This window comes from Oncorhynchus kisutch, unplaced genomic scaffold (assembly GCF_002021735.2).
Source record: "Oncorhynchus kisutch isolate 150728-3 unplaced genomic scaffold, Okis_V2 scaffold925, whole genome shotgun sequence".
Lineage (NCBI taxonomy): Eukaryota > Metazoa > Chordata > Actinopteri > Salmoniformes > Salmonidae > Oncorhynchus > Oncorhynchus kisutch.
Genome location: NW_022262870.1, coordinates 67,501 through 121,067, shown reverse-complemented (window position 1 = coordinate 121,067; position 53,567 = coordinate 67,501). Strand labels below are relative to the sequence as shown.

At 43.4% G+C, this 53,567-nt stretch overlaps 2 protein-coding genes across 13 annotated transcripts; one reads left to right on the top strand and one right to left on the bottom strand.

Annotated features, from left to right (window-relative positions):
- The first annotated feature begins 13,458 nt into the window (after window positions 1-13,458).
- LOC109876386 (troponin T, fast skeletal muscle isoforms) lies at window positions 13,459-47,100 on the top strand. 12 transcript variants are annotated; one of them, XM_031817047.1, is made up of 16 exons: window positions 13,459-13,643; window positions 19,359-19,397; window positions 19,775-19,788; window positions 23,014-23,022; window positions 24,512-24,631; window positions 31,311-31,328; window positions 31,762-31,782; window positions 32,677-32,695; window positions 33,095-33,134; window positions 33,276-33,392; window positions 34,109-34,186; window positions 35,521-35,634; window positions 36,579-36,691; window positions 36,915-37,005; window positions 39,085-39,125; window positions 46,666-47,100. In XM_031817047.1, the coding sequence occupies exons 1-16, from the start codon at window positions 13,474-13,476 to the stop codon at window positions 46,700-46,702; spliced, it is 1,041 nt and encodes a 346-aa protein (XP_031672907.1). In that variant the 5' UTR covers window positions 13,459-13,473; the 3' UTR covers window positions 46,703-47,100. The 12 variants fall into 12 exon arrangements, with proteins under 12 accessions (XP_031672907.1, XP_031672906.1, XP_031672909.1 ...); XM_031817046.1 differs by having other exon boundaries at window positions 24,509-24,631; XM_031817049.1 differs by lacking the exon at window positions 23,014-23,022.
- A 2,025-nt stretch (window positions 47,101-49,125) lies between these two features.
- On the bottom strand, window positions 49,126-51,110 carry LOC116363405 (myoblast determination protein 1 homolog 1). The gene is made up of 3 exons (XM_031817058.1): window positions 50,391-51,110; window positions 50,183-50,261; window positions 49,126-49,877 (listed from the first exon to the last, which is right to left on the bottom strand). Exons 1-3 carry the CDS (start codon window positions 50,904-50,906, stop codon window positions 49,642-49,644), a joined length of 831 nt encoding a protein of 276 aa, XP_031672918.1. The 5' UTR covers window positions 50,907-51,110; the 3' UTR covers window positions 49,126-49,641.
- Between the last annotated feature and the right edge of the window lie 2,457 nt (window positions 51,111-53,567).

Here is a 53,567-nt window from a genome sequence, read left to right as displayed (position 1 = left end):
CCACTTGTGTGGGTTTTAGACTCCGTCCATGCTACCACTAGAGTGAAAGCACCGCCAGCATTCAAAAGTGACCAAAACATCAGCCAGGAAGCATAGGAACTGAGAAGTGGTCTGTGGTCACCACCTGCAGAACCACTCCTTTATTTGGGGGTGTCTTGCTAATTGCCTATAATTTCCACCTGTTGTCTATTCCATTTGCACAACAGCATGTGAAATTCATTGTCAATCAGTGTTGCTTCCTAAGTGGACAGTTTGATTTCACAGAAGTGTGATTGACTTGGAGTTACATTGTGTTGTTTAAGTGTTCCCTTTATTTTTTTTGAGCAGTGTATATCTAGGTAAAAACCTTGGCAGGTGTTCTAAGGGGATATTGTTACCTAATACAGCTTGTTTGTTGGTTTCTTACTGGTTAAACATAATCATATTACATAACGGAAATGATAACATCCGATCTTCATTTTAAAATCAAGGTTTTGTGGTTCAATCGGTTTTGGAACAACACTTGATTGTGATTGTACCCTTCACACTGGATCAACCAAGGAAATCTGGATCATGCACACTAATCTGGATCAACCCACTAATCTGGATCAACCACGCTAATCTGGATCAACCACACTAATATGGATTCAACCACACTAATCTGGATCAACCACGCTAATCTGGATCAACCACACTAATATGGATCAACCACGCTAATCTGGATCAACCACAGTAATATGGATCAACCACGCTAATCTGGATCAACCACACTAATCTGGATCAACCACACTAATCTGGATCAACCACGCTAATCCGGACCACCACTCTAATCTGGATCAACCACGCTAATCTGGATCAACCATGCTAATCTGGAACAACCACTCTAATCCGGATCACCACTCTAATCCGGATTAAACACGCTAATCTGGATCAACCACGCTAATTTGGATCAACCATGCTAATCTGGATCAGGCACGGGCACAGATAGAGTCCTAGGGTGCTGTAGCACCAGCCCTTTTGCCCTACTATGAACAAACAGCCTGGCCTCAGAGTGAGACGAAATACACTGACCTATTTCTGAGCACCTCCAAGACGTATGATACCTACTAATGGTGTAGTTACTTGAGACAGAAACAAATGTTGGGAGGTTGGTCGGGAGGATGGGTTGATGTTCTCCGCGACAGTCTAGCAATCCAAATGCACGTTTTGAGTTACGTCGGCGTAAAATCAGATTATATATCTAACTAGCTGATTAATCTAGACTACATTAGAGATGATCAGATTATATATCTAACTAGCTGATTAATCTAGACTACATTAGAGATGATCAGATTATATATCTAACTACCTGATTCATCTAGACTACATTAGAGATGATCAGATATATATCTAACTACCTGATTCATCTAGACTACATTAGAGATGATCAGATTATATATCTAACTAGCTGATTCATCTAGACTACATTAGAGATGATCAGGTGATATAACTAACTAGCTGATTCATCTAGCCTACATTGGAGATGATCAGGTGATTTAACTAACTAGCTGATTCATCTAGCCTACATTAGAGATGATCAGGTGATTTAACTAACTAGCTGATTCATCTAGCCTACATTAGAGATGATCAGATGATATATCTAACTAGCTGATTCATCTAGGCTACATAAGAGATGATCAGATGATATAACCAACTAGTTGATTCATCTAGCCTACATTACAGATGATCAGATGGTATAACTAACTAGCTGATTTATATAGCCTACATTAGAGATGATCAGGTGATATAACTAACTAGCTGATTCATCTAGCCTACATAAGAGATGATCAGATGATATAACCAACTAGTTGATTCATCTAGACTACATTACAGATGATCAGATGGTATAACTAACTAGCTGATTCATTTAGCCTACATTACAGATGATCAGATGGTATATCTAACTAGCTGATTCATTTAGCCTACATTACAGATGATCAGGTGACATTAACATACCCAACCCAGGAGGGGTTGTAGCAAAGAGGTAATTTTTATGACTCCCTTTCATTTGTTTTAGCTAGCTAGTCTTTTTTTTGTGGTTGAATTCACTTAGATCACTTGCCCTGTCAACGGTCTGTGCAACCTGTGTCCTGCAGTGGAGGATCCTTAGGGGAGGACCATCCTACTCAGTGTATTTCAGATTATAATATGTTGAAGTATCCTTTTTAGATAAAACTGTACTACATACAGTGTCTTCAGAAAGTATTCATACCCCTTGACTTATTTCACATTTTGTTTCTGTTAAAGCCTGAATTCAAAATGGATTACATTTATTTTTTCTCTCACCATCTACACACAATATCCCATAATGACAAATTGAAAACATATATAAAATATACATATACATATACACAATATATATATATATATTGAAAATTAAATACAGAAATATCTCATTTACATAAGTATTCACATGTCTTTGTTATGACGCTACAAATTGATCTCAGGATAAATTAAATTGGACATGATTTAGAAAGGAGCACACCTGTCTATACAAGGTCCCACTGTTGTCAGATCCCAAACTATAGCATGAAGTCCAATAAACTGCCAGTAGATCTCTGAGAGAGAGAACTGTGATGAGGTATATATATCTGGGGAAGGGTATTAAACTATTTCTACAGTGTTGACAGTTCCAAGAGCACAGTGGTCTCCATCATTGGGAAACGGAAACACTATGGAACTACCCAGACTATGTTGTGTTTGTGTCTGAATTTAAAATGGATTCAATTGAGATCGTGTGTCACTGATCTACCACAATATGCCATAATGTGAAAGTGGAATATTGTTTGGAGAACATTGTTTGTCGAACATTTTTTAAATGAATTAAAAATGAAAAGCTGAAATGTCTTTAGTCAATAAGTATTCAACCCCTTCGTTATGGAAAGCCTAAATAAGTTCAGAAGGAAACATGTGGTTCATAAAATGTCTAATAAATTGCATGGACTCATTCCGTGTTCAGTAACAGTGGTTAACATTCTTTATTAATGACTACCCCATATCTGTACCCCAGATATACAATCCTTTTTAAGTTCCCTCAATTGAGTAGCGAATTTGAAGCACAGACTCAACCTCAAAGACCAGGGAAGTTTTCAATGCCTCGCAAAGAAGGGCAACAACACTTCCAGCTTGGTGAATGATCAATTAGGCTTCGGATGGTGCATCAATACACCCAGTCACTACAAAGATACAGGCATCTTTCCTAACTCAGTTGCCGGAGAGGAAGGAAACTGCTCAGGCATTTCAACATGAGGCCAATGGTGACTTTAATACAGTTAGACTTTAATGTATTTACTTGTATTTACTTGCCATCATGGCCTTTTTTGCCTTTACCTCCCTTCTCACCTCATTTTGCTCACATTGTATAAGACTTGTTTATACTGCATTATTGACTGTATGTTTGTTTTTACTTCATGTGTAACTCTGTGTCGTTTTTATCTGTCGAACTGCTTTGGCTTTATCTTGGCCAGGTCGTCAATTGTAAATGAGAACTTGTTCTCAACTTGCTACCTGGTTAAATAAAGGTGAATAAATAAATAAATAGGGTTGTGATATGAGAAAACTGAGGATGGATCAACAACATTGTAGTTACTCCCACAATACTACCGGAGGCAGGGTAGTAGTGGTTAGAGTGGAGTGGCGGCAGGTAGCCTAGTGGTTAGAGTGGAGGGGCAGCAGGGTAGCCTAGTGGTTAGAGTGGAGGGGTGGAGGGGCGGCAGGTAGCCTAGTGGTTAGAGTGGAGGGGTGGCAGGGTAGCCTAGTGGTTAGAGTGGAGTGGCGGCAGGGTAGCCTAGTGGTTAGAGTGGAGGGGCGGCAGGAGGGTAGCCTAGTGGTTAGAGTGGAGTGGCGGCAGGGTAGCCTAGTGGTTAGAGTGGAGGGGCGGCAGGGTAGCCTAGTGGGTTAGAGGTGGAGTGGCGGCAGGTAGCCTAGTGGTTAGAGTGGAGGGGCGGCAGGGTAGCCTAGTGGTTAGAGTGGTCGGGCGGCAGGTAGCCTAGAGGTTAGAGTGGAGGGCGGCAGGTAGCCTAGTGGTTAAGAGTGGAGTGGCGGCAGGGGTAGCCTAGTGGTTAGAGTGGTGGGGCGGCAGGTAGCCTAGAGGGTTAGAGTGGAGGGGCGGCAGGGTAGCCTAGTGGTTAGAGTGGAGGGGCGGCAGGGTAGCCTAGTGGTTAGAGTGGAGGGGCGGCAGGGTAGCCTAGTGGTTAGAGTGGAGGGGCGGCAGGGTAGCCTAGTGGTTAGAGTGGAGGGGCGGTAGGTAGCCTAGTGGTTAGAGTGGAGGGGCAGCAGGGTAGCCTAGTGGTTAGAAGTGGAGGGGCGGCAGGGTAGCCAAGTGGTTAGAGTGGAGTGGCGGCAGGGTAGCCTAGTGGTTAGAGTGGAGTGGCGGCAGGGTAGCCTAGTGGTTAGAGTGGAGGTGGCGCAGGGTAGCCTAGTGGTTAGAGTGGAGTGGCGCAAGGGTAGCCTAGTTGGTTAGAGTGGAGTGGCGCCAGGGGTAAAATAAGCCTAGTGGCTAGAGCGTTGGACTAGTAACCGAAAGGTTGCAAGGTTCATATCCCCGAGCTGACAGGTACAAATCTGTCGTTCTGCCCCTGAACAGGTAGTTAACCCACTGTTCCTAGGCCGTCATTGAAAATAAGAATTTGTTCTTAACTGACTTGCCTAGTTAAATAAAGGTCAAATACAATAAATACTTTTACTTTGTTTAAGGAGTGTCTTAGGATAAAAATAAACAGAATACAGCTAAGCACAGCTAATATCTCAGAGGAAAACCTGGTTTTAGTCTGCTTTCCAACAGACACTGGGGAATGAATTAATCTTTCAGCAGGGTCAATAACCTAAAATACAAGGCCAAATCTACACTTGAAATTGCTTACCAAGATGACATTGAAAGCTCCTGAGTAGCCAGGTTACAGTTTTGACTCAAATTGGCTTGAATATCTATGGTAAGACTTGAAAATGGCAATGAGTAACCATCAACTTGACAGAGCTTGAAGAACTTAAAAAATAACTAATATTGTTCATGGGGGAAGAAAAGTCGATGCTCATAAAATAAATAGTTTGTATTTGTCTGAAATAAGCCTGTCCTCCATTTGCAACAGACATGTTCCGTAAGATACAGAAGCACGTTATGCTTGTTAGAAGCGGAAAAGGAAGGGGTTTTGTTTCCTAAACACCCGGGGCTCTAATATAGGTCTGGCTGCCTCTTGGGACACTGGGAAAAGGTCCAGGGCCTATTTTAGTCTGAGTAAGAGAGGGGAAGGTATCGTGAGACACCAGACACCTGCTCTCTGCAGTTATCTGTCATACAGGCATTGAATCAATCCCCCTGTGCTCTGTGAACCAATGGGTACGTTTCAGGTCGTCTTTTATTCAGTCACACTGTATAGATGATAAGATCTCACAACGTCAGGAGATGTCTTAAATGTCCCAGGAACCAAATTAATATGATTTGTCAGGCTTCTGAGCACGACTGCAATAAGCTGACCTGGAACGCAGCCATTACTAGGCCACAGCTTCTGTAGGCCACAGCCAGGCCACCGCATGGGAAGACCTCAATTGCATACTCAATTGTCTACTCCTCACGTCCTCTCTCCTCGTCGAGTTCCCATTGGATTTGAAAGTCAGAGGTTCCTCTCCTCCAACCTTCTCCAATGGGTTTTGAGAAAGAGGTGAGGAGAGAGGACGAGAGGAGGTGAGGAGAGAGGACGTGAGGAGTATACAATTGTGATTCTCCCCATGACAACATGATCTACAACGGGACCACAGACCCTACATCCCCTACACCCCCTACAAGCCCCTACAGCCCCTACAGCCCCTACAGCTCCTACCGCATCCTACAGCCCCTACAGCCCCTCTACAGCCCCTACAGCTCCTACAGCCCCTACACCCCCCTACATCCCTACAGCCCCTACACCGCTTACAGCCCCTACAGCCCCTACAGCTCCTACAGCCCCTACAGCCCCTACATCCCCTACAGCCCCCTACACCCCCTACAGCCCCTACATCCCCTACAGCCCCTAAACCACCTACAGCCCCCTACAGCTCCTACAGCCCCTACAAGCTCCTACAGCCCCTACAGCCCTACAGCTGCCTACGAGCCCCTACAGCCCCTACAGCCCCTACACCCCCTACATCCCCTACAGCCCCTACAGCTCCTACAGGCCCCTACAGCTCCTACAGCTCCTACCACCCCTACAGCTCCTACATCCCCTACAAGCCCCTACAGCTCCTACAGCCCCTACAGCCCCTACATCCCCTACAATCCCCTACAGCCCCTACAACCCCCTACAGCCCCTACATCCCATACAGCCCCTACACCCCCTACAGCCCCTACAGCTCCTACAGCCCCTACAGCTCCTCTAGCCCCTACAGCCCCTACAGCTCCTACATCCCCTACAGCCCCTACAGCCCCTACACCCCCCTACATCCCTACAGCCCTACAGCCCCTACAGCTCCTACAGCTCCCTACAGCTCCTACAGCCCCTACAGCCCCTACATCCCCTACAGCCCCTACAACCCACCCCTACAGCCCCTACATCCCTACACAGCCCCTACACCCCCTACAGCCCCTACATCTCCTACAGCCCCTACACCCTACAGCCTACAGCTCCTACAGCCCCTACAGCTCTACAGCCCCTAACGCTCCCTACAGCTCCTACAGCCCCTACAGCCCCTACAGCCCCTAACCCCTACATCCCCCTACAGCCCTACGCTCTACAGCCCCTACAGCTCCTACAGCTCCTACACCCCCTACAGCTCCTACAGCTCCTACACCCCCTACAGCTCCTACAGCCCCTACAGCTCCTACAGCCCCTCTACAGCCCCTACAGCTCCTACAGCCCCATACAGCTCCTACACCCCCTACAGCTCCTACAGCTCCTACAGCCCCTACAGCTCCTACACCCCTACAGCTCCTACACCCCCTACAGCCTCCTACAGCTCCTACACCCCTACAGCTCCTACAGCTCCTACACCCCCTACATCCCCTACAGCCCCCACAGCTCCTACATCCCCTACAGCTCCTACACCCCTACACCCCCTACAGCTCCTACAGCCCCCTACACCCCCTACAACCCTCTACAGCCCCTACAGCCCCTACACCCCCTACACACCCTACACCCACTACAGCTCCTACAGCCCCTACAGCTCCTACAGCCCCTACAGCCCCTACACCCCCTACAGCTCCTACAGCTCCTACATCCCCTACACCCCCCTACACCCCCTACAATCCCCTACAGCCCCTACAGCTCCTACAGCTCCTACAGCTCATACATCCCCTACACCCCCTACAAGCCCCTACACCCCCTACAGCTCCTACACCCCCTACAGCTCCTACAGCCCCTACAGCTCCTACAGCCCCTCTACAGCTCCTACAGCCCTACAGCCCCTACAGCTCCTACACCCCCTACAGCTCCTACAGCTCCTACAGCCCCTACAGCTCCGACACCCCTACAGCTCCTACACCCCCTACAGCTCCTACAGCTCCTACAGCTCCTACACCCCCTACAGCTCCTACAGCTCCTACACCCCCTACTCCCCTACAGCCCCCTACAGCTCCTACAGCCCCTACAGCTCCTACACCCCTACACCCACCCTACAGCTCCTACAGCCCCTACACCCCCTACACCTCCACCTAACCCTCTACACAGCCCCTACAGCCCCTACACCCCCTACACCCCCTACAGCTCCTACAGCCCCTACAGCCCTACAGCCCCTACACCCTACAGCCCCTACACACTACCCCCCCTACAGCAGCTCCTACAGCTCCTACATCCCCTACACCCCCTACACCCCTACATCCCCTACCCCCTACAGCTCCTACAGCCCTACAGCTCCTACATCCCCTACACCCCCCTACAGCCCCTACACCCCCTACATCCCCTACAACAGCCCCCTACACCCCCTACAGCTCCTACAGCTCCGACATCCCCTACACCCCCTACAGCTCCTACACCCCTACATCCCCTACAGCCCCCTACAGCTCCTACAGCCCCTACAGCTCCTACAGCCCCTACAGCCCCTACAACCCCTACAGCTCCTACAGCTCCTAAGCTCCTACAGCTTCCTAACCTACCCCCCCTACACCCCCTACATCCCCTACAGCCCCTACAGCCTCCTACAGCTTCCATTACAGCTCTACATCCCCTAGCACCCCCTACAGCCCTTACACCCCCTACAATCCCCTACAGCACCTACATCCCCCTACAGCCTCCTACAGGCTCCGACATCCCTACACCCCCTACAGCTCCTACACCCCCTACATCCCCTACAGCCCCTACAGCTCCTACAGCCCCTACAGCCCCTACAGCCCTACAGCTCCTACAGCCCCTACAGCTCCTACAGCCCCTACAGCTCCTACAGCCCCTACAGCTCCTACAGCCCCTACAGCTCCTACACCCCCTACACCCCCTACATCCCCTACAGCCCCTACAGCTCCTACAGCTCCTACAGCTCCTACACCCCCTACAGCCCCTACAGCCCCTACAGCTCCTACAGCCCCCTACAGCGCCTACACCCCCTTACACCCCCTACATCCCCTACAGCCCCTACAGCTCCTACAGCTCCTACAGCTCCTACAGCTCCTACACCCCCTACAGCCCCTACAGCTCCTACAGCTCCTACAGCTCCTACAGCTCCTACAGCCCCTACAGCCTCTACACCCCCTACAGCTCCTACAGCTCCGACATCCCCTACACCCCCTACAGCTCCTACACCCCCTACATCCCCTACAGCCCCTACAGCTCCTACAGCCCCTACAGCCCCTACAGCCCCTACAGCTCCTACAGCCCCTACAGCTCCTACATCCCCTACATCCCCTACAGCCCCTACAGCTCCTACAGCCCCTACAGCTCCTACAAGCCCCAGACCTTAAACCCAGTGCTCGATACATGAGAAGAGGTCACCCTTTTAAAGCTGGGGGGTTCGACTGGGAGGCCTCCGAATCACAGGCTCCAGAGAGGAAAGTGTAGATTACTTCGCACTGTCCTCTGACCTCAAGTTAAACTCCTTTACTTTAGAACAGTGAAAATGAATCAACCACAAGTAAAAACAGACGATAAACGATGCCAAATGACGATCGGAAAACAAAGTTGTGTTACGTCGGTATGTCTATGTCCACAATCACACTGTTTTTTTTGTTGACACAATTAAGTTTAGTCAAATTTGCCGCCAGTTTATTAATGTAGCAGTTTACTATTTTTGGCTTGTTACACTGTCAAACGAAGAATAATTCCCTTTTACAGGCAAATACTGACACTGTACACAGAAAACATCTCCAAATATCACAACGCTCATTAGAATCTGTCTTTATTTCTTCAGAAGTACATTTTCAAGTCCAGTGATATAACAGAGATTGTGTTGCTACGCAGATACCATTCATCTGTTCATTACTGATGCAAAACGTGCAACATGTGTAAGTGTAGGTCTACAAATACAAACTTTTTTTTGTTTAACTGATCATATTCATGGCTTTTTGAGAGGTTCAAATGCATTCCCGGGAGCAAATCCCCAACAGATGTAGTTGGCCTACTCCTCGTCCATGCAAATCAACACATAACAGGACAGTAACATGATCTAGCCAATCACACGGACAGACACTGAATTATATTGTGTTTACCTTAGGGATTCCTAGTTAGGGGCAAACTCTCTGGCTGCCTTGGCTGCTATAATCCAGACTGGAGTGTAACCTCACAGAGGCAGGGTCATCTTGGACTGAGTGAGCTGAAACCTGTCTACCATAGCGGGGCAACGATCTCCCGTCGGCAACCACTCCAAAAATAAAACCCTGATGCACCCAGTACCTGTTCCACTGTGACAGCAGAACTGCAGCCAGCGCAGCACCGTGGCAGGACCATGACAGCTACAGATCTATCTGTACCGAGGCAGGACCATGACAGCTACAGAGCTACCTGTACCGAGCAGGACCATGACAGCTACAGAGCTACCTTTACCAAGGAAGGACCATGACAGCTACAGAGCTACCTGTACCGAGGCAGGACCATGACAGCTACAGAGCTACCTGTTACCGAGGCAGGACCATGACAGCTACATAGCTACCTGTACCGAGGCAGGACCATGACAGCTACAGAGCTACCTGTACCGAGGCAGGACCATGACAGCTGCAGAGCTACCTGTACCGAGGCAGGACCATGACAGCTACAGAGCTACCTGTACCGAGGCAGGACCATGACAGCTACAGAGCTACCTGTACCGAGGCAGGACCATGACAGCTTCAGAGCTACCTGTACCAAGGCAGGACCATGACAGCTACAGAGCTACCTGTACCGAGGCAGGACCATGACAGCTACAGAGCTACCTGTTACCGAGGAAGACAGGGTGTTTCCACAACCACAGAGCTGTCTGTACTCAGGGAGGCAGGGGGTTTCCACAACCACAGAGCTACCTGTACCCAGGGAGGCAGGGAGTTTCCACAACCCACAGAGCTGTCTGTACCCAGGGAGGCAGGGAGTTTCCACAACCACAGAGCTGTCTGTACCCAGGGAGGCAGGGAGTTTCCACAACCACAGAGCTGTCTGTACCCAGGGAGGCAGGGGGTTTCCACAACCACAGAGCTGTCTGTACCCAGGGAGGCAGGGGGTTTCCACAACCACCTGAGATATATTACCAGGCCACGCCCTGCAGAAAGAACCTGCTGATCTACTCTGAGTATGACCTGATCTGGACTGTTCCTGCTCCTGCTCCTGCTCCTGTTCCTGTTCCTGCTCATATTCCTGTTCCTGTTCCTGCTCATATTCCTGTTCCTGTTCCTGTTCCTGCTCCTGCTCCTGCTCCTGCTCCTGCTCCTGCTCCTGCTCCTGCTCCTGCTCCTGATCCTGCTACTGTTCCTGTTCCTGTTCCTGCTCCTGCTCCTGTTCCTGCTCCTTCTCCTGCTCCTGCTCTGCTGCTCCTGTTCCTTCTCCTGCTCCTGTTCTGCTGCTCCTGTTCCTGTCCCTGCTCCTGTTCCTGTTCCTGTTCCTGCTCCTGCTCCTGCTCCTGCTCCTGCTCCTGCTCCTGCTCCTGCTCCTGTTCCTGTTCCTGTTCCTGCTCCCGCTCCCGTCCCGCTCCCGCTCCCGCTCCCGCTCCCGTTCCCGTTCCCGCTCCCTCTCCTGCTCCTGTTCCTGCTCCTGCTCCTGCTCCTGCTCTGCTCCTGCTCCTGCTCCTGCTCCTGCTCCTGCTCCTGCTCCTGCTCCTGCTCCTGCTCCTGTTCTTTCTCCTGTTCCTGTTCCTGCTCCTGTTCCTGCTCCTGCTCCTGTTCCTGTTCCTGTTCCTGTTCCTGTTCCTGCTCCTGCTCCTGTTCCTGTTCCTGCTCCTGTTCCTGTTCCTGTTCCTGTTCCTGTTCCTGTTCCTGTTCCTGTTCCTGCTCCTGCTCCTGTTCCTGTTCCTGTTCCTGTTCCTTCTCCTGCTCCTGTTCTTGCTCCTGTTCCTGTTCCTGTTCCTGTTCCTGTTCCTTCCCCTGCTCCTGCTCTGCTGCTCCTGTTCCTGCTCCTGTTCTGCTGCTCCTACACAACAACCCCTAGAGGCAGACATAGGATAGGCCGGCATGTCGGTGGGTGTGGTGTTGTGTAGAGAGGAAGGAGGGAGTTTCATATAATAGGCCGGCATGTCGGTGGGTGTGGTGTTGTGTAGAGAGGAAGGAGGGAGTTCCATATGATAGGCCGGCATGTCAGTGGGTGTGTCCTCTTCTCTCTGAGGCCGTGATCAACTTAGTGAAAGGGTGCAGCAGCATAGTTGAGTACTATGCAGGTGCCCTGTCATGTAAACAGGTAAACAAATACAAATGAATATGAAAAAACACATCACATGAACATGAATATGTAAATTATGTAACATGAATATGTATACATATGCAAATCGGGGTTACCAACATACAGGTACAAATTAATAAGAAAATATATACACAATTTTTTTAACCATGCATGTAGACACAGTATAAATATATAAAATATGTCAGAAGATAAGTTACACAGAAATGAATAAAGTTGTCAAAGCACACATAATTTCATCACAATGCCTCCCAAAACATCCAATACCTGATATTATAGCGTCTGGAAGACATGAAGTACACAGAACACTACAGGTACAGTATATCCAATACCTGATATTATAGCGTCTGGAAGACATGAAGTACACAGAATACTACAGGTACAGTATATCTAATACCTGATATTATAACGTCTGGAAGACATGAAGTACACAGAATACTACAGATACAGTATATCCAATACCTGATATTATAACGTCTGGAAGACATGAAGTACACAGAATACTACAGGTACAGTATATCTAATACCTTGATCAAAATACTAGAAGATGTAACATAATAACTGACTGGTTTGTAGTCTGTAAAGTACACCGTCCTCTCCTCTGCCATCCCATGACTGGACTCAGTAATGACTGACTGACTGACTGACTGACTGACTGACTGGCAGACTGACTGGCTGACTGACAGACTGACTGACTGATTGGCTGACTGACTGGCAGACTGACTGACTGGCAGACTGACTGACTGGCAGACTGACTGGCAGACTGACTGACTGACTGACAGACTGACTGACTGATTGGCTGACTGACTGATTGGCTGACTGACTGACTGACTGGCAGACTGACTGACTGACTGGCAGACTGACTGACTGGCAGACTGACTGACTGACTGACTGACTGACTGACTGACAGACTGACTGACTGACTGATTGGCTGACACACTGACTGACTGGCAGACTGACTGACTGACTGGCAGACTGACTGACTGAGACTGACTGGCAGACTGACTGACTGACTGACAGACTGACTGACTGACTGATTGGCTGACTGACTGGCAGACTGACTGACTGGCAGACTGACTGACTGGCAGACTGACTGACTGACAGACTGACTGACTGATTGGCTGACTGACTGATTGGCTGACTGACTGACTGACTGACTGACTGACTGGCAGACTGACTGACTGACTGACTGGCAGACTGACTGACTGACTGACTGGCAGACTGACTGACTGACTGACTGACTGACAGACTGACTGACTGACTGATTGGCTGACACACTGACTGACTGGCAGACTGACTGACTGACTGACTGACTGGCAGACTGACTGACTGAGACTGACTGGCAGACTGACTGACTGGCAGACTGACTGACAGACAGACTGACAGACAGACTGACAGAATGACTGACTAACTGACAGAATGACTGACTGACAGTGTGTATTCTTGCTGGTAGAACACACAGGGGGACATTGTCCGCGTTCCAAGCCACTGATGTATAACCCTCCAGACTCCAGCAGGTTCTGCCCACTGGGATCCCCATTACTCACTCTATCAGTTCTGCTGCTGCTCACGACAAATATAGATATACATATAGCATCTCAGCTGCTTCTTTTCCACAACCAGAACCCCACTCCTTCTCTTATCCCTCCTTACCCCCCCCCCCCAACTCCCCACCTTCGTCCATCTCCTTATTGAGGGTGTTAAGATGCCGCAGGCCCCCCTCGACTCCCCTACCTCACACTGTCAGACCCCAGCCAATGAGCAGCTTGACAAGATCAAATATCACTATAACACAAGGACTTATTTGATGAGAAGAGTTACAGCCAGTCTCCCCATCCGTCGCCAAGGAGTCTCACTTCTTTCAACTTTTCTGAGGTAAGAAAGAAAGATAGATAGAAAGACAAAGGGTTGGAGAAACACAACATTTAACCGTTTAAGAGTGATTGTTTCCTGTGTTTATTATAGAGGGTTTGTTAATATTCCTGGGCAGGTACGTGCCACTGAGACAGACAGAGATGGATAAAGACACAGTGATTTACGAGTCCAGGAAGAAGAAGCGGTCTCTCCTACTGTCACAGTAGATTTACCATAGGAGAATCTATAGCCTACTAACATATAGAACTGGAGTCTAGGAAGAAGAAGCGGTCTCTCCTACTGTCACAGTAGATTTACCATAGGAGAATCTATAGCCTACTAATGTATAGAACTGGAGTCTAGGAAGAGGAAGTGGTCTCTCCTACTGTCACAGTAGATTTACCATAGGAGAATCTATAGCCTACTAATGTATAGAACTGGAGTCTAGGAAGAGGAAGTGGTCTCTCCTACTGTCACAGTAGATTTACCATAGGAGAATCTATAGCCTACTAACGTATAGACCTGGAGTCTAGGAATAGGAAGTGGTCTCTCCTACTGTCACAGTAGATTTACCATAGGAGAATCTATAGACTACTAACGTATGGAACCGGTACTAACTGCTGGTTGTAATCTAAGCTGCTCCAGCCAGACTGCTGGGGGCATCTGAGCCCGGATGTTGGACTGTGGGACACGTCTCACAATTGCAAAACATTTGAAACATCTCTAAGTTTACTCTCTAAGTTTACGTGCACCACTGTAAACAGTCTGAAACACTGAAATAGTTCAGTTTCTTCTGTTTGGAGTTTGGTAGCATATCATTTTTAAGACAACAATTTTCATTAGACAACTTTAAATGGTTTAAATTGACCGAAAGAGAAAATAGATAATTTCAGCCTCCTGAGGGGGAAGAGGCGTTGTCGTGTCCTCTTAACGACTGTGTTGGTCTGTGGGGTCCATGATGCTTAGTGACGTGGACACAGAGGAACTTGTAGCTTTCAACCCGTTCCACTACATTCCCGTCGATGTGTATGAGGGCGTGGCTCGGCCCTAAGTTTCCCATAGTCCACGATCAGCTCCTTTGCCTTGCTGACGTAGAGGGAGAGGCTGTTGTCCTGAAACACTACCAGGTCACTCACCTCCTCCCTAAAGGTTGTCTCATCGTCGTCGGTGATCAGGCCTACCACCGTTGTGTCGTCATCAAACTTAACGATGGTGTTGGAGTCGTGTGCAGCCACGCAGTTGTGGGTGAACAGGGAGTACAGGAGGGGACTAAGCACGCATCCCTGATGGGTTCCCAAGTTGAGGGTGGGGGGGGGGGGCGGGGGGGGGGTGTCAAGAAGTGGGTCCTTAGCTTAGTGTGATGAGCTTGGAGGACACTACAGTGTTGAACGTTGATCTGCAGTCAATGAACAGCGTTATCACATATGTGTTCCTCTTGTTCAGATGGTAGAAGGCAGTGTGGAGGGCAATAGAGATCGAGTCGTCTGTGGATCTGTTTGGGGGGGGCGGTATGCGAATTGGAGTGGGTCCAAGGGTGTCTGGGATGATGATGATGTTGACGTGAGCCAAGCAAAAAGCCTTTTTCAAAGCATTTCATGATTCCAGATGTGAGTGCTACGGGGCGATAGTCCGTTTAGACAGGTCACCATTGCTACAGAGCAGTACAGTGTTTTCTATCAGGTTCAAACAGCTGCTCTGAGTGTTCTAGACTGAGGGTTATGGATCAAAGGTTACATCCCTTGGGGCCTCCCGGGTGGCGTAGTGGTCTAAGGCTGTGCCGCCAGAGACTCTGGGTTCGAGCCCAGGCTCTGTCACAGCCGGCCTTGATCGGGAGGTCCATGGGGCGCAAACCCAAGGAAATCTTCAAATGGGCACACACACACACACACATATACACACACACACACACACACACACACACACACACACACACACACACACACACACACACACACACACACACACACACACACACACACACACATATACACACACACACACACACACACACACACATAGATTTTCAACCAAATGTTTTTATATAGTTTAAGTGTTAGTCTGGTGGAGGCTCGTCGTCATCGTCAACCAGTCTTTAATATCACAACCAAACGAACCACAAAGGGTCAACCGAATGGTCTTGTCAAACCCAGGCAATCAGGAAGGATCCTCAGACTTCTCCTTACCATCATCACTTATTCCTTCTTTGTTGTGATGAATGACTACGATGCCCAGATATGGAGAAGAGGAGAGGGTGGATTTGGGAGCTATGTGGACAGAGAAGGTCTCAGCTGAGTCTGGGTAATAAGATCCTAAAGGACTAAGCCTGAAGGACATCTGCAGCTGTCTTGGACCACTAGGTGTGAAAGAACCCTCTTAGGACACTTTATATATATATCCGAAGGATTAGAAATGAGAGTTCTTCCACGTCCTGTACAGCCGAGGGCTTCAAAGACATGAATGAGGATGAGGAGAAGTGTTAGCTAGTTGTGTGTACTACATGACACTAAGATGTCCTTTCAGTGCACCTTAGGAAAGTTTTAACCTACAAATGATGTCAAAAGATGTTGGAAGGATGTGAATGAAGAGGATATAATTTACCTCAGCAGTGTGTCGGTTAAGGCAGCCCCCCCTCCCTGCACCTCTCTGATTCAGAGGGGTTGGGTTAAATGTGGAAGACACATTTCAGTTGAATACATTCAGTTGGACAACTGACTAGGTATCCCCCTTTCCAACTGACCAGGTATCCCCCTTTCCAACTGACTAGGTATCCCCCTTTCCAACTGACTAGGTATCCCCCTTTCCAACTGACTAGGTATCCCCCTTTCCAACTGACTAGGTATCCCCCTTTCCAACTGACTAGGTATCCCCCTTTCCCTTGTATTACCCAGGTATCCCCCTTTCCCTTGTATTACCCAGGTATCCCCCTTTCCCTTGTATTACCCAGGTATCCCCCCCTTTCCTTGTATTACCCAGGTATCCCCCCCTTTCCAACTGACTAGGTATCCCCCTTTCCAACTGACTAGGTATCCCCCCCTTTCCAACTGACTAGGTATCCCCCCCTTTCCAACTGACTAGGTATCCCCCTTTCCAACTGACTAGGTATCCCCCCCTTTCCAACTGACTAGGTATCCCCCTTTCCAACTGACTAGGTATCCCCCCCTTTCCAACTGACTAGGTATCCCCCTTTCCAACTGACTAGGTATCCCCCCCTTTCCAACTGACTAGGTATCCCCCCCTTTCCAACTGACTAGGTATCCCCCTTTCCAACTGACTAGGTATCCCCCCCTTTCCAACTGACTAGGTATCCCCCTTTCCAACTGACTAGGTATCCCCCTTTCCAACTGACTAGGTACCCCCCTTTCCAACTGACTAGGTATCCCCCTTTCCAACTGACTAGGTATCCCCCTTTCCAACTGACTAGGTATCCCCCCCTTTCCAACTGACTAGGTATCCCCCTTTCCCTTATATTACCCAGGTATCCCCCTTTCCCTTATATTACCCAGGTATCCCCCTTTCCCAGGTATTACCCAGGTATCCCCCTTTCCCTTGTATTATCCAGGTATCCCCCTTTCCCTTGTATTACCCAGGTATCCCCCTTTCCAACTGACTAGGTATCCCCCTTTCCCTTGTATTACCCAGGTATCCCCCTTTCCCTTGTATTACCCAGGTATCCCCCTTTCCAACTGACTAGGTATCCCCCTTTCCCTTATATTACCCAGGTATCCCCCTTTCCCTTGTATTACCCAGGTATCCCCCTTTCCAACTGACTAGGTATCCCCCTTTCCCTTGTATTACCCAGGTATCCCCCTTTCCCTTGTATTACCCAGGTATCCCCCTTTCCCTTGTATTACCCAGGTATCCCCCTTTCCCTTATATTACCCAGGTATCCCCCTTTCCAACTGACTAGGTATCCCCCTTTCCCTTGTATTACCCAGGTATCCCCCTTTCCCTTATATTACCCAGGTATCCCCCTTTCCAACTGACTAGGTATCCCCCTTTCCCTTGTATTACCCAGGTATCCCCCTTTCCCTTGTATTACCCAGGTATCCCCCTTTCCCTTGTATTACCCAGGTATCCCCCTTTCCCTTGTATTACCCAGGTATCCCCCTTTCCCTTGTATTACCCAGGTATCCCCCTTTCCCTTGTATTACCCAGGTATCCCCCTTCCCTTGTATTACCCAGGTATCCCCCTTTCCCTTGTATTACCCAGGTATCCCCCTTTCCCTTGTATTACCCAGGTATCCCCCTTTCCCTTGTATTACCCAGGTATCCCCCTTTCCCTTATATTACCCAGGTATCCCCCTTTCCCTTGTATTACCCAGGTATCCCCCTTCCCTTGTATTACCCAGGTATCCCCCTTCCCTTGTATTACCCAGGTATCCCCCTTCCCTTGTATTACCCAGGTATCCCCCTTTCCCTTGTATTACCCAGGTATCCCCCTTCCCTTATATTACCCAGGTATCCCCCTTCCCTTGTATTACCCAGGTATCCCCCTTCCCTTTTATTACTCAGGTATCCCCCTTCCCTTGTATTACTCAGGTATCCCCCTTCCCTTGTATTACCCAGGTATCCCCCTTCCCTTGTATTACCCAGGTATCCCCCTTCCCTTATATTACCCAGGTATCCCCCTTCCCTTGTATTACCCAGGTATCCCCCTTCCCTTGTATTACCCAGGTATCCCCCTTTCCCTTGTATTACCCAGGTATCCCCCTTCCCTTTTATTACCCAGGTATCCCCCTTCCCTTTTATTACCCAGGTATCCCCCTTCCCTTGTATTACCCAGGTATCCCCCTTCCCTTGTATTACCCAGGTATCCCCTTTCCCTTGTATTACCCAGGTATCCCCTTTCCCTTGTATTACCCAGGTATCCCCCTTCCCCTGTATTACCCAGGTATCCCCCTTCCCTTGTATTACCCAGGTATCCCCCTTCCCTTGTATTACCCAGGTATCCCCCTTCCCTTGTATTACCCAGGTATCCCCCTTCCCTTGTATTACCCAGGTATCCCCCTTCCCTTGTATTACCCAGGTATCCCCCTTCCCTTGTATTACCCAGGTATCCCCCTTCCCTTGTATTACCCAGGTATCCCCCTTCCCTTGTATTACCCAGGTATCCCCTTTCCCTTGTATTACCCAGGTATCCCCCTTCCCTTGTATTACCCAGGTATCCCCCTTCCCTTCTATTACCCAGGTATCCCCCTTTCCCTTGTATTACCCAGGTATCCCCCTTTCCCTTGTATTACCCAGGTATCCCCCTTCCCTTGTATTACCCAGGTATTCTCCTTCCCTTGTATTACCCAGGTATCCCCCTTCCCTTGTATTACCCAGGTATCCCCCTTCCCTTGTATTACCCAGGTATCCCCCCTTCCCTTGTATTACCCAGGTATTCTCCTTCCCTTGTATTACCCAGGTATTCTCCTTCCCTTGTATTACCCAGGTATCCCCCTTCCCTTGTATTACCCAGGTATCCCCCCTTCCCTTGTATTACCCAGGTATTCTCCTTCCCTTGTATTACCCAGGTATTCTCCTTCCCTTGTATTACCCAGGTATTCTCCTTCCCTTGTATTACCCAGGTATCCCCCCCTTCCCTTGTATTACCCAGGTATCCCCCTTCCCTTGTATTACCCAGGTATCCCCCTTCCCTTGTATTACCCAGGTATCCTCCTTCAGATGAAAGGGGGGGGAAACATCCTACAATAAAACAACACATTTAAATAAAGAAACCTCCTTTTCTTCCAGGTGTAAATCCACTGTCACCATGTCTGACACTGAGGAAGTGTAAGTATTCCCATTTTATCATTCATTTTATTCCTTTCATTTTAATTTAGTTTCATTTATTTTATGATTGAGGATTTAATTTCCTTGTTAGGTTCATTAGCTACCAAATAGTTTACAACTAACTAAATGTATTACGTTTTGGTGCTATCAGTGGGACTGAGACATTTACAACCTGACCACTGAGTATCTTGTTAGTAAATCACTGCAGTTGGAGTGAAACAGGATACGCATGAGGTTTATTGGTGGTGACATTAAAGTTTTAGTTAATTAATGCAGGTAGGAATGGCGATTTCTATTACTGAAGAGAGCAGTTGGACTTATAACACTACGTTAAATGAGCCTATTGATGTTAACTGTATACTGTTGTTATTTTTCAGTGATCAGATCGAGGGTAAGTGAAAAATTAACAATATTACTTTGAAATCAAATCAAATCAAATGTATTTATATAGCCCTTCGTACATCAGCTGATATCTCAAAGTGCTGTACAGAAACCCAGCCTAAAACCCCAAACAGCAAGCAATGCAGGTGTAGAAGCACGGTGGCTAGGAAAAACTCCCTAGAAAGGCCAAAACCTAGGAAGAAACCTAGAGAGGAACCAGGCTATGTGGGGTGGCCAGTCCTCTTCTGGCTATACTGGGTAGACCAGAGGAACCAGGCTCTGAGGGGTGGCCCCTCCTCTTCTGTCTGTGCAGGGTGGAGATTAGAAACCTAGAGAGGAACCAGGCTCTGAGGGGTGGCCAGTCCTCTTCTGGCTGTGCCGGGTGGAGATTATAACAGAACATGGCCAAGATGTTCAAATGTTCATAAATGAAAGACTCTACTCTTTACTTTAATGATCAGTGATACGTATCTTCACATGTAATGAAACAAGGTGGAGTTGAGGCCTTCTGTACAACAGCATCCTCTATTCTTAGAGCTGTGTCTCCCCCAACTGGGTTCCCGAAGAACAGACAGATGGTGTCCATTCTCCACCCGTCTGTCCTCAACTCTGTGTTTACTTTATAATCAATAAATACCGTTGTTAATTAAGCCTGAACTCTTTTACACTGTGTATCAGCAGTTGTGATAATAATTCAATGTTTCTTCTAACCTTCTAAAAGGGTTGAAGTCTGTCTATTTCTGCACAGGTTTGGCTTCACTCAGTGAAAGATAATGTTAATATCAAAGATGATATCATTAGATTTGAGTTTCAGGTACATATTGTCAGGCAATGGGGTCCGCAATACAGGCCCATTCATTCTGGCAAATTGTCTTTTACCTTTGAAGGCCCATTGAGCTCAGCATTTATTTCTGACAATTATCTTTTGCCATTTTGTCATTAATCCTGAAAGTATGTCAACATCATGTGCTGTGTTCCGTCCTCCTAGACTGGACCCAGCCCTAGATGATGGTATACTGTCCTCCTAGACAGGACACAGCCCTAGATGATGGTATACTGTCCTCCTAGACAGGACACAGCCCTAGATGATGGTATACTGTCCTCCTAGACAGGACACAGCCCTAGATGTTGGTATACTGTCCTCCTAGACTGGACACAGCCCTAGTAGATGGTATACTGTCCTCCTAGACTGAACCCAGCCCTAGATGATGGTATACTGTCCTCCTAGACTGGACCCAGCCCTAGATGATGGTATACTGTCCTCCTAGACTGGACCCAGCCCTAGATGATGGTATACTGTCCTCCTAGACTGGACCCAGCCCTAGATGATGGTATACTGTCCTGTCCTCCTAGACTGGATACAGCCCTAGTAGATGGTATACTGTCCTCCTAGAATGGACCCAGCCCTAGATGATGGTATACTGTCCTGTCCTCCTAGACTGGATACAGCCCTAGTAGATGGTATCCTGTCCTCCTAGACTGGACCCAGGCCTAGTAGATGGTATACTGTCCTCCTAGACTGGACACAGGCCTAGATGATGGTATACTGTCCTCCTAGACAGGACACAGCCCTAGATGATGGTATACTGTCCTGTCCTCCTAGACTGGACACAGCCCTAGATGATGGTATACTGTCCTGTCCTCCTAGACAGGACACAGCCCTAGATGATGGGATACTGTCCTCCTAGACTGGATACAGCCCTAGATGATGGTATACTGTCCTGTCCTCCTAGACAGGACACAGCCCTAGATGATGGTATACTGTCCTCCTAGACAGGACACAGCCCTAGATGATGGTATACTGTCCTGTCCTCCTAGACTGGACACAGCCCTAGTAGATCGTATACTGTCCTCCTAGACTGGATACAACCCTAGATGATGGTATACTGTCCTCCTAGACTGGATACAGCCCTAGATGATGGTATACTATCCTGTCCTCCTAGACTGGACACAGCCCTAGATGATGGTATACTGTCCTCCTAGACAGGACACAGCCCTAGATGATGGTATACTGTCCTCCTAGACTGGACACAGCCCTAGTAGATGGTATACTGTCCTCCTAGACAGGACACAGCCCTAGATGATGGGATACAGTCCTCCTAGGCTGGACCCAGCCCTAGATGATGGTATACTGTCCTCCTAGACTGGACACAGCCCTAGATGATGGAATACAGTCCTCCTAGACTGGATACAGCCCTAGATGATGGTATACTGTCCTCCTAGACTGGACACAGCCCTAGATGTTGGTATACTGTTGTGTCCTCCTAGACTGGACACAACCCTAGATGATGGGATACTGTCCTGTCCTCCTAGACTGGATACAGCCCTAGATGATGGGATACTGTCCTGTCCTCCTAGACTGGATACAACCCTAGATGAGCCTTCAAGTGATGATGTGTTATTATTCAGAGAATGCAAATTATATACGCATGGGTTTGAATAAATGTTTTTTGTCAAACTCACAAATAGAGTGTAATTTATGCAGTCATGGAGGATATTATATAGTATGTATGATCAGCATGATTCTGACTTGACCTGGGACAAGGCTATAGACTCCTATAGAGCCATGTCTCAAGTCAAGGATTGGACCAATTTATGAACTAAGAAATGTCTCCTATAGAGCAATGTCTCAGGGCAAGGATTGGACCAATTTATGAACTAAGAAACGTCTCCTATAGAGCAATGTCTCAGGGCAAGGATTGGACCAATTTATGAACTAAGAAATGTCTCCTATAGAGCAATGTCTCAGGGCAAGGATTGGACCAATTTATGATCTGATAAATGTCTCCTATAGAGCAATGTCTCAGGTCAAGGATTGGACCAATTTATGATCTGATAAATGTCTCCTATAGAGCCACGTCTCAGGTCAAGGATTGGACCAATTTATGATCTGATAAATGTCTCCTATAGAGCAATGTCTCAGGTCAAGGATTGGACCAATTTATGAACTAAGAAATGTCTCCTATAGAGCAATGTCTCAGGGCAAGGATTGGACCAATTTATGAACTAAGAAATGTCTCCTATAGAGCCATGTCTCAGGTCAAGGATTGGACCAATTTATGGACTAAGAAATGTCTCCTATAGAGCCACGTCTCAGGTCAAGGATTGGACCAATTTATGATCTGATAAATGTCTCCTATAGAGCCACGTCTCAGGTCAAGGATTGGACCAATTTATGATCTGATAAATGACATGTGTTTTTTGTTTCACCATATTTCTTTTGCGGAAACTGAAGACGAGGAAGGTAAAAAAAACAACAACAACAACAGACAATTCGGTTTCCATGGCGTTTCCACTCTTACTAATTTGTCGACTCTTACCCTTAATCTGAAATGTGTTTGACAACGCCTGCTTTGCGAGTCTTTTTAACAGATTATTTGTGTGACTGGATATTTTATGACTAATTAACATCCGCTTTGGCTTCCCTTCATATATCTGTAATGTGGAGCTCAGAAACATCTGCACTGGAAAGCTTTGTATGAAGTCAGATTCACACAACATTACTCATCTCATATGCATATACTGTATTTTATACCATCTATTGCATCTTGCCTATGCCGCACAGCCATCACTCTTCCATATACATATATATATCTGTATATATGTCATTCACCCCTTTAGATGTGTGTGTATTAGGTAGTTGTTGGGGAATTGTTAGATGACTTGTTAGATATTACTGCACTGTCGGAACTAGAAGCACAAGCATTTCGCTACACTCGCATTAACATCTGCTAACCATGTGTATGTGACCAATAACATCTGCTAAGCATGTGTATGTGACCAATAACATCTGCTAACCATGTGTATGTGACCATTAACATCTACTAACAATGTGTATGTGACCAATAACATTTGATTTGATTCGTGTCTGTTTTCACACAACGAAGCAAAGATTGAACATGGACTCAGACCTTCAGTGGTGCGCTCTGCTTCTCTTTCGTAACTTAGCAACCACAATGACATGACAGTATGCAGCCACACATAATGATACCCGTACAGCCTTCCCTGTGTACCAGTTCATCAGGTGGAATTGAAATACTTATTGCTTTGTTTGTCTGGTGATCAACTGAATTCCCTAGATAATAAAGTCTGTCATTGTTGATCAAGCGTTTGTAAAAAAATATATAATTTTTAAAAAAACTCACAAAATCCCTGCTTGCTTATCATTTATCATCATTACGTTTGTTTTATCTGCGCTTAATCACGTTTGATTTATCAAACGGCTTGTCAAACACTTCTTAAGGGTGACTGTTTTAACTTTGTGACTTTTTAGTGATTAGAGAAAACGTAAAAAATTATGAAAAATGTTTTTTTGGGGTCATGTGACACGTTTTCAAACTCAGGTATCTCCGGTATGCAGAAAACCATCAATCATTCATAACGTATCATTTCACTTCATCTTATTAACGCCATCTACCCATCTTTTTCCATTCCTCTTTCCACTCTTCTCTCATTCCTCTTTCCTCTCTTCTCTCATTCCTCTCTTTCTGTTCTTCTCAGCAACACTGCTCACTGCACACACTCCAGCAGGACAGTACTGTCCTCTCCTCTCTTCTCTCATCCCTCCTTCTTAAAACTGAAGTAATCTCATTTCATCCTACAACCCTAACCAGATTCTCTCTCCTCCTCCTCCTTATACGCGTTCATCAACAAATATCTAACCTCTCTCCGAAACCCTTCCTCCCCCTGGTTTCCCACTGCATGCTGGGTGCTCTGCTGCGTGTCCCAAGAAGAGGTAGTAGAAGTAGAGGTAGCCCCCGAGGCAGCCCCAGAGGAGGAGGTAGAGGAAGAGGAGGTAGAGGAGGAGGCAGAACCCGAGCCTGAGCCTGAGCCTGAGGTTGTAGAGGAGGAAGGTATGTGGCGTAGCTTATTCATTCATCCTTCCCCCGTGCAACCACACCTGTCCCCCAGGTAGACATAGATGAGACCTACTAATATAGTATATAGTCCCTCCTGATAGTGTCCCCCCCCCCCCCATCTCCACCTCAAACCCCTGAGGCACTAATGTTAACTGTTGAGCTACTGGAGGTGCCTCCTCTTCATAACTGCCCTCCATGAAGAAAGCATACTTCTATCGTCTACATCAGAGGTGTCAAACATACTGGATCCCCTGTGAGCTGATTCATGGGAGTGGTTTGAGTACTGGGGGGGGGGGGGGGGTACTGAACATGGCCCACAGGGCAAAATTTGTTTGACACCCCTGGTCTACGTACTGTATATGCATAGTCTACTATGTACTGTATATTAGTACTGTATATCAATAGTCTACTATGTACTGTATATTAGTACTGTATATCCATAGTCTACTATGTACTGTATATTAGTACTGTATATCAATAGTCTACTATGTACTGTATATTAGTACTGTATATCCATAGTCTACTATGTACTGTATATTAGTACTGTATATCCATAGTCTACTATGTGTATCAGTACTGTATATCCATAGTCTACTATGTGTATCAGTACTGTATATCCATAGTCTACTATGTGTATCAGTACTGTATATCCATAGTCTACTATGTACTGTATATTAGTACTGTATATCCATAGTATACTATGTGTATTAGTATTGTGTATCCATAGTGCGGTATGCATATTGGTACTGTATACCTATAGTCTAGTATGTGTATTTGTTATAGCTACAGTACTTTCTCAAGCACGCCACTGCCTCACTGAATGGCTTCAGCTGCTTCCTCTCAAACTGCTTCTTTAATATCACCGATCATGATCAATCCCAAATCCACCAATCTGAGATGTGCCTAGACGGTAGTAGGAGCTAGGGGTTAATGAGGATGAAATCTGAAATGTGCCTAGATGGTGGTAGGAGCTAGAGGTTTTGAGGATGAGATCTGAAACATGCCTAGACAGTGGTAGCAGCTAGGGGTTAATGAGGATGAGATCTGATATGTGCCTAGACGGTGGTAGGAGCTAGGGGTTAATAAGGATGAGATCTGAAATGTGCCTAGATGGTGGTAGGAGCTAGAGGTTTTGAGGATGAGATCTGAAACATGCCTAGACAGTGGTAGCAGCTAGTGGTTAATGAGGATGAGATCTGATATGTGCCTAGATGGTGGTAGGAGCTAGGGGTTAATGAGGATGAGATCTGAGATGTGCCTAGACAGGTGGTAGGAGCTAGGGGTTAATGATGAATGTGGTGTTAGATGTGCCTAGACAGGTGGTAGGAGCTAGGGGTTAATCAGGAATGTGGTGTTAGATGTGCCTAGACAGTGGTAGGAGCTAGGGGTTAATGAGGAATGTGGTGTTAGATGCTGCAGATGCATTGGGCTTGTGGATTAATATATACAGTGCCTTGCGAAAGTATTCGGCCCCCTTGAACTTTGCGACCTTTTGCCACATTTCAGGTTTCAAACAAAAAGATATAAAACTGTATTTTTTTGTGAAGAATCAACAACAAGTGGGACACAATCATGAAGTGGAACAACATTTATTGGATATTTCAAAAAAAAATTACAAATCAAAAACTGAAAAATTGGGTGTGCAAAATTATTCAGCCCCTTTACTTTCAGTGCAGCAAACTCTCTCCAGAAGTTCAGTGAGGATCTCTGAATGATCCAATGTTGACCTAAATGACTAATGATGATAAATACAATCCACCTGTGTGTAATCAAGTCTCCGTATAAATGCACCTGCACTGTGATAGTCTCAGAGGTCCGTTAAAAGCGCAGAGAGCATCATGAAGAAGAAGGAACACACCAGGCAGGTCCGAGATACTGTTGTGAAGAAGTTTAAAGCCGGATTTGGATACAAAAAGATTTCCCAAGCTTTTAACATCCCAAGGAGCACTGTGCAAGCGATAATATTGAAATGGAAGGAGTATTAGACCACTGCAAATCTACCAAGACCTGGCCGTCCCTCTAAACTTTCAGCTCATACAAGGAGAAGACTGATCAGAGATGCAGCCAAGAGGCCCATGATCACTCTGGATGAACTGCAGAGATCTACAGCTGAGGTGGTAGACTCTGTCCATAGGACAACAATCAGTCGTATATTGCACAAATCTGGCCTTTATGGAAGAGTGGCAAGAAGAAAGCCATTTCTTAAAGATATCCATAAAAAGTGTCGTTTAAAGTTTGCCACAAGCCACCTGGGAGACACACCAAACATGTGGAAGAAGGTGCTCTGGTCAGATGAAACCAAAATTGAACTTTTTGGCAACAATGCAAAATGTTATGTTTGGCGTAAAATCAACACAGCTCATCACCCTGAACACACATCCCCACTGTCAAACATGGTGGTGGCAGCATCATGGTTTTGTCTTGCTTTTCTTCAGCAGGGACAGGGAAGATGGTTAAAATTGATGGGACTATGGATGGAGCCAAATACAGGACCATTCTGGAAGAAAACCTGATGGAGTCTGCAAAAGACCTGAGACTGGGACTGAGATTTGTCTTCCAACAAGACAATGATCCAAAACATAAAGCAAAATCTACAATGGAATGGTTCAAAAATAAACATATCCAGGTGTTAGAATGGCCAAGTCAAAGTCCAGACCTGAATCTAATCGAGAATCTGTGGAAAGAACTGAAAACTGCTGTTCACAAATGCTCTCCATCCAACCTCACTGAGCTCGAGCTGTTTTGCAAGGAGGAATGGGAAAAAATTTCAGTCTCTCGATGTGCAAAGCTGATAGAGACATACCCCAAGCGACTTACAGCTGTAATCGCAGCAAAAGGTGGCGCTTTGAAATATCCAATAAATGTCGTTCCACCTCATGATTGTGTCCCACTTGTTGTTGATTCTTCACAAAAAAATACAGTTTTATATATTTTTGTTTGAAGCCTGAAATGTGGCAAAAGGTTGAAAAGTTCAAGGGGGCCGAATACTTTCACAAGGCACTGTACTATAGCCCTACCTGGGAATATTTACTAAACTAGTAAGGGTGCTAGAAACTAAAGCTAAACCAACGACTGCTATCTTCCATTCTTACTATAACACCTCATCGGGAGCTGCTTCTCCCAGAATGCAACTGGAGAAAAGATAATGAGCCCTTGATTTTGTAGTGCTCTAAACTTTCTGTATATGATGGGAATGTATTCGAACCTGGAAGTTGCTTTCTAGAAATGTTTTGAATATGGCAAAAGGATGAAAATGCTCAATGGAAGAAAGGAAGGTTCCATCATAAGTACCTGATTATTATATTTTAATCCTGCTCCACTGTAACGGGATTATTATCTTTCAATCCTGCTCCAAAATAACCTGATTATTATATTTTAATCCTGCTCCAAAATAACCGGATTATTATATTTTAATCCTGCTCCAAAATAACCAGATTATTATATTTTAATCCTGCTCCACTGTAACGGGATTATTATCTTTCAATCCTGCTCCAAAATAACCTGATTATTATATTTTAATCCTGCTCCAAAATAACCGGATTATTATATTTTAATCCTGCTCCAAAATAACCAGATTATTATATTTTAATCCTGCTCCACTGTAACGGGATTATTATATTTCAATCCTGCTCCAAAATAACCGGATTATTATATTTTAATCCTGCTCCAAAATAACCTGATTATTATATTTTAATCCTGCTCCACTGTAACGGGATTATTATATTTAAATCCTGCTCCAAAATAACCTGATTGTTATATTTAAATCCTGCTCCAAAATAACCTGATTGTTATATTTAAATCCTGCTCCAAAATAACCTGATTGTTATATTTAAATCCTGCTCCAAAATAACCTGATTGTTATATTTAAATCCTGCTCCAAAATAACCTGATTGTTATATTTAAATCCTGCTCCAAAATAACCTGATTGTTATATTTAAATCCTGCTCCAAAATAACCTGATTGTTATATTTTAATCCTGCTCCAAAATAACCTGATTGTTATATTTAAATCCTGCTCCAAAATAACCTGATTGTTATATTTAAATCCTGCTCCAAAATAACCTGATTGTTATATTTTAATCCTGCTCCAAAATAACCTGATTATTATATTTAAATCCTGCTCCAAAATAACCTGATTATTATATTTAAATCCTGCTCCAAAATAACCTGATTGCTATATTTAAATCCTGCTCCAAAATAACCTGATTGTTATATTTTAATCCTGCTCCAAAATAACCGGATTATTATATTTAAATCCTGCTCCAAAATAACCGGATTATTATATTTAAATCCTGCTCCAAAATAACCTGATTGTTATATTTTAATCCTGCTCCAAAATAACCTGGTTGTTATATTTAAATCCTGCTCCAAAATAACCTGATTGTTATATTTTAATCCTGCTCCAAAATAACCTGATTGTTATATTTAAATCCTGCTCCAAAATAACCAGATTGTTATATTTTAATCCTGCTCCAAAATAACCTGATTGTTATATTTTAATCCTGCTCCAAAATAACCTGATTGTTATATTTTAATCCTGCTCCAAAATAACCTGATTGTTATATTTTAATCCTGCTCCAAAATAACCGGATTATTATATTTAAATCCTGCTCCAAAATAACCTGATTGTTATATTTAAATCCTGCTCCAAAATAACCGGATTATTCTATTTTAATCCTGCTCCAAAATAACCTGATTGTTATATTTTAATCCTGCTCCAAAATAACCTGATTGTTATATTTAAACCCTGCTCCAAAAGAACCTGATTGTTATATTTTAATCCTGCTCCAAAATAACCTGATTATTATATTTTAATCCTGCTCCAAAATAACCTGATTATTATATTTAATCCTGCTCCAAAATAACCTGATTGTTATATTTTAATCCTGCTCCAAAATAACCTGATTATTGTATGTAAATCCTGCTCCAAAATAACCTGATTGTTATATTTAAATCCTGCTCCAAAATAACCTGATTGTTATATTTAAATCCTGCTCCAAAATAACCTGATTGTTATATTTTAATCCTGCTCCAAAATAACCTGATTGTTATATTTAAATCCTGCTCCAAAATAACCTGATTGTTATATTTTAATCCTGCTCCAAAATAACCTGATTGTTATATTTTAATCCTGCTCCAAAATAACCGGATTATTATATTTAAATCCTGCTCCAAAATAACCTGATTGTTATATTTAAATCCTGCTCCAAAATAACCTGATTGTTATATTTAAATCCTGCTCCAAAATAACCTGATTGTTATATTTTAATCCTGCTCCAAAATAACCTGATTGTTATATTTAAATCCTGCTCCAAAATAACCAGATTGTTATATTTTAATCCTGCTCCAAAATAACCTGATTGTTATATTTTAATCCTGCTCCAAAATAACCTGATTGTTATATTTTAATCCTGCTCCAAAATAACCTGATTGTTATATTTTAATCCTGCTCCAAAATAACCGGATTATTATATTTAAATCCTGCTCCAAAATAACCTGATTGTTATATTTAAATCCTGCTCCAAAATAACCGGATTATTCTATTTTAATCCTGCTCCAAAATAACCTGATTGTTATATTTTAATCCTGCTCCAAAATAACCTGATTGTTATATTTAAACCCTGCTCCAAAAGAACCTGATTGTTATATTTTAATCCTGCTCCAAAATAACCTGATTATTATATTTTAATCCTGCTCCAAAATAACCTGATTATTATATTTAATCCTGCTCCAAAATAACCTGATTGTTATATTTTAATCCTGCTCCAAAATAACCTGATTATTGTATTTAAATCCTGCTCCAAAATAACCTGATTGTTATATTTTTATCCTGCTCCAAAATAACCTGATTATTATATTTAAATCCTGCTCCAAAATAACCTGATTGTTATATTTAAATCCTGCTCCAAAATAACCTGATTGTTATATTTAAATCCTGCTCCAAAATAACCTGATTGTTATATTTAAATCCTGCTCCAAAATAACCTGATTGTTATATTTAAATCCTGCTCCAAAATAGCCTTTATGTGGATTAAGGTCTTTTTTTCATCCATGCCCACCTCTGTTACTCTTCCTCAATGGTCCTAATTTCACCATTACAGAGATGATGTTGAGGAAGGTGGTCCCTGATTCATTGAACCTGGTTTATACCTGTGTTTTCATTACCGTAACGGTACGGATGAAGGATGACGTTTCCTCATATCAAGGATCTTTCTATGCCCCGTATAAAGGAATGACCGTTAACAACTTGTTTATCTCTCACATTGGGGTGTTATTTAATATAATACTGTATATCAATTATTTATTGTTATAGTTCATATTCATATTTACCTGTTTTCTTGAAGTGTACTTCTGGCCACATTTACTGTAATGTATGGTGTATAAACAGCTGGTTATAAACACCTCAATTTGGGTGAGTGAATGTTCTGCAGAGCTGTGCCTAGTCAACTGAATGTGTACTGAATGTGCTAGCAGGCACCAGGGTTGTAAACTTCTGGGAACTTCTGGGAATTTCCAGTTTTCTTCTTCAGAAATCCCATTGGAAGATTTCTGGAACTTTCCAGGAACTTTGCAACCCTAGCAGGCACCGACAGCTTGTCCTGAGCTTATGTACAGTATATATCACTAATCATGATATCTATTCTGCTCTTGCTTTGGATGTTTGCTGCATGCAGAGGCCTATGAAGAGGAAGGTATGTGTATTCAAGTTCTTAAAGTTGTATGTGTACTTCTGATTGGACAGACTGCACTGGGTCTCCTCTCCCAGTTCAGGAGGTTAACGCTATCGCAAGCCTGGAGAAAGAGACCCTGTCCATGAGTCCACGTGCTCCAGTAGCAAAACACTGCCCAAATTTAAGTCTCCTGCTAAATATCTTTTCCCCTATACTCGCAACAAATTAATGAAAGTTAAAGGCCTGAGTAAATCTCGGGAACCAAGAACCAAATCTCACGTGAATAGTTTGTCACGCGAAACTACGGCCTGAGTGGCCTGTATGAGAAATGACAGCAAACAGACCTGTTGTGACAGCGTGAGAAAGGGTGACGGAATATGAAATGCTGCAGTGACTCCTATGTTCATGTCTGCTCTGTCTGCTTCTCTTCCTGCATGACATTCTGCCAAACCAGTCGAGGAAGGAGAACAAGATGGTACTTTGTATTTCTCTTGACTGCTAGAGTGTTGCTGTTGCTTTTTGCTTGTGGTTTCTACCTGTTTGAGTGTGAAAGTCAAGCCAAAATCTAATCACAATGGCAACGATGTTTTCGGTACTTATTGACAATTCATTGTAATTTCCGATTTTAATCAATATTTCTATCACCAACTTGACTTTTGGAATAGAATTAGCATGTATTATCCAAGTACAGAATTCAGTCTTGGATTGTAGAAAGAGTCTAATTCTGACAATGAAGTAGTTCTAATGAAGAAGAATAAAAGAGAATGGAATGTAGAAAGAGTCTAATTCTGACAATGAAGTAGTTCTAATGAAGAAGAATAAAAGAGAATGGAATGTAGAAAGAGTCTAATTCTGACAATGAAGTAGTTCTAATGAAGAAGAATAAAAGAGAATGGAATGTAGAAAGAGTCTAATTCTGACAATGAAGTAGTTCTAATGAAGAAGAATAAAAGAGAATGGAAGTCATAAATAGCATAGAGATCCTACAGAGTGAATAGTAAAGTATTACTCTTGTCTTACTCATCCTTTACAAGCACCGACACTGTACATATCTGTTATTATACATGTTAAACAGCTGTTTTTCACTAACACCAAATTAATATCGTGAAATTGAAAGTAAAACCTACAAACGGTTTACTTTTCCTATTATAATATTAATGAGTTATTATTTTTTCTAAGTTAATTAAAGTAGCCTGAAACTGCGGCCCAGAGATGTAACACGAAGTGTGTCCCACACGGATATGTCCCCTTGATTAACTGAACCTCCATTTTGGGTCTGTTGGGTCTTGAGATCTTTGTCACTGGTTTGTGATACCTCTAACACTGTAATATATTCTTCCCCCACGTTTACCATGTTCTTACCGAACAGAGGAGAAGCCCAAGTTCAAGTGAGTACAACTTCTATCCAACATTCATGTCAAACCAACCAATTCAAGCTGTGTATGTGTGTTCATCAGGGTTGGTATCAAGTCAATCCATTCAGGAAGTAAACTGAAATTACAATTACAATTGTCCTAATTGGAAGAAAAAAAACAAGTGAAGGAGGAATTGAACGAATTGGAATTCGCTAGAATTTCAGTTTACTTGGTGAATTGACTGAATTGAAACTGATTTTTAACCGGAAGTCCAGAACCCTGACTTCCACATGTTTGTAACCCTGTAGCTTGTATGCTAAATGTTTTATAAGGGCAGAACCAACAGTGGCAGCTCCAGAACCAGGTGAATTTTGCTGAGTTGTCCTAAAAGCATTAGATATAACTTACGTGGCACCTTTTGACATTCCATAGAGTCCCTAAGGTCCCTGATGGCGAGAAGGTGGACTTTGACGTAAGTACACTATAAATCGTTTATCCTAAATCCTGTTTCCTGAACTAAAACATCCTTGGCCAAAAGAAAGCAACCGTTTAGGTCTGGTACAGTGATACATCACTTGAGGTCATCTCTCTCTAACTTTTGTTGTTTTAACAGGACCTCCATAAGAAGCGTCAGAACAAAGACCTGATTGAGCTGCAGGGGCTGATCGACGTCCATTTTGAGAACAGGAAGAAGGAGGAGGAGGAGCTTATCGCCCTCAAGTCCAGAATTGTGAGCTGTTATTACCTCTCCTTTACAACTGTAAACACAGGTGTACATACCAGGGTCTGGGAGTCAAATCCATTTCAATTGCGGACCATTCAGGAAGTACTCTGCAATTACAACTACAATTCTTCTTCTACTCTTTTCAATTGGGAACATTTGGAATTGGAGTTGTAATTTGGTTAACGTTCTGAATTGCCTGGAATTGAAATGGCATTGACCTTAACCCTGGTAGAACCAGGTATAAATTCAGGAGTAGAAACTATGCTTGACTTGCGGAATGGAGCCCAAACTGATACATAGGTCGATGTTGAACTTCTAGAACTTAATTCCAATCCTTTAGCCCAAGTAACAAGGCTACAGTAAACCATGTGTTCTGGTGGCCTAACAACCTATCTCTTAGCCCAAGTAACAAGGCTACAGTCAACCATGTGTTCTGGTGGCCTAACGACCTATCTCTTAGCCCAAGTAACAAGGCTACAGTAAACCATGTGTTCTGGTGGCCTAACAACCTATCTCTTAGCCCAAGTAACAAGGCTACAGTAAACCATGTGTTCTGGTGGCCTAACAACCTATCTCTTAGCCCAAGTAACAAGGCTACAGTCAACCATGTGTTCTGGTGGCCTAACAACCTATCTCTTAGCCCAAGTAACAAGGCTACAGTCAACCATGTGTTCTGGTGTCAGACCGGTAAACAACTGTGTCTGTGGTTCTATTCCTCTCAGGAGAAACGCAGGTCAGAGAGGGCTGAGATCCAGAGGGTACGCACTGAGAAGGACAAGGAACGCCAGGCCAGACGTGAGGTCTGTATAGCCTAAACTCTGCAGGCAAACACATGAATTCAACATGTACTTTAAGTTGTTGTTGTTTTTTACCAACATGTGGCTGCTTAACGTGGGTGTTGTGGTTGCTTAACGTGGGTGTTGTGGTTGCTTAACGTGGGTGTTGTTGTTGCTTAACGTGGGTGTTGTTGTTACTTAACGTGGGTGTTGTGGTTGCTTAACGTGGGTGTTGTTGTTGCTTAACGTGGGTGTTGTGGTTGCTTAACGTGGGTGTTGTTGTTGCTTAACGTGGGTGTTGTTGTTGCTTAACGTGGGTGTTGTTGTTGCTTAACGTGGGTGTTGTGGTTGCTTAACGTGGGTGTTGTTGTTGCTTAACGTGGGTGTTGTGGTTGCTTAACGTGGGTGTTGTTGTTGCTTAACGTGGGTGTTGTGGTTGCTTAACGTGGGTGTTGTGGTTGCTTAACGTGGGTGTTGTTGTTGCTTAACGTGGGTGTTGTGGTTGCTTAATGTGGGTGTTGTTATTGCTTAACGTGGGTGTTGTTGTTGCTTAACGTGGGTGTTGTGGTTGCTTAACGTGGGTGTTGTGGTTGCTTAACGTGGGTGTTGTGCTTGCTTAACGTGGGTGTTGTGCTTGCTTAACGTGGGTGTTGTGGTTACTTAACGTGGGTGTTGTGGGTGTTGTGGTTACTTAACGTGGGTGTTGTGGTTGCTTAATGTGGGTGTTGTGGTTGCTTAATGTGGGTGTTGTGGTTGCTCACTGTGGGTGTTGTGGTTGCTTAACGTGGGTGTTGTTGTTGCTTAATGTGGGTGTTGTTGTTGCTTCACGTGGGTGTTGTGGTTACTTAACGTGGGTGTTGTGGGTGTTGTGGTTACTTAACGTGGGTGTTGTTGTTGCTTAATGTGGGTGTTGTTGCTTCACGTGGGTGTTGTGGTTGCTTAACGTGGGTGTTGTTGTTACTTAACGTGGGTGTTGTGGGTGTTGTGGTTACTTAACGTGGGTGTTGTGGTTGCTTAATGTGGGTGTTGTGGTTGCTTAATGTGGGTGTTGTGGTTGCTTACTGTGGGTGTTGTGGTTGCTTAACGTGGGTGTTGTTGTTGCTTAATGTGGGTGTTGTTGTTGCTTCACGTGGGTGTTGTGGTTACTTAACGTGGGTGTTGTGGGTGTTGTGGTTACTTAACGTGGGTGTTGTTGTTGCTTAATGTGGGTGTTGTTGCTTCACGTGGGTGTTGTGGTTGCTTAACGTGGGTGTTGTTGTTGCTTAACGTGGGTGTTGTGGTTACTTAACGTGGGTGTTGTGGTTACTTAACGTGGGTGTTGTGGTTACTTAACATGGCTGTTGTGGTTGCTTGTACAGGAGGAGAGACTGAAGAAGGAGGAGATGGATCAAAGGAGAAAGGCTGATGATGACGCTAAGAAGAAGTCAGCTCTGACCAACATGGGCTCCAGCTATAGCAGCTCACTGCAGAAGGTCAGGTGACCTCCACACACACCACGCTAAACACAAATCCAGGGCCTCTCAAAATGCTCCTCGTTTCCTACTTATTATTTGATTTAACAAGTCAGTTAATTAAGAGCAAATTCTTATTTACAATGATTGCCCACCCAGGCCAAACCATAACCCGGATGACACTGGAGCCTATTGTACGCCGCCCTATGGGACTTCCAATCACGGCCAGTTCTGAAACAGCCTGGAATTGAACCAGGGTCTGTAGTGATGGCTGAGATGCAGTGCCTTAGACCGCTGCGCCATTCGGGAGTCCACTACCTTGTTCCCTACATATAGAGTGTACCACCTCGTTCCCTACATATAGAGTGTACTTCTTTGGAAAACATAGACCTATCTTCATCACAGCCAACCTGGTCTTCTGGAAACATGTTTTAAGGTTTAATTAGTGGATGCTTCAGTCCTAGTTGGTTCCATGAAACGACACGCATCATATAACAACGTAACAGGATTGGAAGATAATGAGAGAGAGAGATGTCACATGATTGATGTTACAGATTGTTTGTCATTAAGAACTGTAGCTATGAACCTCTTGTTCAACACAGACCTAGACAAAATCTGAAATGGCCCCACCCTTATTTCCCATTGCCTGACGACTCATCCTGAATTTAATTACGTTGTTCTATCGATCGCCCCATTCACCTGTCTGAACCTGCCGTACTAGAAGTCGTTTGTGCTGACGTCAAACATGACGCGATTCATTTATCCGTGTAGGCCAGCTCTGTCCCAACCCATCGGTTTCTGGGACCAATCAGAACGGGTCAGAATGTGTTCGCTTCTCAAAGAGATCCAGAAGAAACATTAGTGGCCGTGGCGTTGGGCCTGTGTGATGTGGATGGGCAGCCAGGCTATATTCCCTATGTGTGTGTGTCTCTGAACCTGTTGCCGTTGCTCTGTCACCACCCCAGGCCGACACTAAGAGAGGAGGTAAGAAGCAGACTGAGAGAGAGAAGAAGAAGAAGATCCTAGCGGAGCGACGCAAACCTCTCAACATCGACCATCTGAACGAGGACAAGCTAAAGTAAAATATGACTTTTGGTGGGAGCGTGGATATATTTGTTTCTGTGTTAGTCAAAAGAGGCAGAGTCCTGAACCTGAGCCCTTTGACATAGTCGTAGAGGAACTAGAATATTCCTTGTAGACATCTCTAAACTATGACAATACTACCTTTCGCTGTTGTCATTTTCAGATCACAGAAATGTGCCGTTTTTGAGCCAACCTCCTGAATATGTTGTCCTTTGCAGGGACAAGGCCAAGGATCTATGGGAGTGGATGCACCTACTGGAGTCTGAGAAGTATGAGCACATTGAGAAACTCAAGAGGCAGAAGTATGAGGTGAGTGATTTTAAACATTTACATTTTTTATGTGCTTCTTCCATAGAGATACTATTCAAAATGACCGTTATTATACATTAGGGTTGGAGTCAATTCACTTTTCAATTAAGTATTTTTTTAATACAATAAAAAACTATATATATATAGTATATATACACATAATTTGAAGGGGCAATCTGTAGTAGATACATAAACTACGTGGCCAAAAGTATGTGGACACCTGCTCGTCGAACATCTCATTCCAAAATCATGGGCTCCAAAATATGGAGTTGGTCCCTGCCCTTTGATGCTATAGCAGCCTCCACTCTTCTGGGAAGGCTTTCCACTAAATGTTGGAACATTGCTGCGGGGACTTGCTTACATTCAGTCACAAGAGCATTAGTGAGGTCGGGCACTGATGTTGGGCGATTAGGCCTGGCCCACAGTCAGCGTTTTAATTAATCCCCAAAGGTGTTCGATGGGGTTGAGGTCAGGGCTCTGTGCAGGCCAGTCAAGTTCTTCCACACCGAGTGGAGTACACTTTGTTATTGTCATAATAATTAGAATAATTATAGTTTAAATGGTTATAGTCTAAATGTACTTTTGAATTCAGACAATTCAGGAAGTAAATTGAAATAAAAGTGGCAATCAGCAATTGAAACAATAACAAAGTGCCGCTCCCGCCCCTGTTTTGGTAAAAACCTGTGCTATTGTGCTCTTATATATTTTATTGACTACTGATTTATAGTCAGAGGGTAAGCGTTTTCTCTCATTCTGTAAGGAAGGACTTGCCGGTTGTCGTTCAGACAGAAGGCAACTGGTTTATAATCAGAGGGTAAGCGTTTTCTCTCATTCTGTAAGGAAGGACTTGCCGGTTGTCGTTCAGACAGAAGGCAACTGGTTTATAATCAGAGGGTAAGCGTTTTCTCTCATTCTGTAAGGAAGGACTTGCCGGTTGTCGTTCAGACAGAAGGCAACTGGTTTATAATCAGAGGGTAAGCGTTTTCTCTCATTCTGTAAGGAAGGACCTGACAGTTGTCTTTCAGACAGAGGGCAATGCTGAAAACCATGTTTCAGGCAAAAAAACTAGTTATTATTACAATGATCAACTTTGTGCACACACAGGCTAATTATACATTTAGGGTCAGTTTCCCAGACAAGTGTAACTGAAGATTCTCAATTGATCTGGATTTTTATACCAGGACTAGGCTTAATTTGTGTCTGGTAAACCAGCCCTTACTGTTACTTCAGTGGTAGGTAGATTCACCAGATGGTGAGACAAAGGGGTTTCCTTACTGTTACATCAGTGGTAGGTAGATTCACCAGATGGTGAGACAAAGGGGTTTTCTTACTGTTACATCAGTGGTAGGTAGATTCACCAGATGTTGAGACAAAGGGGTTTCCTTACTGTTACATCAGTGGTAGGTAGATTCACCAGATGTTGAGACAAAGGGGTTTCCTTACTGTTACATCAGTGGTAGGTAGATTCACCAGATGTTGAGACAAAGGTGTTTTAAGCCATTTGTTTAAACTTTATTTGACTCGGCAGGTCAGTTAAGAACAAATTCTTATTTTCAATGACGACCTAGAAACAGTGGGTTAACTGCCGTGTTCAGGGGCAGAACGACCGATTTTTACCTTGTCAGCTCGGGGATTTGATCTTGCAACCTTTCGGTTACTGGTCCAACACTTTAATTGGGGAGGAAATTGTGGTAATTGCTGGAGTAGGATGGTTGGATTGGAATCAAATACATTGATCACACGTGTTTGATGCCATTTCATTCGCTCCTTTCCGGTCATTATTAGTGTGAGCCGTCCTCCCCTCCTGTGATTTAATGACATCAGATCAACTACAAACCCTTGTGAAGATATTGACTGTGCCGATCCAGACACTAGTCCACTAGTGCTGTAGTGGGTATGTGTGTCGGTGAGAGTAGTCTTGGTTTCGCACCTCAGCCCAACAGGTCGTTCCAACAGGACTGCTGCTGTCTCTTTAAAGGCGACGCTAATGACCCAGAGGTCATGGGTCAAATGTAACGCCCACTGGCAACCTCCCTGCTGCTTCTGATTGGTTTAAACACGCTCATGTGTCGTTTTCAGGTCATCTCTCTCAGAAATCGTATTGATGAGCTTCAGAAACAGTAAGTACTGCCTCCCACTCCCTCAGAATTCCTTCCTCTCCCAGTCATTGTCTGCCTCCCTGTTGGAACCCTATTCCGAATATAGTGCACTAATTTTGACCAGGCCCCATAGGGTTCTAGAAAGTAGTGCACTATGTAGTGAATAGGGTGCCATTTTGGGACAAAACCCACTCTCTTCACTCCTCAGAGACAGTATGATACTCTGATCTGATGCATGTCCTAATAATGACAGGCATTGTCATAACACTTTAATTCTGGTCAGAGTTATTTTTTTAAAACATTTATTTAACTAGGCAAGTCAGTTAAGAACAAATTCTTATTTTCAATGACGGCCTAGAAACAGTGGGTTAACTGCCTTGTTCAGGGGCAGCCCAATGCTACTAGCCCAATGCTCTAACCACTAGGCTACCTGCTGGTTACTAGCCCAACGCTCTAACCACTAGGCTACCTGCTGGTTACTAGTCCAACGCTCTAACCACTAGGCTACCTGCTGGTTACTAGTCCAACACTCTAACCACTAGGCTACCTGCTGGTTACTAGTCCAACACTCTAACCACTAGTCTACCTGCTGGTTACTAGTCCAACGCTCTAACCACTAGGCTACCTGCTGGTTACTAGCCCAACACTCTAACCACTAGGCTACCTGCTGGTTACTAGTCCAACGCTCTAACCACTAGGCTACCTGCTGGTTACTAGTCCAACACTCTAACCACTAGTCTACCTGCTGGTTACTAGTCCAACGCTCTAACCACTAGGCTACCTGCTGGTTACTAGTCCAACGCTCTAACCACTCTACCCTGCCGCCCCGTATAACGAGGGCTTGACAAAGAGTTGTGTTGGTCAACTATATACGGCTCACTTCTGCAACACTAAGGCACGACCGTTGTACTAAGAAGCACACAAAATGTCCCTGGAACAGGTTTACAAGGCGGACATTTTGTTTTTGCAAAAAAATGGTAGGCCGTTGCAAAACACGGAAGTGTCGTGCGTAGTAAAAACAATAAAATAATTCCATTGCTGAACCCCTGAAACACCATCCACCTTACGAGACTAGCCAATAATGAGTGACTTGTCTCGACCGTACCACAGGAGAGGTTTTCAACAACATTTCTCTCTGGCCGTTCCATCAAATGATCATCATCATGTGATACAACAGTGAGAAGCACTGTAACGTCCACATCAGAACCCTAGTTCTATAGAGTATGGCTCTGTGTTGTTGTCCATGTACTGTAAGGGCTGCTTCAGAGGCAAAGGAAGTGAGGTCAACGCTATAATATGTCAATAGGAAGTGAGTCTCAACGCCATAATATGTCAATAGGAAGTGCGTCTCAACACTATAATATGTCAATAGGAAGTGAGTCTCAACACTATAATATGTCAATAGGAAGTGAGTCTCAACACTATAATATGTCAATAGGAAGTGAGTCTCAACACTATAATATGTCAACAGGAAGTGAGTCTCAAAACCATAATATGTCAATAGGAAGTGAGTTTCAACACTATAATATGTCAATAGGAAGTGAGTCTCAACGCTATAATATGTCAATAGGAAGTGAGTCTCAACGCTATAATATGTCAATAGGAAGTGAGGTCAACGCTATATTATGTCAATAGGAAGTGAGTCTCAACGCCATAATATGTCAATAGGAAGTGAGATCAACACTATAATATGTCAATAGGAAGTGAGTCTCAACACTATAATATGTCAATAGGAAGTGAGATCAACACTATAATATGTCAATAGGAAGTGAGTCTCAACACTATAATATGTCAATAGGAAGTGAGATCAACACTATAATATGTCAATAGGAAGTGAGTCTCAACACTATAATATGTCAATAGGAAGTGAGATCAACACTATAATATGTCAATAGGAAGTGAGTCTCAACACTATAATATGTCAATAGGAAGTGAGATCAACACTATAATATGTCAATAGGAAGTGAGTCTCAACACTATAATATGTCAATAGGAAGTGAGGTCAACGCTATAATATGTCAATAGGAAGTGAGATCAACACTATAATATGTCAATAGGAAGTGAGTCTCAACACTATAATATGTCAACAGGAAGTGAGTCTCAAAACTATAATATGTCGATAGGAAGTGAGTCTCAACACTATAATATGTCAATAGGAAGTGAGTCTCAACACCATAATATGTCAAGAGGAAGTGAGATCAACACTATAATATGTCAATAGGAAGTGAGTCTCAACACTATAATATGTCAATAGGAAGTGAGTCTCAACACTATAATATGTCAACAGGAAGTGAGTCTCAACACCATAATATGTCAACAGGAAGTACTTTAACCACACCATCCCCAGCTACTGGATGTACTCGTGAAGTGTTGAACATTTCACCACTTGCTCTTTAATTGGTCCAAGTATTCTTCAAGATTGATCAAAAGGGAACAAATTGCTCTTAACATTGGCCTACCAAACATTGTAGCCCACATTCATTTATTGTCTTAACTTCTTTGCTATCTGTCTGTCTGAGTCTGGGTGGATGAGTCTTTCTGTCTGAGTCTGGGTGGATGAGTCTTTCTGTCTGAGTCTGTGTGGATGAGTCTTTCTGTCTGAGTCTGTGTGGATGAGTCTTTCTGTCTGAGTCTGGGTGGATGAGTCTTTCTGTCTGAGTCTGTGTGGATGAGTCTTTCTGTCTGAGTCTGGGTGGATGAGTCTTTCTGTCTGAGTCTGGGTGGATGAGTCTTTCTGTCTGAGTCTGTGTGGATGAGTCTTTCTGTCTGAGTCTGGGTGGATGAGTATTTCTGTCTGAGTCTGGGTGGATGAGTCTTTCTGTCTGAGTCTGGGTGGATGAGTCTTTCTGTCTGAGTCTGGGTGGATGAGTCTTTCTGTCTGAATCTGGGTGGATGAGTCTTTCTGTCTGAATCTGGGTGGATGAGTCTTTCTGTCTGAGTCTGGGTGGATGAGTATTTCTGTCTGAGTCTGGGTGGATGAGTCTTTCTGTCTGAGTCTGGGTGGATGAGTCTTTCTGTCTGAGTCTGGGTGGATGAGTCTTTCTGTCTGAGTCTGGGTGGATGAGTCTTTCTGTCTGAGTCTGGGTGGATGAGTCTTTCTGTCTGAATCTGGGTGGATGAGTCTTTCTGTCTGAATCTGGGTGGATGAGTCTTTCTGTCTGAGTCTGTGTGGATGAGTCTTTCTGTCTGAGTCTGGGTGGATGAGTCTTTCTGTCTGAGTCTGTGTGGATGAGTCTTTCTGTCTGAGTCTGGGTGGATGAGTCTTTCTGTCTGAGTCTGGGTGGATGAGTCTTTCTGTCTGAGTCTGTGTGGATGAGTCTTTCTGTCTGAGTCTGGGTGGATGAGTATTTCTGTCTGAGTCTGGGTGGATGAGTCTTTCTGTCTGAGTCTGGGTGGATGAGTCTTTCTGTCTGAGTCTGGGTGGATGAGTCTTTCTGTCTGAATCTGGGTGGATGAGTCTTTCTGTCTGAATCTGGGTGGATGAGTCTTTCTGTCTGAGTCTGGGTGGATGAGTATTTCTGTCTGAGTCTGGGTGGATGAGTCTTTCTGTCTGAGTCTGGGTGGATGAGTCTTTCTGTCTGAGTCTGGGTGGATGAGTCTTTCTGTCTGAGTCTGGGTGGATGAGTCTTTCTGTCTGAGTCTGGGTGGATGAGTCTTTCTGTCTGAATCTGGGTGGATGAGTCTTTCTGTCTGAATCTGGGTGGATGAGTCTTTCTGTCTGAGTCTGGGTGGATGAGTCTTTCTGTCTGAGTCTGGGTGGATGAGTCATTCTGTCTGAGTCTGGGTGGATGAGTCATTCTGTCTGAGTCTGGGTGGATGAGTCTTTCTGTCTGAGTCTGGGTGGATGAGTCACGTGTGGAGAACTTTCATTCTTCAAGGATGACAAATAATTTACTTCTAGTATTACTGTATATGGTTCTCTCCCTGAGCTGGTTTGTCTCGATGGGACACTTTAAATATCTATAGTTTGCCATCTGATATAACAGAGGTAAGTATGGCATTAGCTTGACATTGTATTGCAGCATGGTCAGGCAACTACATCTAAATGTGTGAGTGTGACTAAAACTAGCTAACACTGGTCAAAATGACATCCTACTGTGTTTTACAATAGCAAACTGAACACGACATCTACTGTGTTTTACAATAGTATACTGAACACAACATCTACTGTGTTTTACAATAGTATACTGAACACGACATCTACTGTGTTTAACAATAGCAAACTGAGCACGACATCTACTGTGTTTTACAATAGTATACTGAACACGACATCTACTGTGTTTAACAATAGCAAACTGAACACAACATCTACTGTGTTTTCCAATAGTACACTGAACACGACATCTACTGTGTTTTACAATAGTAAACTGAACACGACATCTACTGTGTTTTACAATAGCAAACTGAACACGACATCTACTGTGTTTAACAATAGCAAACTGAACACGACATCTACTGTGTTTAACAATAACAAACTGAACACGACATCTACTGTGTTTTACAATAACAAACTGAACACGACATCTACTGTGTTTAACAATAGCAAACTGAACACGACATCTACTGTGTTTTACAATAGCAAACTGAACACGACATCTACTGTGTTTAACAATAGCAAACTGAGCACGACATCTACTGTGTTTTACAATAGCAAACTGAACACGACATCTACTGTGTTTAACAATAGCAAACTGAGCACGACATCTACTGTGTTTTACAATAGCAAACTGAACACGACATCTACTGTGTTTAACAATAGCAAACTGAACACGACATCTACTGTGTTTTACAATAACAAACTGAACACGACATCTACTGTGTTTTACAATAGCAAACTGAACACGACATCTACTGTGTTTTACAATAGCAAACTGAACACGACATCTACTGTGTTTTACAATAACAAACTGAACACGACATCTACTGTGTTTTACAATAGCAAACTGAACACGACATCTACTGTGTTTAACAATAGCAAACTGAACACGACATCTACTGTGTTTTACAATAACAAACTGAACACGACATCTACTGTGTTTTACAATAGCAAACTGAACACGACATCTACTGTGTTTTACAATAGCAAACTGAACACGACATCTACTGTGTTTAACAATAGTATACTGAACACGACATCTACTGTGTTTAACAATAACAAACTGAACACGACATCTACTGTGTTTAACAATAGCAAACTGAACACGACATCTACTGTGTTTAACAATAGCAAACTGAACACGACATCTACTGTGTTTAACAATAGCAAACTGAACACGACATCTACTGTGTTTAACAATAGCAAACTGAACACGACATCTACTGTGTTTAACAATAGCAAACTGAACATAACATCTACTGTGTTTAACAATAGCAAACTGAACACGACATCTACTGTGTTTAACAATAGCAAACTGAACACGACATCTACTGTGTTTTACAATAGCAAACTGAACACGACATCTACTGTGTTTTACAATAGCAAACTGAACACGACATCTACTGTGTTTAACAATAGCAAACTGAACACGACATCTACTGTGTTTTACAATAGCAAACTGAACACGACATCTACTGTGTTTTACAATAGCAAACTGAACACGACATCTACTGTGTTTAACAATAGCAAACTGAACACGACATCTACTGTGTTTAACAATAGCAAACTGAACACGACATCTACTGTGTTTAACAATAGTAAACTGAACACGACATCTACTGTGTTTAACAATAGCAAACTGAACACGACATCTACTGTGTTTAACAATAGTAAACTGAACACGACATCTACTGTGTTTAACAATAACAAACTGAACATAACATCTACTGTGTTTTACAATAGCAAACTGAACACGACATCTACTGTGTTTAACAATAGCAAACTGAACACGACATCTACTGTGTTTAACAATAACAAACTGAACATAACATCTACTGTGTTTTACAATAGCAAACTGAACACGACATCTACTGTGTTTAACAATAACAAACTGAACATAACATCTACTGTGTTTAACAATAGCAAACTGAACATAACATCTACTGTGTTCAACAATAGCAAACTGAACACGACATCTACTGTGTTCAACAATAGCAAACTGAACACAACATCTACTGTGTTTAACAATAGTATAGTGAACACGACATCTACTGTGTTTTACAATAGTATACTGAACACGACATCTACTGTGTTTAACAATAGTATACTGAACACAACATCTACTGTGTTTTACAATAACAAACTGAACACGACGTCTACTGTGTTTTACAATAGCAAACTGAACACGACATCTACTGTGTTTAACAATAACAAACTGAACACGACATCTACTGTGTTTAACAATAGCAAACTGAACACGACATCTACTGTGTTTAAAAATAGCAAACTGAACACGACATCTACTGTGTTCAACAATAGCAAACTGAACATAACATCTACTGTGTTTAACAATAGCAAACTGAACACGACATCTACTGTGTTTTACAATAACAAACTGAACATAACATCTACTGTGTTTAACAATAGCAAACTGAACATAACATCTACTGTGTTTTACAATAGCAAATTGAACACGACATCTACTGTGTTTTACAATAGCAAACTGAACACGACATCTACTGTGTTTTACAATAGTATACTGAACACGACATCTACTGTGTTTAACAATAGCAAACTGAACACGACATCTACTGTGTTTTACAATAGCAAACTGAACACGACATCTACTGTGTTTTACAATAACAAACTGAACACGACATCTACTGTGTTTTACAATAGCAAACTGAACACAACATCTACTGTGTTTAACAATAGCATACTGAACACGACATCTACTGTGTTTAACAATAGCAAACTGAACATAACATCTACTGTGTTTTACAATAGCAAACTGAACATAACATCTACTGTGTTTTACAATAGCAAACTGAACACGACATCTACTGTGTTTTACAATAGCAAACTGAACATAACATCTACTGTGTTTTACAATAACAAACTGAACACGACATCTACTGTGTTTAACAATAGCAAACTGAACACGACATCTACTGTGTTTAACAATAGCAAACTGAACATAACATCTACTGTGTTTAACAATAGCAAACTGAACACGACATCTACTGTGTTTAACAATAGCAAACTGAACATAACATCTACTGTGTTTAACAATAGCAAACTGAACATAACACTCTTTCTGGGATAGCTTAAAGATAGTCCAACATTTTGAACCAATAATCAAATCAAACAGAACTTTTCCCCCCTTGTATGATAGAGGCTTCTTTTAAAATACGATTTACTCTCACGGTAGTAATAACGTTGTAAAAAACAGTGCCTCCTGACCTCAGAATTAATGTTGGGCCCATAGACTATTTTGGATATTGTTATTTACACGTGGTATGTTATCCTAAACATGTACATAAATCATGCATTATAACTATGGTTCACCAATGGGACTATGTCATTGGCTGCTGTTTAAAGCCAATGCTTGACACTAGAGGGCATTACCTACATAACAGAACAGGACGACCCCTGACGTGTGTTTGCACTGTTGACGCATTGCAGCAGCAAGAAGGGAGCCGCAGCCCGCCGCAGAAAGTAAACTGCGCCGAACTCAGAGGCCGCAGCACCGGCGTGCGTCCGCCATGCTGCCCACTTCTGTACCGGCAGGGACAACTGCCTCTGCCTCTGCCCGCAACAGCCATCCAGACCCCGGCTAGACCCACGTCATGGAACCGACGAGATACACTGGATGTCCTACGGTCTGCTTTCGTGATATGTGAATTATGTTGTCACAGTCGCATTCTTCTCATGTCCTGTTCTCTCACAGAGGACTGTTGTTAGGTTCTCATGTCCTGTCCTCTCACAGCGGACTGTTAGGTTCTCATGTCAGCAGTCTCACAGCGGACTGTTGTTAAGTTCTCATGTCCTGTCCTCTCACAGCGGACTGTTAGGTTCTCATCGTATTTTTTTTGTAAATAAAAAAAGAGTGACGCTTCATGTGTGTGTGTTGCTGTTGTGTGTTAACTGTTTTCTCAGCACAATAAAACACATTTTATTTACTTTAACATCGCGCAATACAGTTTGGCTGGACCTACTCTTGTGAGGCGACAGTAGCCTAACTCTGGTGGGTTTACAAGTCTTCCATAATTTCAAATAATACATATTTTTTCTAGAATCCAGATATCCAAAATCAATATGTAGCCTATTGATAATTTCTCTATGAGAATTTGTAAGATCCCTCACTGTAGGCTATCTGTAAAATCATAAACCTAGATTTAATTACACCGGAAATTGTAAAAATACGAATGTTTTTTTAAAAAGTAGACTTATTCGATAGACCTAACAGCGAAACATGTCAAAGAGAAAATACACTTTAGCTAAATGTCATCATGTATTCCATAAAAACGAATAAAATTTTTGAATCTATCCAACTTCTGAAAATCCCCCAAAATGTGATAGCTTTCGTTTAATGTAACATTAAACATTTAAATAATTTAGCAGAAGCTCATTTCGGAGTTTGAATGTCGGAGTTTGAACCAGCTGTCTTTCAGTTACTGGTCCAACGCTCTTAACCCTCCTGTTGTGTTCGTTTCATGTTAATTCATTCTGTGTTCCGGGTTGAAAATGACCGCCCCATTATAGCTGATTATAAATCCATAATAATCGATATTTTATCACCTAATGTTGTGTTAGATCTTTTTATCAACTTAAGTTCTTGTGAACATTACACGTTTTGGACTTCTATTTGCTATTTATGGCCTGTAGGCCTCATTGACCTGAGCTCATACAACTCGTTTGTGAGTAAAACAAGCATAATATATGGATAATTTTGACTATAACAAATACACAGATTAAATATATTGTGCTATTTATCACAGACTAATATGTGTCAAAGTTTAACCAGTGCCATGATCCAAGACGTGATCAAGAGCTTCACATACAGCATATCGTTTGGTCATTGTGCCGCCACAGAATGAATTGTGAGCAAGGCCTCAAAAAAGCTTTATATACCAGAGCTGCGAGAAAAGCTCTATATATTATTGAAATAATGTTGCGATTGTTTGTGAGAATGCCAACAGGTGTGGTTCCCGTGGAGGAAAGATTCTATTGGAGAAAGGTTCCCGTGGGGGTTGCCATGGAAGCCAAAAAGGGGTGTGAGGTGTGAGGTGTGTGTGTGTGTGTGTGTGTGTGTGTGTGTGTGTGTGTGTGTGTGTGTGTGTGTGTGTGTGTGTGTGTGTGTGTGTGTGTGTGTGTGTGTGTGTGTGTGTGTGTGTGTGTGTGTGTGTGTGTGTGTGTGTGTGTGTGTGTGTGTGTGTGTGTGTGTGTGTGCTCAAACACTCATGCATGTGGGGGTCTGGGAGAGGAAGTGTGTCCATCTGATGAATGGGCATGTGCCTGAACTCAGGTTTATACACTAATTGTAGTCTCACCCATTCATTTCTAATGGGAACCGGGAACACCGGGAACACCGCAGGTGTCCAAAAGTTAAATAAAACTCCCAAAACGTAATGAAAATCATCCACATGTATGTTGTGTGTTCAGATGCCTTGTGAGGACAAAGTCCTGGAACGTTATGACAATCAGATTAAATTAACTACATTTTTCAGAGAGAAAACGTGTGTATTGGTCCAAATCGACCGGAACACAGCAGGATGGTTAACCGCCAGGCTACCTCTTGCTGATCAATGCGTTGTTTTTTCGTGAACAATATTACTGATAATGTGGTGTTCAAATACCGTTATTTCGGTATCAGAAGGATGGAGCGTATAATTACGAGGCTGAATCAATCATTTTATAAATAGTACGCCTAATATCACGTGCACAGTGGTATGTAATTTCGAAAATTAGTTAATGAAAAAATAATGATAGAAAATGCAATCTCTATATAAATATATATTTATTTAAATGTAATTCACTCCGTTCTTGATATTATAAATATAAAGTTAAAAATCTACCACAACAATCCAAGAGCAACATTAAATATGATTACAAACACTTCCTGTGTGTTGTTCGTTTTTGTTCTTTTTTTTAGCAAAGCAGCTCTTATTTACACATATACAAAATGGTCCTCACTTTCCGGATTCATTTATCTCCGGCGTTTCCGCCTTGCCAACTGGAAATGTTCATGTCACAGATAATCCATTGAATTAAATGATGTCGATCACAAATAGAATGCTATCCGTTTATATGAATTCAGACTTGTACTATCTTAGAATAGCATAGGCTTACTACAATATAAATACATTCACACACACACACACACACACACACACACACACACACACACACACACACACACACACACACACACACACACACACACACACACACACACACACTATCCAATGTAGACCAAGGGTTCTTTAAGAAATTGGACACCCGTCATTTTTTTATGTCTTTCAAAGCCGGCATCGGATCTTCTTTGGTGTGTAGCCTTGTAGCGACCTTAGGCAAGTCTTTGGCATTTTCTCTCCCCATAAGGAATAAGTTGTGTTTTGAAGAATGTACAATTACTGTATGCAGTCCACCGACCCGACTTCACAACACCTGGTAGATGGTGTTTGGGTCATGGAAGGCTGGGACGCAGTTGATCGGGGACGGGACGGGGGCTCCGTTCTCACTCGCTATGGAACCATCCCCGGGAGAACAGGGGCTGCTACCCTCGGAACCGTCCTGAACAGCGGGACAGGCAGAGGTATCCGTGGTGATGCGCTCCACGATGTTTGACAGGCAGTCCAAACTGGAAATAACAGAGTTCTTCTTGTGTCTGGAATCTAGAAATAAAATATGAGAATTAATTTGACGTTTTTATTACAAGTAGCAGGTTTTACTATTAGTTTGCACATTATGACAATCACATCTAATCAAATGAAGTCAGATAAAGTGGCCACATCATAGCAAAACGAAAATGTTGTTTATTCATAATTAAAGAGTTTTATATACTGGGTCAAATATACTCAACATTGACCGTGTGGTTGTGTTCCATTTCAGACTCCGGAATTATGACAAATTGGTCGTCGTAACCTGTAGCTCTGAAGCTGTTGTTTATGAGTGTTGATTACTTGGAAATAACACTTACCATTTGGTGCTTCGTTGAAGTAGGTGCTTTCATACTTGTTTCTCCGTCTTGGTGGACAAGACTGACCATTGAAATCCATCTAAAAGAGAGCAATGATATCGGTAAGTAAACTGAAAACAGCTAATGTTTGTGTCAACCAAACACTCGTATATGATCAAAAATATTCATGCGTAATTCTTGCGTAATTCTTGACAGTTCAGTTTCTCACCATTCCGTCTGAGCAGTTGGAGCGGGGACTGGACGCATCCGAGTCCCCGCTATAGTGATCCATCACCGGGTAATAGTTGCCCTCCTGTCCGGCCCCACGAAGCAGGCCTTGGAGAGACTCAATATAGCTGATGGCATTCCGCAGGATATCCACTTTGGGCAGCCTCTGGTTTGGGTTAGTAGACGTACATCTCTTCAGTGTCTCGAAGGCGTCGTTCACCTTGCTCAGTCGCCTTCTTTCCCGCATGGTAGCCGCTTTCCTGCGATCAGCATTGGTGGTCTTCCTCTTGCAGGCTTTGCAGGCCCACAGGAGGCACCTGCCAGCCTGGTGGTGCCCACTCGGTGCCCGGATGTGCTCGTCCTCTTTGTGATGGTGGTCGTCCGGCTTGAGGAGACCCACATGAACGAGTCTCGGGTCCAGGTCCTCAAAGAAATGCATGTCGCTGGTGTTGAAGCAAGGGTCGTCGTAGAAGTCATCTGGAGAGGTTATAGGGAAAGGAATATCCGGCAACTCCATGATGACTCTTCTGTTCGGTTCTGCCAAAATCCCAAGAGATTAGGCGGAGATCACTTCAGCTGTCTTCTATTTACTAATATTTGTAGTGCGCACGTTTTGATCCAACACTCCGAATAAACGTGTTCCACCGTAAAGCGCAGCGACACTGTAAAGGGGCGCAGTGTAGTTTTAGCAGCTGAAGTCTGAGGTTGCCCTTGGCGGCGTGATCGTAACCAGGACTCTGGGCTGCATATAAAGAGGCCTGATGCTCCAGTGGGCGTGTCTTTACCCGGACTGTTATCTGAGATGACCAATGAGCGAAGGCCTGAAGGGAGTGTCAGGAGATTTACCATGCCTGTCAGAAAGTTCAAGAAAACTCTTTGTTAAAACATTCGAACAATTTAAAATCAACGTATATTTTTATTCTGTTATGACATCAATATAGTTACTATGTGCAAAACATTATGAAATAGTCATATTTTTCTGTTGTTGGATGAAGTAGCCTAGTTGATAAATGTTGAACGAGGCCTAATCATTATGAAATATACATGTTTTTCTGTTGTTGGATGAAGTAGCCTAGTTGATAAATGTTGAACGAGGCCTAATCATTATGAAATATACATGTTTTTCTGTTGTTGGATGAAGTAGCCTAGTTGATAAATGTTGAACGAGGCCTAATCATTATGAAATATACATGTTTTTCTGTTGTTGGATGAAGTAGCCTAGTTGATAAATGTTGAACGAGGCCTAATCATTGTGAAATATACATGTTTTTCTGTTGTTGGATGAAGTAGCCTAGTTGATAAATGTTGAAGGAGGCCTAATCATTATGAAATATACATGTTTTTCTGTTGTTGGATGAAGTAGCCTAGTTGATAAATGTTGAACGAGGCCTAATCATTGTGAAATATACATGTTTTTCTGTTGTTGGATGAAGTAGCCTAGTTGATAAATGTTGAACGAGGCCTAATCATTATGAAATATACATGTTTTTCTGTTGTTGGATGAAGTAGCCTAGTTGATAAATGTTGAACGAGGCCTAATCATTATGAAATATACATGTTTTTCTGTTGTTGGATGAAGTAGCCTAGTTGATAAATGTTGAACGAGGCCTAATCATTATGAAATATACATGTTTTTCTGTTGTTGGATGAAGTAGCCTAGTTGATAAATGTTGAACGAGGCCTAATCATTGTGAAATATACATGTTTTTCTGTTGTTGGATGAAGTAGCCTAGTTGATAAATGTTGAACGAGGCCTAATCATTATGAAATATACATGTTTTTCTGTTGTTGGATGAAGTAGCCTAGTTGATAAATGTTGAACGAGGCCTAATCATTATGAAATATACATGTTTTTCTGTTGTTGGATGAAGTAGCCTAGTTGATAAATGTTGAACGAGGCCTAATCATTATGAAATATACATGTTTTTCTGTTGTTGGAAGAAGTAGCCTAGTTGATAAATGTTGAACGAGGCCTAATCATTATGAAATATACATGTTTTTCTGTTGTTGGATGAAGTAGCCTAGTTGATAAATGTTGAACGAGGCCTAATCATTGTGAAATAGTGTACAGTTCATATGTGATCGAGGCGGTCAAACCACATGAATATAATTAAGCAGTTTGAATTTAAGAATATTTTTCCGTTTTGAACGTTACTTAAAAACACATAGATGCGCTTTCATTTATCTTTCCTTAAACCTGATCATTTCTATGACTTTGCATTTTTTTTATGTGGATTCCCGTTACACACAAGACACAAAAGTAATTTTCCATGAATCATTGCTATTCCCTTTCGTTTACAGGCCAGCTACTTTTATGGTTTCACTTTGAATTTAACACAGGGATTGACTCATCACTGTTTGAATGGGAGTGCAAGATGTTCCGTTAGTCAATCAGTCAGTTCCAACAACAGACGGACGGGTTTAGATCGCAGTGAAGAGACGACCCCATGGAGAAGGGCAGGCTCAGGCCAAAACATAACCACAACCACAACCTCACTCACTGATATAATTCAATAACGAATTGATAAAGTGAGATCACATATATTTTGGAGCAGAGCGTTTACCGTGTTTTTCTCTCACCACACTGTATTGCATGTTAGGACCACACATTGGTGGCCTATGAAGTCACTACTGTAAATGAGCAAATCATTGTTTTATTTGATACATTTATTCCATTTCGTACTGCACTATTAATTATCATGATATTAACGTACATGTGTTATTGCAAACGAAAAGGATGTCTATTATTTGCGAATCGGTTACAATTTAGATGCACATCGAGTCGATATAAATGTGCTTAATTCGGGCGGGAAACGAAGTTTTTGACAGTAAACATTTTTCAACAAATCGAAATTTCATTCTCCAAATATAGTTCACAGACTAGTTCCATCTGGAGGAAATGAACTGCTGCAGGAAGACAGATCTGTCATTTGTCCTGCCTGTCCACTCCCCTGTTGAGTGTCAAAGGGTCAATTAGTCCTTTGATCTGGTGATGAGGGGCACAGCGGCTCCACTGGTTGGCCACTTCACTATCCTATCCCAAGTGACCACTCACTTCTCCAGGGTTGGCTATCCAATCGGCCTGCAGGGATATTCTAGACATAGAGACGTCACAACGCTCCATGCTGTATATTTGTTCAGTATAATGGCTGTTGCAGCCTGATTGTATACAAACCAG

Coding starts and splice junctions, on each gene's coding strand:
- LOC116363405 (XM_031817058.1), bottom strand. CDS start 50,906: ATGGAGTTGCCGGATATTCCTTTCCCTATAACCTCTCCAGATGACTTC. Junction 50,262..50,390: donor CCAACTGCTCAGACGGAATG/GTGAGAAACTGA, acceptor GCTCTCTTTTAG/ATGGATTTCAATGGTCAGTC. Junction 49,878..50,182: donor CTTCAACGAAGCACCAAATG/GTAAGTGTTATT, acceptor TTTTATTTCTAG/ATTCCAGACACAAGAAGAAC.
- LOC109876386 (XM_031817046.1), top strand. CDS start 13,474: ATGCCGCAGGCCCCCCTCGACTCCCCTACCTCACACTGTCAGACCCCA. Junction 34,187..35,520: donor AACGCCAGGCCAGACGTGAG/GTCTGTATAGCC, acceptor TTGCTTGTACAG/GAGGAGAGACTGAAGAAGGA. Junction 35,635..36,578: donor ATAGCAGCTCACTGCAGAAG/GTCAGGTGACCT, acceptor TCACCACCCCAG/GCCGACACTAAGAGAGGAGG.